This window comes from Schistocerca serialis, chromosome 3 (assembly GCF_023864345.2).
Source record: "Schistocerca serialis cubense isolate TAMUIC-IGC-003099 chromosome 3, iqSchSeri2.2, whole genome shotgun sequence".
NCBI lineage: Eukaryota > Metazoa > Arthropoda > Insecta > Orthoptera > Acrididae > Schistocerca > Schistocerca serialis.
In genome coordinates this window covers 662,917,415-662,989,503 of record NC_064640.1, presented here as the reverse complement: position 1 = coordinate 662,989,503, position 72,089 = coordinate 662,917,415, and the positions used below count along the sequence as shown (strand labels likewise).

Sequence of the window (72,089 nt, the reverse complement as noted above, 5' to 3'; positions counted from 1 at the left end):
CAATTTGGGCTGACACTTGTAGTTTTTAATGCTGTGTGTTTGGACAGTGCACCGAGTAATAGTGATATTACGTAGATGTCGTGGCTTAACAAAAATAAAATATGTTAGGAATGTAAGTAGGTGCTATGTTTGACCAAGATATATTTATACGATGGTTAAGACAAGTGCAATACACTAAACTTTGAGAAAATTGCAACACTAAGAAGGATATGTGAGAACGAAATGAACTTTGTACTTGATATTAGGAACAAGCGAGTAGTAGTACAGAATTGTAGTGATGTGTGACTTTGAGAATTCAGTTTGGTGTGATGCTCGTACGCGCTGCAAGAAGAGTCTCTAGTCAGAGCGAAGCGAAATCAAAGAGGGCTTGTGTTTGTTCGAGGGAAATCTCCTTCGATTGTGTTTATATGTGAGCCCACTAAACATGGACGATGGTTACTGGAAGATTGTGAGAAACGAATTGCTGACCAACGTATCCAGGACTGTGCTCCTGGAGGAGGGCAAGGCATGATTCATAAGCTGTAGTCTGACATTGTCCTGCTGAAATCTTTCATATGCATAAGCCTGTAAGAAATGCAGTGCCTTATGTTCTCAGACCTTCCTTGTACATCGGCTGTTATACAGGCCACCTCAATCCGCAGGAGTCGAGTTTGTATCCTGTGTCCAGCGACATTCCAAACCATCACACTTTACTTTTCTCTTTTATGCCTCTCAACTGTTGAGGCTTCCATACGGTGTTCACCGTGATAGATTCTGACGTGTATGTGGCCAGTACTGTCACTGCGTTTACATTGGCTCCCAAATACGGTTTCCGTAAACCAATGTTTAGTACTGCTTCTGGTTAGTTATCCATTATCGAAATGCGGGTTATCTGCCAATTTTCAGCTTCCACAATCGGCATTCGTCCCATGTAAACCAGGTCTGAGTCGTGACTGGCTTCTCACGTTGCTATTTGCTGTTTAAAATATTGGTTACTGCGGACGAAGTGATTTTGTGTGGAGTGAAGAAACAGTAGGAGGACTCGACTGAGCAGGAGGATATTCATTTCCTTTATTTAATTGAAAATCAGCATATTTTATCTTTGATAGATGGAAAGAAATACATAAATTATTATAAATTAACTGAATCAGAAAAATCGAAATGATTGGCAGCAACACTATATTCTGTATAGCTGGCTAATTTGTACACTACAGCACACATTCTCTCTTTTATTGGCAAAGGTACATGTACATTATCAATGGCGGCTACCAAAATATTCGTAAATTCTGCGTGCAGGAGTAAGAATGCCTCTTCACTCAGTCACAAGTTATCTGGCCATTTCAAGTCTCTAAGAAGACAGCGTACCAGCGATCGGTACGTGCAGCGTGCGTTATTTAAGTTGGTAAAATAATTCCGTACCCCCATATAGCGTGGATAAAATTTTTAAACATGTCTTATTGCACAGTTCCATCGTCCTCCTCCTCCTACTTCTCCTCTCCCAGTTTCTTACGAGTTCACTGCCGTCTTCAAGGAAATATTAAAAATATTACTAAAATATTTACAACCTCACTTCGCAGTGGTGCTCGCCGGTTCGAATCCCACTACTACGAGAATGGTTCAAATGGCTCTGAGCGCTATGGGACTCAACATCTGAGGTCATCAGTCCCCTAGAACTTAGAACTACTTAAACCTAACTAACCTAAGGACATCACACACATCCATGCCCGAGGTAGGATTCGAACCTGCGACCGTAGCAGTCACGCGGTTCCGGACTGAAGTGCCTAGAACCGCACGGCCACCGAGGCCGGCTTGCTACGAGAAATATTCATCGTTAGTACTTGGCCCTCAAGGGGAGAGAACTGATAGTGGACAGTTACTTATAATCAACTTTGCGCCAATGTCATGGTTTAAATTCCAGATCTCTGCACAGTGTTTCATAGAGTGAGGGCACTTCACTGTCGATGGTGATACGTCCGTGTTATTCGACAGGATTAAGCTGTGTACTGGGTCTGTGATTCACCCTCTTTTTTATCCATAGAAACGCAAACAGAATACAGACAGTCTACAGCAGGAACGCGATACGCTCTTCTTATTTCCACTCAAGTAGTAAAACAAACAGAAGGTATTTCACACAGAATTACATTTATTAAGTTTAACGCGGTACAGCATAGTTAGGCATTGCTTCCAATCAGTGTGACGCTCACGAACTACCTGCGGTAAGACGTCCATCTACTTACAGTAGCGTCTCCATCCAAACCACCCGATAGTCCTTAAAAAAAAAAAAAAAAAAAAAAAAAAAAAGGGTTCAAATGGCTCTAAGCACCTAGCTAACCTAAGGACATGACACATCCATGCCCGAGGCAGGATTCGAACCTGCGACCGTAACAGCAGCGCGGTTCCGGACTGAAGAGACTAGAACCTCTCGCTCACAGCAGCCGGCTGCTCTCAACAAATCAACAGTCTACACCAGATGGGTGCACACAAATACAGTTACAAAGTTCCAGACAGGTAGCCCGTTTAACGGGACTACTTGACCTAACCAGTCAGAAGAAGTAACACTACATGCTACTACAAGGGTGGCAAAAGTTACTGAGAGAACTCAACAATATCTTTAATGATTGACATGCATTGCACACATCTATTTGCCAATGCCTTTGTAATTGTGCCCTATACATATATAGTTCAAAAACAGTTTCATATAGCCAGTTGTTAAGTGTAAATTATGTTCTGTCAGACATCGTTGACGTTTGAGCAGTTAATGTAGCCAATGAAAAATATCTTGGGTGATGTTTTCTCTCAAGAGATACTTAAAGGAACTTCTACAGACTGACTTGATGCACATGTTTGGAAATAATATACATGTGTACACGATACTAATGTTTTTGTATCGGAATATGCTCGGAAAGGCAGAAACTGGTTCTAAGGAAAATCAATTGACCTTTCAGCTGTCTGTGCCTTTCAGCACAAGTTTCATGAACAACTAGGAAAACTGATTTAGAGGAATAACAGCTTATTTTGAATTCACTGACTTTTGCCGTGTTCAGCAGCAATGTAGCTCAGCTGGTAGAGTAAGTCCTCACCATTGTAGACGTCGCTGGCCACTCTTTTTGTGATTAATTTCGGAAGTATTATGTTTCTTAATGATACCTCCGCTTCGGCGCTGAGACAATGTTGCTTGCAGCTAAGACAGAAGTTACGAGCCCCACCAAGTTCCAGTCGATTTGGGCTGTCGATTACCTCATCTTATCTGTCTGTTTTGGAAGTGGAAAAAGGGGACATGTATATCCGTTCTTTTTGCTGTAGAATAATTATTAAAGTGATCTGTTGCTCTGTTATCAACCTTGTGAGATTTCGTCCAGTTTCACTGGAACTGCGTAGCTGAGCTGTTCCGAGCTAGTTGATGCTATGACTAATACACTGGACTCATATTCGGGAGAGGCGACCTTGAAAGCTCCTCTCTGACCCTCTGGCTAAAGTTTTACCGTGATTTCCCTAAACGACTTCCAGCGAATACCTGGATGGGTCCTTAAAGAGGCCGCAGACACGTGCTCTTATCGTCTTTGTCCAGTGCTCCGTCTCTAATGACCTCGACAAGACATTAAACTACAACCTCAAACTCATTCTTTTTTTTTTTCTTTTTTCTTTTTTTTCTTTTTTTTTTTTTTTTGCTGTCTCCCATGGTGTATTTTACAGCCCCATATCGAAAGAAAATCTGTGATGGTACGGACTGCTATCTGTCAGGCTGTCTTCTACTTGCGCATTAAGCTGGATTTGGTGCTTGTATTGGTGTGACAAGTGTTGTTTGTCCACGTGATACACTTGTTGATAAATCTATATATTCTATTTTTTAAAATTTGGTAGGAGATACGTAAAATTAATGAGTTTTCTGTGAATTTGCAAATAATATCCTTACAACATTTTTAAACTTATAATATCGATAAGCGTATATCGGTTAAGATATACATCAATTTTCAAATTACAGTAATTCAAAAGAAAACTCTTTTTGCATATAAATGGCGATCTCTTTTGAACTACGTAATTTCTGTACAGCTGCTGCGAAAATGGCCAGCGTAATAAATCTGTGACATAACTTTCAATTTTTTATGTGAATATAAACTTATGAGCAAAAACATTATTGCCACTGCCCACTGCGAGGTTGAATGCCACTTGGCAGTGTTGCGGGCATGTGACGCAGTAAGGAAAGATTGTAGGCGGAGGAGGGGGGAATGGTCAGACATTATACCGAAGATACGGGCCGCAAACGTGGAAATCCACTGATACAAGCGGTTTTGGCAAAGGACACATTGTTGTGGCGCTGTGGCAGGAAACGAGAATCTATGATATAGTCAAGCTGGTGCCTGTTGGCGTACTGCTGTCGTGAGTTCCTATAGAAAATGGTTGAAGGATGGTGAAATAGCGAGTAGGCCGATGGTGTTGGACGACCACGTCTCATCACTAAACATAGAGGTCGGACGTTCCCCCACTGTGCAATCCAGGATATACAGCGATCTGTGGCAGATCTGATGACAGAGTAAAAGGCCATTGTTGAACATGGAGCTCCACATGTGTTCCTGTGTTGGCCCAACGACAGTTATAATTCCAGTGGGCATAGCATCATCGTGTTTTTACCGTGGGTCGATAGATATATATCGCCTGCCGAATTATTCGCACTTTTTGCTACGCCAGTTCGATGGTTGTGTCCTTACGTGCCATCAGTCAGGGGAATGGCTACACGAAACATGCACCACGCCACAGATGCGGTCTGGTGAGAGCAGAATCATGCCATGTAGTATATTGAGCTAGGCTTCCATGGGAATTGTGGTGGTAATGGAAGGCCTCATGACAGCAGTGAACTACGTGAACATTATTGCGAACCACCTGCATTTCTTCATGCTTGAAGTCTCCTCCTACAGCGATGACATCTTCCAGCAGGATAACTTTCGATGTTTCAAGGTCAGAATCGTACTACAGTGGTTTGAGGAGCGTTAAAGTGAACTCACACTGATGCATTGGCCAGCAAATGTGGCTGACCCGTACCCATTGAAATACATATTGGACACCAGCCACATGCCTGTAAACCACCCTCCCATAAATTGTGGGAACTGCTTGACCTGTATGCAGACAGCTGGTATCACATACTTCTGAAATCCTGCCAGGAGCTTGTAGAATCCATGAGGAGCAGAGTCTCTGTTGTTCTGCGTTTGAAAAATGAAACAATATGCTATTAAACAGGTGGTCATAATGTTTTGGCTCATTGGTGTACAGTACACTCTCTGAAACAGTGAAATTTCTAAAGTAATGGAGTTATTAAGGTAGTAGGCAGCTTTGAAAACCAGGTATTTTGTTTGCCTTGTTATCACGTTTTGCTTTCATTTATTATCTGACTTCTTACATCACAATGTGGGAAATAACTAAAACATCTACACCACCAGCATTTAACCGTTAGCAACGAGATTAATGGGTAGCGTTCATACATATTTCGTTAGACATGTGTAAGATTCTACGACTACTAATATCATAATGAGTTTCTGGGAGCTGAAAAATAAATATACATCCGTAATACTACGCCAAAAGAACAACTGAACTTTAAAAGAGCAAAAAAAATATTTCGCCGCCAGTTTCAGCAATGGCGCTGACATAATTGAAATTCTGTGTTTATTATGTTTGAATATCTTGCTTAAGACTGTAATAGTAAATTTTTAAAAGAACACTACACACTTGCAAATAACTCGTAACTAACATACGAAACAGGAGTGTATCTATACAATTTCCACCACACAATTCATTTTTCCGCTGCTAATCAGCATTGCTGTTGCGGCACTGGAGTTGCTGCTGGTGGCGATGTGAAATTAGAAAATTAACACCCCTTATCTATGACGTAACAAGCCATGTCCTCCGTATCTATGTAGTCAAATGGTTCAAATGGCTCTGAGCACTATGGGACTTAACTACTGAGGTCAGGCCGGCCGAGGTGGCCGAGCGTTTCTAGGCGCTACAGTCTGGAACCGCGCAACCGCTACGGTCGCGGGTTCGAATCCTGCCTCGGGCATGGATGTGTGTGATGTCCTTAGGTTAGTTAGGTTTAAGTAGTTCTAAGTTCTAGGGGACTGATGACTTCAGATGTTAAGTCCCATAGTGCTCAGAGCCATTTGAACCTTTTTTTTTTTTTACTGAGGTCATCAGTCCCCTAGAACTTAGAACTACTTAAACCTAACCAACCTAAGGACATCACACACATCCATGCCCGAGGCAGGATTCGAACCTGCGACCGTAGCGGCCACGCGGCTCAGACTGTAGCGCTTAGAACCGCACGGCCACTCCGGCCGGCTATGTAGTCATCACCATCATCACATGACATGCCACATTCCTCCCCTCCCCCTCCCTCCTCCACCCTCATCCTCTTCTTTCCAGCGAATAACAGCACAGTATTAAAATGAAGGAGCCACTCACAGCATAGTACTTTACCGGGCATCAAACTGAAACTGCAATGTAGCTTCAGAGCACCCATATTGGCTGTGCTCAAAACTATCTGAGTGATTAAATTTGTTTGCTTTACATTCAAAAATATTTATCAAAATAGTACATAAACTAAAATGTCTGCAAAAATACAAGAAATACAGTGTTTATGTCAAGTGTCACACTATTATTTCCATCTGGTTAAATATTTTCCACGTCTAAATTGTTCTATAATGCTTGTGAGAAGTCATAAGCTCTATCAAACGAAATTTTCCTGACACACACCCACCCACACACACACACACACACACACACACACACACACACACACACACACACACACATCAAACTGTTGGCTAAAACACGATTGTGAACTCTCAAATTAAGTGCCCCAGTGCTATTTTCATGCAGAAACACATACGGATAAAAATAACATCATAAACAGGTAATTTTTAGGCCTACGATTAGTGCAAGAAACAATGCACCCTCAAATTATGTATTTCCACATCTAAATTGTTCTATTGTGTTTGTCATGTGTTATAGTGGAATTTCCACGTCTAAAATAAGTAAAATGTGTTGGCACTTGAATCTGAGAATTTGTCGTTGGTGCTTCACACAACGAACTGACATCACCTATCATTTTTACATGTGTTTCAATTATATTTCATGTTAGCAAGCACCATTTTAGGGTGGACGGAGATAATGCATAACGTTCTACATTAGAAATTGTAAATGATGTTATTGACAGCATAATATTGTTATTTTTTCTAAATTTTCATTTAAACAATATGTACTAGAGATTATATATGAAAGAAACTTTTGAAGAATGCTGCAGTATTTACCAGCTGGAATTATGGTGCCAAGGCACTCTAACATACTATATTTGCTATAATACACAACATAGTCAAAAGACAAATGACGAAATACGATTTTAGGAAGGAGGGCAAGATTTTTTTAATTGTGATGTCTCAGTTATACTGCAAATTTTCGTAGAGAACTTCTGCAATGTTTTCATTCATCACAACATGATCTAAGCCACTGGGGGTGGAACAGGACATATAGGAAACATGGACAAAGACGATGATGCATCATGACGTTAATAGAAGGTCGAAAATACAATGTCTGACAGAAAAATAAAATTATTTATCAATATAGGTAATGATTTCCAGTGCACAAACACACACACACACACACACATACACACAGGGAGAGAGAGAGAGACAGGTTACTTATTGTAATACACAAGCATAATTACAGATCCATGATTACAAACGAAAATTACAAATTTGTAGCAAAATAAAATTGTTCTTGAAAATATAGACAACTTTGGACACATAACATATGTGGCCCTTCCACTTGTTCCTCCAGCAGAAAGATTCAGAACTAGTCGGAAGTATTAGGGACTATTTGGCTGACTCAATAGGGTGTTGGGATGGGAATTCCGCAGAATTTCTAATCTGGTGTGAAACACCTATTCAATTCGTAAGCACCAGTATCCAGGCATGTCCAACAGGCAAAAACCCTATCCGTCCAGTTTTGCTAACACATGCATGCTCATATCTTCCACATTTCCAAGAAATCGAAGGGTGTGTCCTTTCAAGACACACGTAATCAATGGTACAGTTTTGGGAGAAAGTTTTTTGAGTCTCAGGCGGCAAGTTAATACAGTTGTGAGCACAATTGATACAGTTTCAAGGCAACTAGATACAGGTTATAGAGGCATATTCATTCAGTTTCATGGGCAAGTCGATACAGTTTTGGGGGCAATTTGATACAGCTGTAGGGACAAGTTGATACAGTTTTATGGGACAAGTTGATACTGCTTTGGGGGACAAGTTGATATAGTTTTGGGGCAAGCTAATAGAATTCCAGGGCAATTAGTTATAGTTCCAGGGGCAAATTAATACATTTTTGTGGGTAAGTTGATGCAGTTTTGGGGGCTAATTGTTTCAGTTTTGGGGCAAGTTGATACAGTTTTGGGGTAAGAGGACACAGTTTCAGGGAAGCTGATACAGTTTACATGTGCACACAACATCAAACAATTACGTACAATATTTCCTCATCTGTCTCATCATCATTATCACCAGTAAATTTCATCTCTCTGATATATACATTACAGGAAATTTCCTGGAAAAATTCGGTGTTACAGACATCCCCAGCAGCTGATATCCGTATACCCGCAGTAGCTGACCAGCAGTAGCTTACATCTCATTAGCTGACATCCACAGTAGCTGACACCTACCATATTGTGGAAACAAACCTCAACTAGCTAACCTAATCGCTTTTGCTTGCTGGAACTGATTGCAACTTTCTAGAACAAGTCTCAGTGTGCGTAGTCAACATTATAAATAGACTTGCTGATTTCTACAAATGCACATCGGTGTAATCTCCGAGCATACTGTACCAAGTCAAAATAATGGATGTGCAGGAGTAATGATAGTCACCATGGCAACTGAATATTATCATTGCTCCACCCAATAGCAATTTTGGGGGAGGGGGGAGGGGTAACGGCAGTCATCCACAGTTTCCCTGGAGTATTCAGAACGATTTGGAATTTGCTGAGTGATATAATGGAGGCTGTGCTAAGAGGTGTATATATGTTTATCTGGGGTAATGGTAGTAACCCTGCACGTTGAATATTATTGCCCCCTGCCCTGAAAACTCATCATCATTGTGCACACAGTAATGTCAGCCATGCATTAGGGGTAATGATAGTCACCAAGACTGGGGTAGTGACAGTCACCACCTACTCTTCAATATGCTGTTCCTTGAAGTGTTATGTTGTTCCTACTACGTGACACCACGACTAGTTTATGAGCAGAAGATGGCAGATGTTTTGTACTGTGAGATAAAGTTAACACTCTAGCTTGGATTTTCTACAGTATTTTGTTGACTTTGAAAATATAGTACTCCTCGTTTCTTACCTATATGAATGTGTATTACTACTTCTCAGTATGGTATTTCATCAAAATATCATTTAGTTTCTAACGTGTGACAGCGGAGGGCAACAACGTATTGAACTGCAAGATGAAGTTAATTCTCTAGGATAGCGTCGGTATAATGTATGGCTGACTATGACATCAAATGTAGAGACGAGCTTTTGATGAATTTAAATGTAGGAATAACATTGTTTACTTTGATAATTGTGATTGACAAATGCACTTTAAACTGTAAGCTAGATCATCAGTGGTGCCCTTGTGTATTTAACAATGTTACAGAAACAAGGTACAAAGGTCTAACTATGGTCATCAATTAACCTATAATTTATTTCAGCAGTGTCAGTAAGCGAGCTGCGTGAATTTTAATAAGTAATACAGTCAGTTTACAATTAGATGTGGAAATATTTAATTTGAAGGTCTATTGTGCTGGCCAAGTGATGGTACAACTGTCAAATTTTGCTTATCACCAAGTGTGCTGTGTAACCTATAAATTTTATCAGTAGTGCCAGTATGAAAGCTGTATGCATTTTTTTTTATTTGTTACAGAGCAGTTTAATTATAACAGATGTGCCAGATGTGTTTTGTGCTGGCTGTCTTCCATAGTTTGAGAAATAATTTAATTTTTCTACGAAGTTCCCCCCCCCCCTCCAGCCCCCCAAGAACCATGGACTTTCCCGTTGGTGGGGAGGCTTGCGTGCCTCAACGATACAGACAGCCGTACCGTAAGTGCAACCACAACGGAGGGGAGCGTAACAGAAGAAATATTGAATTTAACTGATGAAAGGAGAAAATACAAAAATGCAGTAAATGAAGCAGGCAAAAAGGAATGCAAACGTCTCAAAAATGAGATCGACAGGAAGTGCAAAATGGCTATGCAGGGATGGCTAGAGGACAAATATAAGGATGTAGAGGCTTATCTCACTAGGGGTAAGATAGATACTGCTTACAGGAAAATTAAAGAGACCTTTGGAGAAAGGAGAACCACTTGCATGAATATCAAGAGCTTTGATGGAAACCCAGTTCTAAGCAAAGAAGGGAAAGCAGAAAGGTGGAAGGAGTATATAGAGGGTCTATACAAGGGCGATGTACTTGAGGACAATATTATGGAAATGGAAGAGGATGTAGATGAAGATGAAATGGGAGATATGATACTGCGTGAAGAGTTTGACAGAGCACTGAAACACATGAGTCGAAACAAGGCCCCCGGAGTAGACAACATTCCATTAGAACTACTGACAGCCGTGGGAGAGCCAGTCGTGACAAAACTCTACCGTCTGGTGAGCAAGATGTATGAGACAGGCGAAATACCCTCAAACTTCAAGAAAAAGATAATAATACCAATCCCAAAGAAAGCAGGTGTTGACAGATGTGAAAATTACCGAACAGTCAGTTTAATAAGCCACAGCTGCAAAATACTAACGCAGATTCTTTACAGACGAATGGAAAAACTAGAAGAGGCCGACCTCGGGGAAGGTCAGTTTGGATTCCGTAGAAATATGGGAACAAGTGAGGCAATACTGACCCTACGAATTATCTTAGAAGCTAGATTAAGGAAAGGCAAACCTACGTTTCTAGCATTTGTAGACTTAGAGAAAGCTTTTGACAATGTTGACTGGAATAATCTCTTTCAAATTCTGAAGGTGGCAGGGGTAAAATACAGGGAGCGAAGGGTTATTTACAATTTGTACAGAAAGCAGATGGCAGTTATAAGAGTCGAGGAGTAAAGCAGTGGTTGGGAAGGGAGTGAGACAGGGTTGTAGCCTATCCCCGATGTTATTCAATCTGTATATTGAGCAAGCAGTAAAGGAAACAAAAGAAAAATTTGGAGTAGGAATGAAAATCCATGGAGAAGAAATAAAAACTTTGAGGCTCGCCGATAACATTGTAATTCTGTCAGAGACAGCAAAGGACTTGGAAGAGCAGTTGAACGGAATGGACAGTGTCTTGAAAGGAGGATATAAGATGAAAATCAACAAAAGCAAAACGAGGATAATGGAATGTAGTCGAGTTAACTCGGGTGATGCTGAGGGAATTAGATTAGGAAATGAGACACTTAAAGTAGTAAAGGAGTTTTGCTATTTGGGGAGCAAGATAACTGATGATGGTCGAAGGAGAGGATATAAAATGTAGACTGGCAATGGCAAGGAAAGCGTTTCTGAAGAAGAAAAATTTGTTAACATCGAGTATAGATTTAAATGTCAGGAAGTCGTTTCCGAAAGCATTTGTATGGAGTGTAGCCATGATGGAAGTGAAACGTGGACGATAAATAGTTTAGACAAGAAGAGAATAGAAGCTTTCGAAATGTGGTGCTACAGAAGAATGCTGAAGATTAGATGGGTAGATCACATAACTAATGAGGAGTTATTGAATAGAATTGGGGAGAAGAGGAGCTTGTGGCACAACTTGACGAGAAGAAGGGATCGGTTGGTAGGACATGTTCTGAGACATCGAGGGATCACCAATTTAGTATTGGAGGGCAGCGTGGAGGGTAAAAATCGTAGAGGGAGACCAAGAGATGAATACACTAAGCAGATTCAGAAGGATGTAGGTTGCAGTAGGTACTGGGAGATGAAGAAGCTTGTACAGGATAGAGTAGCATGGAGAGCTGCATCAAATCAGTCTCAGGACTGAAGACCACAACAACAACAACGAAGTTCGAATTTTATTTCAGTATCAGAGATCTGGAATTATACTTTTATATTATGATAAGCGACCTGTGTTTGTCTTGCTAGTGTAATTTAGATGTGGAAAGATGTGGATATACTGCAAGATACACCCTTTATGTAATTTTTTGGATAGTTTTATGTACTATGACGAACTATTATCCACGGCTATATAGAGAGGCCATCGAAATATATAAACATGGGGATAATTTTAACAGAAAAGAAAAAGATATCAAACTCAGTGATATATGGACTGTGGCGCTACAGAATCGATGAGAAGTTGTTTTATCTTTGACGTACTATAATCGATAGTTAAAAATTTTTATCTTTGACAATATTTATCTCTGCTATCACGTGAACTCCAGACCACGCCCACTTTCCGCGGTATTTAGGCCGCTCTTCGACGTCCAACTCGTCAGTCGGCAAGACTCAGCACAACCAGGAGCACCTCCGAAGATGTCCAACGTAGTCTTGGATGAAACGTCAGGGATTGAAGAGTTCCATGGACCACGGCCTTACAACCCGGAAAAAATCTCAGCAGCTGAAACATCCGGTCGTGAAAGCCTTCATTGTATAAATACCACATCCTTCCCTTGTCTTTGAGAATGAGCTGTTTCAAATGTTAATAAATCCAATTGAATTTGTCTCTAAATATAAAAAATGGCTCTGAGCACTATGGGACTTAACATCTGAGGTCATCAGTCTCCTAGAACTTAGAACTACTTAAACCTAACCAACCTAAGGACGTCACACACATCTATGCCCGTGGCAGGATTCGAACCTGCGACCGTAGCAGTCGCGCGGTTCCGGACTGAAGTGCCTAGAACCGCTCGGCCACACTGGTCTACTCTCTAAATATACTTTCAAAAAGTAATTTCTTTCAATTTTGCGATGTATATCGCCACACTTGAACACAGACTCTAAATAGATCGGGGCTCACTTGCGTATTCTTCCATTGTTATGGAATATTTGAGTGCATAAACAAATTAGGTAAAGTGTTAAGCGCCTCAATACATTTTCAATATTGCTTTAGACAATTTGTTTCAAATACACTCACACACACAAAACAATGCACTGTTTTCCCAGGTGCATGAGGAATGGAAATACATTATGGCAAATAAACTCAAAAATACATCGCATGAAGATATTGTTTGTAAATTGAAACCGGAATAAATGAGCGCAAACACACCGCGTCGAAACTCTCAAGACGATCCTACATCACGTAAAAAAATATTGTTAAATGCGCTATCACAGTAGTTTGCTAGACGATGTACAGTCGTTACGGGGGATCCACAAAGCGGCGGCGCGTCCGTCAGCTACTGCAGCTCGCCACAGAGTGAAACGGCGACCGAAAGCGGAGCTTTCCGGCCGGATCCACGGGTGCGTGAAATTCGTGGCCGGCAGATCAGCATCAACTTGCCCTGCGTGCTCAGAGCACCATTCATCAGTAGATGGAATGGAATGCTGCACTCCTATTGGCTCCCTGGGTAAAATGGCGGGTGGAGGGGGTAGAGGTTTAATAAACCATTGCCGTGGTGCAGTCGTTCTCATTGTGTCATCGTAAGTTCACCTATGTGGTTGATTGTGTGTTCTTGTGCCTTTTTTTTTTTTATTTTTTTTTTTAAATGAAGCGTACAGTTTCCAGAGTCAGCATCAGCAGCGGCAGAAGCAGCAGCAAACGTCTTCGCCAGGTGAGTCTACCATGTAAGTTAATTGTTCTAATCATTCAATGTACCTGTGTGCCCTACAATTTTAGTATCCCTCACAGCACTTGTTTAGATCGTAGTTGGCAGAGGCATACCTCCGTACTACCGAGCTATTGAACGGCTCTCTGTTGTAATTTTAGTGTGTGACGAATTTTTATGCCGTAGCTGGTATTACAGTCCTTTTTTTTCTTGTCGTTGTAGCCTTCATCCCTGAGATGCTGGCTGATCTAGATCTGCAGCAGCAGCCTCCAGCAATTATAACCGAGTCAGTGCTGTAAGAACGGAAGAGCATTTATTTTTTGTTTATTTTATTTTATGTTTTTTAACATGTGGCTGTTGGAGGAAATATCTTTTTGTTCACTTATATATCGTGGTTCAAATGATGAAGGCTGGGGAACGTATATACATTTATTTTTCGTAGCATGGTGCATTTAGTTGTCTGAGACATATTCTTTGCTTTTCTGTGAATGAGCAAGGAGACACAGGGGTATGTTCGAGGCCGAGAGCCAGTAGCAATCAATTCAGTCTTGTAAGTAGCAGAGTACGATTTTCAATTACAGTGTGTTTCATGTATAAATGATTTCAGTGAACTAGACAACACGATTTTCTGCTTATATTTCAGTGATTTAACGAAAACGAGTTTCAGTACGATTTTCTGTACGTATGTCTCTAACATTTTCAAGAAATAATTAAGTTCATTATCTTATTGTTATAGGTAGCGCCAGTGAGCAAGATAAATGGCCCCAAGGCGAGGGTGAAATACCAGAGTGGGTGCATGAGATGACAGCTGCTGCAAAGGAATCTGAAAGGCAGCGTCATCTCGCCCTTCCAGAAGAGTATAAGGAAATACTGGGTTATGTGGAAGAGCTACTAGAAAACCCAACTGAACTGCTCAATCCTTCGTCCCAGAGTGGAAAAGGTGATGATAATACAACAGTCGTCGTTACAGTATATAATAATTAGTATTCTTAAATTTTTTACTGCATATATATATATATATATATATATATATATATTTTTAAATCTTGAGTGTTGCACTTAATTTTTCGCATGTTACAGAGGCATCACAGTTGCCACCAGCGCCACATCAGTTGGCTGTAGCACGAGTGCCTAGAACAGTGGTTGCGGAGGCAGACACGACACAAGCGCCCGAACGGCACGCACCGCCGCGCAAAGCACCACTCGCAGCTGCACAAGAGGCGGCAGCATCGGCTTCGGCTGCATCAGCGCCGACCGCCGTACCGTCGCATACCCCCTGGCGTCCATGGGTGGTTCAGTCAGGAGAACAAGAAGAAAAACAGCAACGATCTTCCACCCCCCAGGTTGGCGGTGGTGAAGGCTGCAGCATGCAGCGGCAGCAGCAGCAGCATCGCCGGACTCCGTCGTCGCAAGCAGAGTTTTCTCACTAGCCAGCTCATCTAATCCGGCTCGGACTGTTCGCCCTTGCCGGCAGCGGAAGGTATGTGTGCCTCGGCACATATACCTGTGCATCTCGCCGACTCAAGCATCAACAGGATGGATCTCATCACTCCCTAGCAGTAATAATAGGGATGATACTGTGGCTGGCGGCAGTTCGTTCTCCCGTCCTTTTTGTGACGGACATCAGGTCAGTGACACCATACCCCAGTAAGAATACTGAGTGATTGCAGACGCCTTGGAGCGAATCTTGTTCACAAGAACCGAGAATCCGGCAGGAGGGTACCGCTACCCTATTGGGGTTCTAAGGATGTGCCTTCCTGTCGTGAAACGGAGCTTCCAGGGTAGTCGATGATCTGCGGTATCCTGCCACCATTAAATGCAGTGCGCACCCCCCTCCCCCCTCCCGCTCCCCAAAGTTGCCTCTGGCATTGAAGAATTGAAGAGATAAGTCTTTATTATCTTTGGGGGGGAAATGGCGTGACAACGCGGAGCACGTCAGTCGCCGAGTTGTTTCGTGAATCCACCTTGAGTACTATACTGGCCTGTTTTTCCGAGATGGAAGTGAGAGGATCAGCTAAAGCACTCAGCCGAATACTACACCTGGACATCCATATACGTGTCTATGATCCGGTAAATGGAAGGTCCAGCTATATCTAGCTCCATAAGGATGTAGCTAATAAGCAAGCATGCATTGATGTGAAAAAAATGATGAGGCTTGTTTTGCATGGTCACTCCTGGTTTCCGAGAGAAATCACGATCTTATGGAGCTTCCCGGTTCATACCCTGTAGGTGATAATACTCGTGGGTGTTATAACTTTGATGGTATCGAGTTCCCGGTCTAGATCCAGGACACACCTAAATTTGAGGCGCAGAATACCGAAATATCGGTTCATGTTTATGGCCTGGAGAAGAAAAGCAAGTCAGATGAGTAGGATAAGCAAAATTTGCCTGTGAGCGTGAGATGCATGTAAACGATCTGCTTTTCTTTGAAGGTGGTAATTGTCATTATGTCTGGATCAAAGACACGTCTTGACTCCTCTTCACTCAGTTGAGTAACCACAAGTGTAAAACTGATATTTGCTTAGGTTGCGTCAATGCCTTTTCCTCAGACAAGCTACTGTATTAGCAGAACATCTAGTAGATTGCGCTTCGAAGGACTCCGTATGTGTTATTATGCCTACTGAGGAAGGCAAATTCATAAAGTTTAAAAATGCTCATCACCAGGAGCGATGACCGTTTCTAGTGCACGACGACTGTGAATGTCTCCTCGCTCCTATGACCAGGTGTGAAGGTGACCCGACGTCCTCACATAGCACTTTTACAGAAAAACACGTACCATATGAGACAGCCTACCAAATTATATCGTCCTATGATTCAAATCTTAACCGTTATGCCGTAAGAGATTAGTTAATTCAGCACCAAACCTAACCTCAATTAACCGCAACGGATCAGATATAGGAACACAAGTGAAGAGCGAGACCACATAGAAAATTACTAAAATATTAGAGTAATTCAACTGCAATCCCTCCAAATGACGTAAAAAATCCTGATATGATGTTCACACCGACCAACTTATGGACTCAAAAGAGAAGCAAAGTGTTTGGCTACACATGTCGGAGCGCCTATATTAGTCACTATAGGACGCAAAATGAACACCTTCCTTGTGTACCTTCGGAAGGTCATATAACCTCGGGGGAACAGCACTATAGGCATTAAGACTCCTGGTAGTGTCCTGCGACAAACTACTTTTCTTCAGGAGGCTGTTGCTCTTTCTCTCAACACTTTTTGTGGGGTCAGCATCGATTCTGCTATATCCTGAGTCATATAGTAAACGTTGCAACTTTTGTACATAATCCTGTTTGTTTAAAACAACGGTGGCATTGCCCTTGTCCGCAGGTAAAATAACAAGATCAGGATGAACTCTGAGTGAGCGCAAAGCAGCCCTCTCTGCTGCTGTTACATTACTCTTGGGTGGGAGAGCCCTAGTCAACACATGACATGCCTCCCTCCTAACGTCCTCTGCAGCGTCAGGAGGTAGTTTGCAAACTGCCTGTTCAATTGAACTAATAAAATCAACTACTGGCAAACCCTTCGGTGTGGGTGCAAAATTTAAACCCTTCCCAAGCACGGATAAGGTTGCGTCGTTAAAAAATTTCTCTGTGAGATTTATCACAGAACGTCGAGATATAATATTAGACTCCGAGCGATGAAAACGTGCAAACTTTGCCAAATGCTGGGCAGTAACCGACTTGTATTCCCAGTCAGCTTGAGTCCATCTGGCACCGTCCAACCAATCCCAGGTGAAATCAGGCAATTTCTAAGCACCCATTAAATGGAAACGAAACAATTATTTGGAAACAGAATCCAAACGTCGACGAGTAATTCGTTTTACGATGGAGGTGATAGAGGATGGTTGCCTTCTCTTTCTTGACGTTCTGGTTAGGAGGAATGATGATGGATCATTGGGACATGCAGTTTACAGGAAACTTACTCACACCGACTTGTATTTACAGGCTAATAGCTGTCAGCTCAGCTTGAAGGGGTACTTGATACCTTGGGACACAGGGCACATGTCGTTTCCGACGCTGAGACTTTGCCTGCTGAGCTGTCCCATCTTGAAGTGGCGTTTCGTCAAAATGGTTATAGTGATATACAGATTGAACGTGCGTTGTGCTATCGACTAACTGTGCATCGGGTGACTGATAATAATTCTGAGTCGACACTTAAGGCGAACGGTCTACCCAACGGGAGGCCCTAGTCACACGACGACCTAAGTTTACTGCCTTTTTGCCTTACGTAGGAAGCACTTCCAACAAGATCGTTCGTATTTTACAGAAATACGATGTGAAATGTGTTTTCCGATCTCCATCTAAAATTAAAGTGCTTTAGGGTTCTGTTAAGGATGATCTTGGTTTGCATAATGCGGGTGTTTACCGCATTCGTTGTAGCTGTGGTGTGGCATATATTGGTCAAACTATCAGGACCGTCGAGGACCGATGTACTGAGCATAAACGGCACACACGATTACAGCAGTCAAGTAGATCTGCTATTGCCGAACATTGCTTGGATACTGGTCACCCCACGCCATATAACAACACCGAGATATTAGCATGTACGTCCAGCTATTGGGACAGTGTGATTAAGGAGGCAGTTGAGATTAAATTAGCGAGCGACCTTGTAAACAGGGGTGGAGGTTTTTGTTTAAACTTTGTTTGGAATCCTGCTCTCTCCCTTGTCATGGCCATCTTTGGTGGCACTGGTTCAGTGTGTGTTATCTTTCCTGCATCAGTCTAAGAACCGAGGTTTTAAATTTGTCTGCACATCGCCTGTCCGTTGCAGTTTGCCTTGAAAATGGCAGGGTGTACTCCTGCCGAAATATCGGCGGTCACTGTAAATATTACCTGACTGAATACCCGTAAGCTGTTTGAAAATTGTATACGCCAGGAGAAACTCAGATCTCACAAGTGACATTAGTTTTTCCGAAGAGGAGAGCTATTAAGGAGTTGAAGTTTAACACAGAGAATAACAACATATATAGAATGGTTGCATGGAATTGTGTCTATTGTGCAGCTCGTGTTGGGTTATGGGAGCAGGAGGTATGTGACGGCGTCCGCTTACGAAGACATATAGCAAACATGTCTGAAATTATATCTTCTGTGCTTGAAGAAAACTACGGACAGTATCTGGACGAAACTGTGTTTTATCAATGTGGGAACAGGATGAAGAAAAATCATACACATTTTATGAGATGGAAATTCATTTATTTCTCATCCAATTTCAAAGTAATTTTACATTTTCGTAAGCAGACACAGCAACACTACTTTCACTCATCTTCTTCTTGAGTCGATGGACAGCAGGACACCCGTAAAATTCCGGATCCTGAATAGCAGTAAACTTGAAGTTTCGCTGCGTCAATGGTATCTTCTCCTTCTCCTTCGCGTAGATGATGGTATTGGTGTGGTCGAATAATTGAAGCGACGTCGCCCTATCTTTATAGGGTATATCAGAATCATCTCCCTGAATTGTATGACAGAAATGTGTTAACCACTTTGCACTCTTCCATGTATAAGCGCACTTCACGTCCTTGAACGACCTCGGTGATGCATGGTTGCTGAGAATGTTTCTGTTATTCCTGCATCTTCTGTGTACGCTACTAATGCAGCATCTTTAAATATGAACTGTCTACACTCATTACCATAGAAACCCTGAGCGTCTGCAATGATGTTCATACCCTGAGATACCATTGTGGAATGCTCTGGGTATTCTGCAGCACCTGTTTATTTATATAGCACGTTGTACAAAACCGGTGAGCCGACAGTACTTAATTACCCGGTCATGTAGAACTAGAGCATACACTGCGGTGTGTGCGAAATTTGCTGAAGATTCAAGTTAAGTTCGTACATCTGTATGTCCAGACTTCGTTAGGTGGCTCTGTTTTGAGCAGTCCATTACGATGATCGGTGATAGCTCCTTGAATTGCCGTGGACTGAGTAGACACCTTCCTCTTTCTTCAGCACTTTCATAGTAAGATGCACGAAACCTTTCATACGTGTCATTTGCAAGACTGTATACATTTTCATCTCACTGCAGGTTAAAACTGTCATATGGGTGGAATTCTGAATTCAGGTAGACTCTGGCATTAGTTAACTTGCAGCTGTCGAATACAGTGGAATCATTTGTTATTTTCTCCTCTTCTATCAGTCTCAAACGCAAGTGTGATGAATCTAGGCGTCTGTAGCTGGGAAGAGGTTTTAATAGCCTATGTTTGTCAGTTTGCAACCGGTAGCACTGGATACTCGAAAACCTCCCAAGAGTGGAATGGTAGAGATGGATGATGTGAGGCATTTTCCATATTATCTTGCGGATTGTGATCATATTCTCCTCTTGAGCTCCTTGAATGTAAGAGTTATTATCCGTCGCACTCCGTACCAGAATGAGTTCCTGTTTAGCATTCATAATAATCTGCTTCAGGTCCTCAAAGTAGGGCTACTTCTTAGAGCTATGTATGCAGTAAATAGTTTGTACTCTGCAACTGTTCTGTCCACTGGATCGTCTATGAACCATCCCGCATTTTCTAAACCGTTCAAATCCGTGGGTGATGCAAATGACGTTTGTTTTAAGGGTTGATCTTATTCCGACATTGCGTGTACGATCGACCTCAGACCCTCTGAGTTCATAGCGTATCTCTTAAAACAGGAATGCTAAAGCGTTGTGTGTAAGCTTGGCTCCCACTATAGCGCCGCCGTCGGTTTTCTTGAATGATGCCTCCAAGTATATGAAACTCTTGCATGGAAGCGTCAGCGCGTCTTGGCGCTGGATGACAATCCTAATTTCATCATTCTTGTTAAGTGTGGTTAAATCATAAAGTTTATGGGAGAAATATTCCTGACCTATAATTCGCTCATCACACTCTACTGGACTGGTTATACTGAGTGAGCACGTCATTGCAAGGTTTCAAGCCAACTGATTTAAGAAACTCGTAGTTCGTACGAGTTATCACTTTGCAGTTCGGCAGCGAACTGACGTGCTCTGTATTGCGTGCACAGGTTTTATACCGTACGCCCATCTTGCCTTAGATGTAATCATACAATGATTTCCTCCCCACGAATGTCAACAAGTTGATTATTCTGGTCTACAATACTAACTCCAAATAGTCCAATGTGAGAACTGTCATTGGAAGGTATATTGAATTGATGGGAGCCTCAACAATATTATACCCAGCTGCAACTGAGAGGAAGAATCCGTAAATTGCAGGAATCAGACTCTCGTTGAGATAGGAATTCGTTGCAACGTTACACTCAACTCGGGCTGTACTGACGGGTAGTATTTCCCCAGTCTGACCTGACTTGTAAAATTTACTGGGATCCTTCCTCAAAACCTGTCCTTTTTTAAAACCCAGTAGGCGCCCTATTGAACCTTTCTGGTTAGAGTCAATCGTTCCATTCACAGTCCTTATTTCAAATTTAAGTGTATTAAGTGTATCTCAATACCTTTTGCAGACTTTTTTAGGACTTAGTTTAAATCGTCGACATCGTATGCAACAGGTTCTATTCCCACAATGTTTTTTTCGCCATTAATATCCAGATGCAGTTTGTTGTTAGCCTCGGTGATATTTGGGATGTTGTACGTCTCCAGTCCAATCAATGCAATACTCCATTCACCAATGCTCAAATCAACTGGCGGGAAATAATTTACATGTAATACAGGTGATCCTTCTTTTAAAGTCAAAGTGTACGACATTGCATCTGAACCTCAACTGATGAAGGAATGTTTGCCTTAATTTCTTCTTCTTCTACTTTGAAACGTCAAGAGAAACATGATGCATCGCAGAGGTGTGTATGAAAGTCCTGATAGCGCCGATTGTAGAACACACGTCTTCTGCGAGTGAAGTAGCGGTGTAATTCTTCTGGCTGTTGCAAGTCACCAAATGAGTCGAAATAGTAGACGGTATTTGCATTTTTCATAACATGTGACACCTGGTGGGTACCGGGACCTCCAGCAACATCTAAATTCACAATACCACATTCACCAGTTTTCCACACATTCTCCGGTAATATATCCCACACAAACACACCACGTAACCTTGGAATGTCGAATTTTTTCTAACAAACTTAAGAAGATCAGTCTTTGTGAGTGGTGAATCTGGTACGGTTGCTAACGAGCTTTTTTTAATTTACGAATAAATAAATCACTTTCCTGTACGGTTTCAAGTATAGTCTTTTTCCGATGGTTGTAGCTTCCATCATCATCATCATCATGCAGTTATCTCTTCTTGCTTCTTCTAACTGCGCTTAAGAGTTTTGCGCGTACTTGACTGTTCGAGCAATAGTTGCAGCACCACCAGCGAGGAACCCTACCGCCGAGAGAGCAGAGAGTGCTGGGATGAGGAATGGAAGAAAACCACCAGACGTCTTGGGTATTGGTAGAACTCGAGGTGCTTTAACTTATCTTCTCCTTATTCCCGCTCTCTTTTGCTTCAGAGCGTTTTTAGCTGCATACAGCGCTGTCAGGGTACATTTCTTCAAACACCTTTGCTTCCCACCCTTCCTCTTCTTCTTCTTCTTCCTCTTCTTTAGTGTACAACGTACAGCATTCATAACTCGGTCGAAATTCATCACTCCTAAAACCAACTTAATTTTCACACGCATGGGTTTATCAACTGGAAATGCTGCAATGTGTTGACCTATACCAGTATCCTTTCTTGGGCGTATCGTCTTAGCCTTATCAGATAAAATCCTGTCTGCGATGTGACGGCTTGAGAGATTTTTATTTGCTCCGTGTACAATGACGTGCTCCATATACGCTTCCTCGAGCAGATTAATCCGCTTATCACTAAGTGCCAAGCGTTTCTGAAACTTTGTTCCAGGTCCACAATATTTACATTGGCGGGTTGTCAAGAATACCAACACCTCCTCTAATGATCTCCTAGCACGCATGTTATGCTACTGCGGTGGTTGTGGACTGCCCACCCCATTATATACCAAATCGTTAGCATCAATCCAACTGTTTTGTGCTGCAGGGGATCCAAGCCATTTGACAAACGCTCTATTTCCTCGACGTCTCTCCACGAGAAACACATCCGGTTCTGAGCATTTCTGCAACTCCTCGGTGTAGAATCAACCTGCAGTTTCTTCACCTCTACTATCCTTCTAGATATAAGTTCTAGGGTTCGTTCTTTCCACCTTTGAAACTGTAAATATCTTTATTGACTAGTTTGGTAGGTATGATTCTGAAATGCTGTCTTGTGTTTTGAGATACATACCAAATCACCTACATTAAATTTCTGTTTGGATGGATCCAGCATTTTAATGCGATAGTACCTCGTATCCACGAGTCCTTTATCACAAACATTGATTTGTCTCGTTTTTATTGTGCTATTTTGATTCGTTTATCCTGAGCAGTTATTTCTGGGAGGATATCTGTTCATTTGTTTGAGCTGCGGAGATTAAAACTCATACACATTTGACCTTTTTTTGTTCTGTTCCACGATACTCACCTTCAGGTGGGTGAATGTTGAGTAGTGATGTATTATATACCGCTGCATCACGGTCTTGAAATACCTATTGTAAAACTCTTCATCGTAATCGCTTTGGAGACTGTCCGGGCATCGATTCGTCCCTGTTTGCAACAAACGCTCAAATATATCCGCAACATTTGTCACCATTTTTGTATTAACACGTAATGCCCGGGTAAATCTGGAGTATGTATCAATAACCATTAAAATATATTTTAATCCATTATTCTCATGTGAATCTTCCCTCATATCTATAAGATCAGCCTGCCATAAGTCATCCAAATCTTTGATCATAACATGCCTACGAGGGTATGTTTTGCGTGCTGAATTGTGGAGTTCTCGAATTACTGTCTCGATAAATATTCTATGATACCTCTTTCCTTAAGCTCAGAGCATACTGAAACAGCGTTATTCGAATAAACTGTATTACCTGCAGCAGTTGATGCCATGAGCGGACATAATAGATCTATCAGCTCATTCTGATTGCCATAATATATGTACTGCGGGATTCGATTGTTCACTGCTTTATACCCAATGTCAATACCATCGCTGCTGCTGCTGCTGCTGTTGTTTTCACCGTCAAGTATTGGTTTTATGTTTCTTGTTGTTCTGGATTTTCGCGATTTTATGTACATCAGTCAAATGCAGTATTTCACGGTACATTTCGCTATCATTAACTGAACAATTTATGGTTTTTTTCGTGGGTCTTAGGAAAATAAGATTCATTATGCCAGGTGTTCTCTCAAAGTGCCTATCACCCATCTGCATTGCGTCATCAGTTACATTTATAGTCTGCATACCCAGCACCTACGGTCTTCCCCTGCTGACAGGCAGTCCCCTATCCGACCAGGGGCGTGACGGATAATGAATTAGTCAATTGCAACAGCTTCATTATCGTGTGGTTTTGTTTTTGCTGAGAGCTGCCTGAGAGATTCAGCAACTGGCTTCAGGGTCTCTCTTAGTGTTAGCTACCGATCCACATGCTCTAACTGTAGCAACCATAATTTCTCTAGAAAGGCTTTCCGCGCCAGAATGACTTTCTGCTGTGTTGACTTCTCGATGTATACTACTCAGCCGTCTCTGCAGTGTGAGGCTTCATATATCCACTCTTCTTCCTCTTATTACGTGCCAGCTCTCCCTTCTCAATAAAAAGGGCCTCTACATCTATTTCTTCCTCAGTAGCCTCGACCTTTTCAGTTAAGTTCGTTACTTTCTTGCCGATTTAATTAATTAACTCATTTAATACGTTGACCATTCTCAGAAGAGTCCGGTAATACGTCCCTAGCTTCCTGCGCGTACCGGTACCTCCAACTTTATGCACGATAGTCTGGATTTTCGCATCCATGTACAAGCGAATGTTATTTGTATGTACACCCATTCTCTCGGGTTGAGAGCCAGACATACACGCGAATTTGTCCATGGTGCAGCGTGTATTGATATACTCACCTCTTACTGCGCTACATATACAGAAACTCTTGGAAGTTTCATCTGTACCCACCAGCATTCATTTTTCTTGTTTTATCAATAACGAGAAACCCATACTGTTAATGAGTCCAGTAATTGGGGCACATCTTTACAAAATCATTGAACGATATGTCAGTTTCTACATGTGCTTGGTATATGTGTTTTAAATTCCGATTGTCCCGTTTGATGGCTATAATGAGATTTGCATTATCCCTAACCACCTGTTTCGGGATTCTGGAGTATGTTTGGCTTAGATAAAATACATCAGTACCCATGCGACGGCCGAAACAGAAATATTTTCGAATTTGATCGTGGTTTTGCACAGAAACATCGTTGGCTTTACTTTTTCAGGTGGGGGAGATATCACCTCTTTCACTGAATGTAGTGTATATAACGCCTTTTACAACTCGCAGTATTTCCTGTAATAACTGATACTTGGGATGAGTCTGGAACCGCGCGACGACTCAGTCGCAGGTTCGAATCCTGCCTTGGGCTTGGATGTGTGTGATGTCCTTAGGTTAGTTAGGTTTAAGTACTTCTGAGTTCTAGGGGACTGATGACCTGGGATGTTAAATCCGATAGTGCTCAGAGCCATTTGAACCATTTGAAATTCCGCGCATATCTCCCTCAAACCGATGGGTTCCTTACAGTATTCCAGTTTCCCACATGCACATTTAACCAGTTTCTCTTTTGGCTCTGAGTGCATTCGCAAACAAAGGTACTGCTCTAAATCTTCAATGTGTATAAACACATAGAAAGTTTATGACATCATTGTGGGCAGAGTCTATGCTTGGCAACCAACGACTTGGTCTCTGCTATGCAAGGTGTCGTGCAGTGTTCACATCGTATAAGTTCATAACTGAGGGGTGCCATAGATAGACACACTTGTCACTCAGTTTCACATTTTGCGCAGAGTCATCATACACTGTTGTAATAGATAGTGTTACACAAGTAAGGTGAATATCCAGGTGGGCAGAAGTTGGATAATACTCTGTGGTCATCTGCTGATCGATGTAACACTGCGCATGACATATTTCATTCCAGTCTAACTCAAAAATAGGCACTTTAACATCCTTCGATGCATTTTTCAGTTTCTATCCTGACATGCAAGCCCCAGCCAGGATGGGATGTGCTTCTATACCCAAATTTTCCCATTTCATTCCACTAAGTGTTAAATTTTATGTAGAACTGAAAAGCATGGGCACACTTGATATCTTGTTAACCACAGCATCTGCGCTCTGTCCCTGCGCTAGCACAGGGATGTCCTGCTGGGATGGGTCATTTGTTGGTGATCAGTTCTGTCCACCATCTTCCTGTTGTTTAGGACCACGAGCAGCATTCAAAGCACTGGGAGCAGATAGTGCATCCTCATCACACAAACCAATGAGTGGGACAGACAATAACAGCTCCTCCATGTCCTGCTCCAGCAAGTGAGCTATGTGCGCTACACGATTCCACATGGCTGCTACAGGTTCAGACGTGCTGGAAGTTGTTACTGCTGCAGGTCCAGAGGTCAATGCAGGTCTCGACAAGATGGCAGCTGAGGTTGCTGTGGGTCCAGATGCAGCAGAGGTTGACATGTTGGTGCAGACCCCTGCAGGCCTCGACATGTCAAAGGCTACTGCTGAACAAGGAGGAGGGGGAAGAGTTACATACAGACCAAGACTCGAAAACAATAATAATGCTAACTACAGAGTGAGATGTGATATGGGATACTTACTTTCCCATTTCTTCCTGTTCTGCAGGGCTGTGCTGGATCTCGATTGCTGCTGCTGACACTTCATGGTTCTTCTTCTTCTGCTGTTGCTGGCTGAGTGGAACTAAGGCTGCGGAGCTGCTGAGCTCGCCCTATATCTCCTCCAATGATGTCACCAGGACCAGACATCCTATTTCCAGATGGGGAGGGGAGGGAAGGAGGGGAGAGGAGGTGGAGGGTGAGGAGAGGGGAAGGAGGTTGGAGTTATATTAGTGCAGGTAGCCCAGTTGACCTATTAACCCGCCAAAATTTGAACTTCTCACAACGATGCCAGTGTGATGCCACATCCATGGTTGCCATCTTGAATAAATTTGTCAACAACACAGAATAGGGCCTCACCTCCTTTGTCCCACTACTCTTGTGGTCTTGTGTTATCTTGTTGAAACATAAAGTCACAAATGCCTCTAAGATACAGAACAGCCATCGACCTTAACAGATCAGACATATAGAGAGCCTGCTGTCAAAATTCGGCTCTGTGAACCAGATGTGATCATGTTATGAACCCAATGGACCTCTGTATTATCACTCTAGGTGCTGCGCCTGTATGACGACGACGAATTCAATCCTATAGTGACCGATTTCCTTGGAGTCTCCATCGGATACTTCCATCATGATGCAGGACTTACGTGAAAAGACATTGTTGTGGCCTCCTGTGCCTTGCTGGTCACACTACTTTTGATGCGCCCCTGTCTGCGCCCCATCAAGGGAACTCACAACAATGTTGCTGTTGTGCTCCAGAGAGCGTCGCACTGTCCGTAAGGGCACTTGTCCTGCCGCAAACAAGACCATTTCTTAACTCAAGGTACGTGACGTGGTTGTATCATCCCGCAAGGCCGAACGAACTGCGTGTCTATCATGGGACCTCACCAATGCTAGCAGCAATGTCAGAGATCCATAAACCACAATGCCCATAAGAAACGTCATTATTCAAAGGTTTTCAGTTCCTTTACCCACATTTGGGTATTGAAATCAATTAATGGCAACTGGTGAAGATTTGTGCCGGACAGAGACTCGAACTTGGAACTCCTGCTTAACGCGAGCGGTCACCTGAACCGCCTCAGCCATCCCAGCAAGCTTCCCATCCGACCCAAATTCCCAGCCTGTTGCACACTACCAGCATATCGTAACCTACCCATGAGCCCCTCACTCGCGATTTCGGATTCCCGCAAGAGATCAGGCTTGGTGTGCATCCGCATTGAAGGAATGGATCGTTGGTCGTCCCACGTCCTTGACGTCCTAAGAGTTGTCAGGTGCATTTTCTCAGGTGTTTCAGCAGATCTTTACAATTTTGTTTTTGCATTGTATAGCTGGAGTGAGCCCAAACAATTTTTGCTAGTCAAGTCTTTCATGAGACGCTCACCGCCAACAGAAAGCGTCGGTTTGTTTCTCATTACAAATTTTACGTGCCCATTCGATAGAGCGCTCCCAAATTAGTCTAGTCTGATATTCATTTTATCGATATGTTTTAATAAAGACAGTAGCACTCGAAAAATAATCAGCAATCCATCAGCGACTCAGCAGCGCTGCATGTTTGGCGATATAGTAACAGTCAGCGCGGGGCAAGGCAGTGCTGCCGCTGCTAGAGTACTGGTTATTCTTCATCTTTTATTGTCCCTGTTAATACATACTGATGAAACGAATATCGGACTAGACTGATATGGGAGTGCTCTATCGAATCAGCACGTAAAATTCCGTTTCATAAATCATATTATTTGTAGTGGGAAACAAACTGACGCTTTCCGTCGGCACTGGGCGTCGCAGAAAAGATGTGATGAGTAGTATTTATTTGGGCTGACTCCAGCTACACAAAGCTAAAATGAATTTCCAAATATCTGCTGGAACACAAGAGAAAATGAGATTGAAAACTCTTAGGAGAGGCAGACTGTAAGCCATGTTATGCCTCTGTCGAACTCCGGTACGTTCTGGTAGACGTTTCTCCTTCTTACAAGAGGAATAACAAAGTTCACGAATGAGGAGCTCACTGCGTAGTCTTTCCTTACATACTGTACATGCGCTACTTCAAATCACTTGTGAAAAGCTGATCGGTTGCCTATCTAAGCATGTAGTACACGTTTGACATTTGTTGCAGGCCTTCTTCATGGTGCTGAAAAGTGAATGACTTTCAGTGTAACTAGGCTAGCACAGGTGGTGAGAGGGTTACGAAACAGAAAGCATGAAACATTGCGCACATGCTGCAAGTAAAACCTTTCCATTAATTTAAGCACGTGCTACAAACGACTGTTACACTTCATTGATGACATGATGTCAGTCATTTAACATAATTACCATTATTGTAACTGTTCATTTTGCTAGACATTAAAGTTTTATATTCTTGTTTTCCTTTTATTTAACATCTGATGATTTTATCAGTCCTAAAGTCACTGGAATTCGACACAATCAATGAAATATTTAGACGATAATTACTTATTACACAAAACCCTGGACTGTAAAATAAGATTTCCAACAACCAACAGGGCGCGTGTTTGTCAGTGACCGTAATCAGTGTAAAAAGTGTGCCTGAAGCACTCAATGTAACATCAGGAAAGAGTAAATAAGTGGGGAGGGAGATATTTCTGCACATTACTCTCCTAGAACAATTATTTCAATAAGTACAAACCTGTTGTTGGAAGCTGAATCACGTATTTTGTTCCGCTGTAGAACTCTTTTTTTTCTACTTTTCCCTGAGTGTACGATTAAAGAGACCATAATTAGCAATGGTTATGGTACTGATGTATGCACCTTTCGGTGGGGAAAGTGTTATGCTTCCGCAGTAGCAGAAGCAGAAGTAGATCTATACTTCATAGTGCGATGAAATCATCTGGTTTCTAGTATGCATGAATTTTTGTTTTGTATCGAATACTAGAAAAATTAAGGATGTGGCAAAGTTTCCCGCATTCAAAGCCTCCCACCTCCCCTTTTCACGTCCAGAAAGCTAAATGCACTTGCATATGCTCATGCACTTATTCTACGAATAATCAAAAACTGAACAGCTCATTCACACCGAAAAACACACACAAATGTCGCTAGCAAGATGATCTGTCACGCTACACTGCATTACTGTCAAAGTGGCAGCCGTACTGGTCATAAGATAATTATAAACTTATTGAAATTTGCGTGCAACTGTTCGAGCAACATCGTGCTGGACTGCTGTTGAAACCAACCATGAGCAGTTCCCTTGCAGGTAAGATGAAAGAAATGCTTTCAAAACGCTGTCAGTATAACGAACAACATTTAAAATATCATGAAATAACTCTCTCTCTCTCTCTCTCTTTCTCTTTGACTATATATATATATATATATATATATATATATATATATATATATATATATATATATATACTCCTGGAAATGGAAAAAAGAACACATTGACACCGGTGTGTCAGACCCACCATACTTGCTCCGGACACTGCGAGAGGGCTGTACAAGCAATGATCACACGCACGGCACAGCAGACACACCAGGAACCGCGGTGTTGGCCGTCGAATGGCGCTAGCTGCGCAGCATTTGTGCACCGCCGCCGTCAGTGTCAGCCAGTTTGCCGTGGCATACGGAGCTCCATCGCAGTCTTTAACACTGGTAGCATGCCGCGACAGCGTGGACGTGAACCGTATGTGCAGTTGACGGACTTTGAGCGAGGGCGTATAGTGGGCATGCGGGAGGCCGGGTGGACGTACCGCCGAATTGCTCAACACGTGGGGCGTGAGGTCTCCACAGTACATCGATGTTGTCGCCAGTGGTCGGCGGAAGGTGCACATGCCCGTCGACCTGTGACCGGACCGCAGCGACGCACGGATGCACGCCAAGACCGTAGGATCCTATGCAGTGCCGTAGGGGACCGCACCGCCACTTCCCAGCAAATTAGGGACACTGTTGCTCCTGGGGTATCGGCGAGGACCATTCGCAACCGTCTCCATGAAGCTGGGCTACGGTCCCGCACACCGTTAGGCCGTCTTCCGCTCACGCCCCAACATCGTGCAGCCCGCCTCCAGTGGTGTCGCGACAGGCGTGAATGGAGGGACGAATGGAGACGTGTCGTCTTCAGCGATGAGAGTCGCTTCTGCCTTGGTGCCAATGATGGTCGTATGCGTGTTTGGCGCCGTGCAGGTGAGCGCCACAATCAGGACTGCATACGACCGAGGCACACAGGGCCAACACCCGGCATCATGGTGTGGGGAGCGATCTCCTACACTGGCCGTACACCACTGGTGATCGTCGAGGGGACACTGAATAGTGCACGGTACATCCAAACCGTCATCGAACCCATCGTTCTACCATTCCTAGACCGGCAAGGGAACTTGCTGTTCCAACAGGACAATGCACGTCCGCATGTATCCCGTGCCACCCAACGTGCTCTAGAAAGTGTAAGTCAACTACCCTGGCCAGCAAGATCTCCGGATCTGTCCCCCATTGAGCATGTTTGGGACTGGATGAAGCGTCGTCTCACGCGGTCTGCACGTCCAGCACGAACGCTGGTCCAACTGAGGCGCCAGGTGGAAATGGCATGGCAAGCCGTTCCACAGGACTACATCCAGCATCTCTACGATCGTATCCATGGGAGAATAGCAGCCTGCATTGCTGCGAAAGGTGGATATACACTGTACTAGTGCCGACATTGTGCATGCTCTGTTGCCTGTGTCTATGTGCCTGTGGTTCTGTCAGTGTGATCATGTGATGTACAGGGTGTTTCAAAAATGACCGGTATATTTGAAACGGCAATAAAAACTAAACGAGCAGCGATAGAAATACACCGTTTGTTGCAATATGCTTGGGACAACAGTACATTTTCAGGCGGACAAACTTTCGAAATTACAGTAGTTACAATTTTCAACAACAGATGGCGCTGCAAGTGATGTGAAAAATATAGAAGACAACGCAGTCTGTGGGTGCGCCATTCTGTACGTCGTCTTTCTGCTGTAAGCATGTGCTGTTCACAACGTGCAAGTGTGCTGTAGGCAACATGGTTTATTCCTTAGAACAGAGGATTTTTCTGGTGTTGGAATTCCACCGCCTAGAACACAGTGTTGTTGCAACAAGACGAAGTTTTCAACGGAGGTTTAATGTAACCAAAGGACCGAAAAGCGATACAATAAAGGATCTGTTTGAAAAATTTCAACGGACTGGGAACGTGACGGATGAACGTGCTGGAAAGGTAGGGCGACCGCGTACGGCAACCGCAGAGGGCAACGCGCAGCTAGTGCAGCAGGTGATCCAACAGCGGCCTCGGGTTTCCGTTCGCCGTGTTGCAGCTGCGGTCCAAATGACGCCAACGTCCACATATCGTCTCATGTGCCAGAGTTTACACCTCTATCCATACAAAATTCAAACACGGCAACCCCTCAGCGCCGCTACCATTGCTGCACGAGAGACATTCGCTAACGATATAGTGCACAGGATTGATGACGGCGATATGTATGTGGGCAGCATTTGGTTTACTGACGAAGCTTATTTTTACCTGGACGGCTTCGTCAATAAACAGAACTGGCGCATATGGGGAACCGAAAAGCCCCATGTTGCAGTCCCATCGTCCCTGCATCCTCAAAAAGTACTGGTCTGGGCCGCCATTTCTTCCAAAGGAATCATTGGCCCATTTTTCAGATCCGAAACGATTACTGCATCACGCTATCTGGACATTCTTCGTGAATTTGTGGCGGTACAAACTACCTTAGACGACACTGCGAACACCTCGTGGTTTATGCAAGATGGTGCCCGGCCACATCGCACGGCCGACGTCTTTAATTTCCTGAATGAATAGTTCGATGATCGTGTGATTGCTTTGGGCTATCCGAAACATACAGGAGGCGGCGTGGATTGGCCTCCCTATTCGCCAGACATGAACCCCTGTGACTTCTTTCTGTGGGGACACTTGAAAGACCAGGTGTACCGCCAGAATCCAGAAACAATTGAACAGCTGAAGCAGTACATCTCATCTGCATGTGAAGCCATTCCGCCAGACACGTTGTCAAAGGTTTCGGGTAATTTCATTCAGAGACTACGCCATATTATTGCTACGCATGGTGGATATGTGGAAAATATCGTACTATAGAGTTTCCCAGACCGCAGCGCCATCTGTTGTTGAAAATTGTAACTACTGTAATTTCGAAAGTTTGTCTGCCTGAAAATGTACTGTTGTCCCAAGCATATTGCAACAAACGGTGTATTTCTATCGCTGCTCGTTTAGTTTTTATTGCCGTTTCAAATATACCGGTCATTTTTGAAACACCCTGTATCTGACCCCAGGAATGTGTCAATAAAGTTTCCCCTTCCTGGGACAATGAATCCACGGTGTTCTTATTTCAATTTCCAGGAGTGTATATATATTAAAATCCGTTACAGGTCACGGAGTGTGCACTTGCAATATAAAAACCTTTGCATATGTCGATACTTAAAATTACTTATCGATTGGGCGCAGAGACGATCCACAGTTGAAAAGCTATATAATAATGGATGAGTAAGTAAACAAAAACGAACGCTAGAGCATGCATGTGAAGCCTCCTTCCAAACTGGTTGCAATCCTGGCTTGTGTGTTAGGTCAGGCAGAAATGAGGGTGAGTCTACTGTGAGAGGTGGTCCGCCCACGTGGGCAGCTGAGCTGCTCGTTACATTGGGCGGGGCGCCAATGAGACCACGCGGCCAGTCGCCAACCTTCCGCCTTCCTTTTGGCCTTGAGTCTGCGGAGCGCTGTTCGCTGCCTCCCAAGTGTGTCACTGCTGTTTTGACGTGGTCGTCTCGTCGCTAAATGTTGTAAGGCGGCCGTGACAACAGTTACCACGTGAAGGTCTCGTTCTCCACGATGAAAGATTAGTGTTTAAGGTACTGTGATCGATGAAGCACATGCTAGTATTGCGGAAGATTAGTTAAGAGTTCCTCGCCCAGGTCTTCGTGGCCCAAAGGATGTCGGCCAGCCACCGTGTCATCCTCTGCTGTGGCGGTCTGCGGATGCGGTACGGAGGGGTATGTGGTCAGCACACCGCTCGCCCGGCCGTTATGCCGACTTTCCAAACCGTACAGCCGCTACTTCTCATTCCAGGGCTCTTCAGTCGCCATTACGATGCTGAGTGCACCCTGTACCAGTCCTCCCACCTTGGCAGTTCCGGGAGTCGAATTCAGGTCCTCCGAATGGCAGCCATCTACGCTGACTTCTGAGCTATGGAGGTGGACATTGAGGAAGATTGGGGTAAGGAAATCGGTCATGACCTTTTCAGAGGAACCGTACTAGCATTTTCATTAAGCTGTTTATCGAAACGAGAACCATAAAATGTTATTTAAATGGCCAGTTAGGGACTTTAATTTCCGTCGTACCATACCAAGCCTTGACCACCTTACAGATTCACAAATGAGATATGTTTACGTAAGTAACACCGGTGTTGGCCGGCCGCAGTGGCCGAGCGGTTCTAGGCGCTTCCGTCTGGAGCCGCGTGACCGCTACGGTCTCAGGTTCGAATCCTGCCTCGGGCATGGATGTGTGTGATGTCCTTAGGTTGGTTAGATTTAAGTAATTATAAGTTCTAGGGGACTGATGACCTCAGATGTTAAGTCCCATAGTGCTTAGAGCCAACACCGGTGTTGAAAATCAGTTGGGACTACTTATAATGAGGTAACATAAATCATGGGATAGCGATATGCACATATACATATGGCTGCAATACCTCGTATACGAGGTATAAAAGGGCAGTGCATTAGTGGAGCTGTCATTTGTACTTAGGTGATTCATGTTAAAAGGTTTCCTACGTGATTATGATCGCACGGCGGGAATTAAGAGACTCTGAACGTGGAATGGTAGTTGGAGCTAGACGCATGGGACATTCCATTTCGGAAATCGTTAGGGAATTCAATATTCTGAGATCCACACAGTAAATAATGTGCTGCGAACACCAAATTTCACACGTTACCTCTCACCACGGACGACGCTGTGGCCGACAGCTTTCACTTAACGGACAAGAGCAGCTGGGTTTGTGTAGACTTGTCAGTGCTAACAGACAAGCAACACTGAGTGAAATAACAGAAGAAATCAATGTGGAGCGTACGACAAAAGTATCCGTTAGTACAGCGTAGCGAAATTTAGCGTTTTTGGGCTATGGCAGCAGAAGACCTACACAATTGCCTTTACTAACAGCACGACATCGCCTGTAGTGCCTCTCCTGGGGTCGTGAGCATGTCGGTTGGACACTAGATGACTGGAAAACCGTGGCCTGGTCAGATGAGTACCGATTTCAGTTGGTAAGAGCTAATGGTAGGATTCGAGTGTGACGTTGACCCCCCGACACCTTGGACGTAAGTTGACAACAAGGCACTGTGAAAGCTGTGGTGGCTCCATAATGGTGTGGGCTGCATTTACGTGGAATGAACTGGATCCTCTGGCCAAACTGAACCCATCATTGACTGGAAAAGGCCGGCCGGGGTGGCCTAGCGGTTCTAGGCGCTACAGTCTGGAACCGCGCGACCGCTACGGTTGCAGGTTCGAATCCTGCCTCGGGCATAGGTGTGTGTGATGTCCTTAGGTTAGTTAGGTTTAAGTAGTTCTAAGTTCTAGGGGACTGATGACCTCAGAAGTTAAGTTCCATGGTGCTCAGAGCCATTTGAACCATTTGACTGGAAATGGTTATGTTCGGCTACCTGGAGTCAATTTGCGGCCATTCATGGACTATCTATTCCGAAACAACGATGGAATTTTTATGAATGACAGTGCGCCGTGTCACCGGGCCACAATATTAGTTTGAATATCATTGTGGACAAATCGAGGCAATGGTTTGGCCACACAAATCGCCCGACATGAATCTCATCGAGCATTTATGGGACATCATCGTGAGGTCAGTTCGTGCACAAAATCCTTCACCGGCAACACTTTCCCATTTACGGACGGCTTTAAAGGCAAGATGGTTCAGTATTTCTGCAGGGGGCTCCCAACGATCTTTTGAGTCCATGACACATCGGGTTGCTGCACTACGCCGGGGAAAAGGAGGTCCGACAAGATATTGGAAGATATACCACACCTTTTGTCACCTCAGTGTGGAGTAAACGAGGCACAAGGCATTTCACTCTACATACAGAATTTGTCCATTCCCTAGAAAGCACTTACCGAGAATCGCTTGTGCGGAGAACAACCTCGCGTGACTGGAAAATAGCGCAGATCTCTCCTAATTTCACAAATGTAAAATGTCACATTCACATAATTACATTCTAGTCTCACTGATGTCCGTCTGTCGAAGGTTTAAAGAACACATCTGAAGCTCAAATATTATGACGTTCCTGGAGGAACATAAGCTTGTCTCCAAGGATTATCACAGCTTCAAGAAAAACCAGTTTTGTGAAAAACAGCTTTCTTTATTACTACACGATATCTTGCAAAAAGTAATTACAGGTTGAGAAAGGTTCCATCTTTCTAGAGTTTCGAAAGGCATCCGACACAGTACCACATCCTCAACTACTAACCAAGATCTGATCGTACGGAATATCTTCACAGATATGTGATGAATCTATGCCGGGGCACGGTAACCCAATCCCAGTTGCAGGTTTCCTAGCTAACGGCATTCAATGTCAAGAAAGCTCGTAAATCAATATTTCGTAGAATTATTGACAGAATTTAAAAATTTAAGACGCTGTCACAGTCTACTCATTAAGAGGTATAATGTTATGTTGCAGGTTTAACACAGTAAGACAAGTATTGCGGTTAGAAACTGTGTAAATATCTTGAGGCATCGTAACTCATGGTGCGCAAATACGCGGACTATATCCATCCAGTATCTGAAAATGAGAGCACTTAGCGACTTTCAGCAAACTTTATACAGCATTTCAGCATTTCAAACCTTCACGAAATTTTTCTCGTTGACGTCCCCGAAAATGATCAAAAGGAGAACGGTTACCGCTTACTACATTTTCGCTTTTCATGCAGACTTCAACATCAAGCATGACGTTTTAATTTATTACTTCTTTACTGCTCTCTCTATTCACAATACACTTTGAAAAAATTGTCTACATATGGCACTGGCATATGGTTTGCCGGTAAAATTATATCACTGCACGACACACAGTTTAAGAGATATGGCATCATAAACATAGAGATACTGAAAAAACTAGCTTTTGCTTAAAATAAAGCGCAAATGACCCGTACTATAAGCACACAGTGATAGATACTCAAAAAATACAGAGACTTCCAATAAACCTTAAACATAATTTCAAACCTTTTCTAAACTCTTTCTCGTTTATATGCTTAACGTAAAATTTTTAACACATTCACTCATTTGTAAAGTTATCAGAAGTCTGAAGCTGTTCGATAGACGGGACTCTGATTCTTTAAAGAGCAGAGGATTAACCAGAACTCAAACGACAAACTTTCAGAAATCATTCAGGAATACCTTCTGAGTACTTCGTATTTTGGTGTAAGGGGCTCACGGGCGTCGGAGGCTAGTTACAGAGTTATTACATTTAGTTTGGTGTCCTGCCCCAATTAGCTTTGTATCTTTATTGCACTGAAAATATGGCACAACAATACATATGTCGACGGTATGTGATATGTGTCTTGCTTGGAAACAGCTCCATTCACTAACGTTACTTGCTGTCGAAAAAAAACAATGGCCGTCCTCAAGCTTCCATTCACTACGGCACTGATCTGTCTCGGGTTTGTATCTTCGGCAGTATTAGTTGTACGCTAACAGTGATACACAGCAGTATGGAAGGGTTGACTAATATGCACTTCATGTATGGTTTCACTAAATGTAGTTTAAGAGAGGCACAGCGGCGCCTATGCTAAGATGTTCCCGCAACAGTTACAACGATGTCACAGCCCTTTTGCTTCTGCGAGAGACCTAATGTGTAATACGTTTAGGTGATTGTATATTACAATCTGCTTCATTGTTGTGACGCTATTTGCACAAAAAATGCCTCTGAGCACTATGGGACTTAACATCTGAGGTCATCAATCCCCTAGAACTTAGAACTAATTAAACCTAACTAACCTAAGGACGCCACACACATCCATGCCCGAGGCAGGATTCGAACCTGCGACCGTAGCGGTCGCGCGGTTCCAGACTGAAGCGCCTAGAACCGCTCAGCCACACTGGCCGGTTGCTATTTGCACAGAGAAGAAGGTTACTGGAGTAACTTATTATCAATAATAATATTACTATTTGTCCGTAATGAGCCACCGGAGACTGAGGATCCCTAGTACCAAAATACTCAGAAAACATCCCTGAACAACTGTGGTGCTTAGATTCATCCCGTATGCAGTTCTGCACAGTCACCTAATTAGCAAAACATGAGCTTAAGGGCCCGCATCTCGTGGTCGTGCGGTAGCGTTCTCGTTTCCCACGCCCGGGTTTCCGGGTTCGATTCCCGGCGGGGTCAGGGATTTTCTCTGCCTCGTGATGGCTGGGTGTTGTGTGCTGTCCTTAGGTTAGTTAGGTTTAAGTAGTTCTAAGTTCTAGGGGACTGATGACCATAGCTGTTAAGTCCCATAGTGCTCAGAGCCAATTTTGAGCCATGAGCTTAAGGAACATTGGACCAGCTTTGTGACTAAACTGCGGACTTCCTCTCACATAGAATTAATCACGTCGCTCTCAAAGGACAGAAATCGCCAGTCGCAAAAGTCGAGGACACCCCAAGAGTGTTTCAGATCCGTTACTTTTTCCGATATACGCGGGCTGTAACAATAAGGAACGGTAGTTATACAAGCAGCTGCCCGTCGCCGCACTGAACGGATGCCCTGGGGTATTGTGTATGGTTTCACAGCCTAACACGATACGGAATTTATGCATCTTGGGCTGGGGTCGATATACGAGAGGGTTCAGATGCCCCAGAAATTAAAGTCTAATGGGTTTAGGTCTGCAAAATGTAGAGGCCGGGGAATTGGGCCACCTGTTCCTATCTAACTGTCATGGTCTCTGTTATTTGGATGACGGCGGAAAAATTGACACTGAAATGGGGAGGACATCATGTATGAAGTAAATGTTTCGTCGCACTGATTAAGGCACACCTTTAGAAAGTAGGTAAGGATTTATGTAAGAAAACAGTGTAAGTGCGTCCGTTGAGAACGGATGGAAGAACGTAAGGCCTTAACAGACACTCGTTCTTCTCTGTGAAGAAGATAACTGATTTGTTTCGCGACAACGTTATTCAGTTTTAACGAAGAAGTCCCGCCGAAAACATACAAAAAAATAGTCAAAATTTCAAGCTAGGGACTGCTACACGTCAACGACTGGTTTAGCTCCACAAATTAAGTATAGTGGTTCCGTAAGTTTTATATTATTATCCTCCGAGAAAAGTTCTTATGACCTATTGGTGTGTGGCTTTTAGGCAATGGTTATTGACTATTCTCGCCAGAAGATTTGTCTGAGCTACTTTTTCTGTCAGATTTTCTGAACATATTGCAACATTGACTGCAAAAGAAAGATGTTTTACCTTAATTCCACATGATTTCCTTTCGAGAATTATTGAATCAAATTTGTGTTTTTTTCAGCTCCAAATGCCAGATCCTTACCATTTTCTCTAAAATACTGTTAAAAAAAAGAAATATGGTGGGCCGTTCTCTTGCCTGACGTCACTATTTATTTCAAATGGCTTAGAAATTTCTCCCATACATTTCACTCTTGACAACGTATTTGTTAGAGTTTCACTAAGTACTTTTGCTAGCTTTGTTTTAACACGAAATTCTCTAACGATTTTATCCATTGTTTCTGTACGTACAGTCTCAAATTATTATGTACTGCTCATGTACGATGCATGTTGTATTGTTTCTCACTGGCTGGATGTAAGAGAATGCTTGAAGGCTCTAATCTTGCCTGAGCCTGTAGAGAGCACCTCTCCCTTTTCTCGCGCTGACGTACTGCTGGAGCGATGTAGGAACGCCGTGTCTGGGAATAGCAGTGTGACCGCAGCCGCAGCTAGCGGGACGCCGGCACACTGACCCGCGGCGTCGCCCACGCCCGCTGCCTTCCGCCCAAACAATATGTCGGCCGGACTCTCGCATCCCAGCCAATGAGGGCTTAAGTAGCGCCTCACGACCTAACGGGAAAACCACGTGTGTGCACGCGCCAGAGGTTGCGTATTTAAATGAAGCGCAGCTCTGCTCCTAACCTGCGCTCTCGTTCTCACCTTGGCTGGGCGCAACCAGGACTAGATGAAATGATTCACTCGCCAAGACCTGTGCAGCCAGTAAGAATGTGTTTCAGACTTTTACCACGCAAGTGACGGAGCGTTTGGCCCGAAACTTGTACGATGTGACTCTGACAGAGTCTTGGAATAGTGGACTGATTAAACTACCTACGCGAAATTTTTAAACCGAGAAAGGTGGTGGGGCTGAATCGGCAAGCCAACAAGGAATGAACTGAAAAACTACAAAACACTTTTTGTCCCAGTTTTAGTCTTTAACTTCTTTACTTCCAGTTACATGTTTCGGCGCACAGTCATCACCAGATGCTTTCTGACGACTGTGTTCAATATAGAGTCTCGAGTCGGAGCAAATTAAATAAGTTAAACTATGATCTAGACACACAATAGAATAAAGATATTTCAAACGTTATCTTCGATTCGTATGTGGAATTTATTTCCTCTGATAATAAGACTATGAAGAGCATACAAATCCAACTAAGATTTTTCTATCATGAAAGATAAAACTTCACCATCATAACGCAATAGCCAAAAAGAAACCCTTAACGCATTTCAGGCTATAATAATTGACGACAAATCTCCAATTTAAAAAATTCGAAAAACAGGAGAGGAAAATTTTAGGATAAATGGTTCAAATGGCTCTGAGCACTATGGGACTTAACTACTGTGGTCATCAGTCCCCTAGAACTTAGAACTACTTAAACCTAACTAACCTAAGGACATCAGACACATCCATGCCCGAGGCAGGATTCGAACCTGCGACCGTAGCAGTCGCGCGGTTCCGGACTGCGCGCCTAGAACCGCTAGACCACCGCGGCCGGGTTTAGGATAAAAATTCGAAAATGAGATTTAGATTAAAAAGGAATCCTGCAAGTGACGGAAAAAAGTGTAGATGATATCATAAACAAGAGATACAATTTTATAGTCATTTGCGTAGAACACACTCACAAAAAAAACTCTAAGACTTGACTTGCCGACGGAAAAATCGCAATTACTGACTAACAGAAATTTTAAGATTCAAAATAAGTTGACCTCCATAAAGACCTTGGTTAAAACAGCATACATTTCAGTACCCTTATTCACACACACACACACACACACACACACACACACACACTAATTAGCTGAGTAGCGTTTCAAACAAAACAGCATGGATGGAAGAACTCGAACAAATGGTTCTAATGGCTCTGAGCACTATGGAACTTAACTTCTGAGGTCATCAGTCCCCTAGAACTTTTTTTTTGGTCATCAGTCTACTGACTGGTTTGATGCGGCCCGCCACGAATTCCTTTCGTGTGCTAACCTCTTCATCTCAGAGTAGCACTTGCAACCTACGTCCTCAATTATTTGCTTGACGTATTCCAATCTCTGTCTTTCTCTACAGTTTTTGCCCTCTACAGCTCCCTCTAGTACCATGGAAGTCATTCCCTCATGTCTTAGCAGATGTCCTATCATCTTGTCCCTTCTCCTTATCAGTGTTTTCCGCATATTCCTTTCCTCTCCGATACTGCGTAGAACCTCCTCATTCCTTATCTTATCAGTCCACCTAATTTTCAACATTTGTCTATAGCACCACATCTCAAATGCGTCGATTCTCTTCTGTTCCGGTTTTCCCACAGTCCATGTTTCGCTATCTTACAATGCTGTACTCCAGACGTACATCCTCAGAAATTTCTTCCTCAAATTAAGGCCGGTATTTGATATTAGTAGACTTCTCTTGGCCAGAAATGCCTTTTTTGCCATAGCGAGTCTGCTTTTGATGTCCTCCTTGCTCCGTCCGTCATTGGTTATTTTACTGGCTAGGTAGCAGAATTCCTTAACTTCATTGACTTCTCGACCATCAATCCTGATGTTAAGTTTCTCGCTGTTCTCATTTCTACTACTTCTCATTACCTTCGTCTTTCTCCGATTTACTCTCAAACCATACTGTGTACTCGTTAGACTGTTCATTCTGTTCAGCAGATCATTTAATTCTTCTTCACTTTCACTCAGGATAGCAATGTCATCAGCGAATCGTATCATTGATATCCTTTCACCTTGTATTTTAATTCCACTCCTGAACCTTTCTTTTATTTCCATCATTGCTTCCTCGATGTACAGATTGAAGAGTAGGGGCGAAAGGCTACAGCCTTGTCTTACACCCTTCTTAATACTAGCACTTCGTTCTTGATCGTCCACTCTTATTATTCCCTCTTGGTTGCTGTACATATTGTATATGACCCGTCTCTCCCTATAGCTTACCCCTACTTTTTTCAGAATTTCGAACAGCTTGCACCATTTTATATTGTCGAATGCTTTTTCCAGGTCGACAAATCCTATGAAAGTGTCTTGATTTTTCTTTAGCCTTGCTTCCATTATTAGCCGTAACGTCAGAATTGCCTCTCTCGTCCCTTTACTTTTCCTGAAGTCAAACTGATCGTCACCTAGCGCATTCTCAATTTTCTTTTCCATTCTTCTGTATATTATTCTTGTAAGCAGTTTCGATGCATGAGCTGTTAAGCTGATCGTGCGATAATTCTCGCACTTCTCAGCTCTTGCCGTCTTCGGAATTGTGTGGATGATGCTTTTCCGAAAGTCAGATGGTATATCGCCAGACTCATATATTCTACATACCAACGTGAATAGTCGTTTTGTTGCCACTTCCCCCAGTGATTTTAGTAATTCTGATGGAATGTTATCTATCCCTTCTGCCTTATTTGACCGTAAGTCCTCCAAAGCTCTTTTAAATTCCGATTATAATACTGGATCTCCTTTCTCTTATAAATCGACTCCTGTTTCTTCTTCTATCACATCAGACAAATCTTCACCCTCATAGAGGCTTTCAATGTATACTTTCCACCTATCTGCTCTCTCCTCTGCATTTAACAGTGGAATTCCCGTTGCACTCTTAATGTTACCACCGTTGCTTTTAATGTCACCAAAGGTTGTTTTGACTTTCCTGTATGCTGAGTCTGTCCTTCCGACAATCATATCTTCTTAATGTTACCACCGTTGCTTTTAATGTCACCAAAGGTTGTTTTGACTTTCCTGTATGCTGAGTCTGTCCTTCCGACAATCATATCTTTTTCGATGTCTTCACATTTTTCCTGCAGCCATTTCGTCTTAGCTTCCCTGCACTTCCTATTTATTTCATTCCTCAGTGACTTGTATTTCTGTATTCCTGATTTTCCCGGAACGTGTTTGTACTTCCTCCTTTCATCAATCTACTGAAGTATTTCTTCTGTTACCCATGGTCTCTCCGCAGTTACCTTCTTTGTACCTATGTTTTCCTTCCCAACTTCTGTGATGGCCCTTTTTAGAGATGTCCATTCCTCTTCAACTGTACTGCCTACTGCGCTATTCCTTATTGCTGTATCTATAGCGTTAGAGAACTTCAAACGTATCTCGTCATTCCTTAGTACTTCCGTATCCCACTTCTTTGCGTATTCATTCTTCCTGACTAATGTCTTGAACTTCAGCCTACTCTTCATCACTACTATATTGTGAACTGAGTCTATATCTGCTCCTGGGTATGCCTTACAATCCAGTACCTGATTTTGGAATCTCTGTCTGACCGCAATGTAATCTAATTGAAATCTCCCCGTATCTCCCGGTCTTTTCCAAGTATACCTCCTCCTCTTGTGATTCTTGAACAGGGTATTCGCTATTACTAGCTGAAACTTGTTACAGAACTCAATTAGTCTTTCTCCTCTTTCATTCCTTGTCCCAAGCCCATATTCTCCTGTAACCTTTTCTTCTACTCCTTCCCCTACAACTGCATTCCAGTCGCCCATGACTATTAGATTTTCGTCCCCCTTTACATACTGCATTACCCTTTCAGTATCCTCATACACTTTCTCAATCTGTTCATCTTCAGCTTGCGACGTCGGCATGTATATCTGAACTATCGTTGTCGGTGTTGGTCTGCTGTCGATTCTGATTAGAACAACCCGGTCACTGAACTGTTCACAGTAACACACCCTCTGCCCTACCTTCCTATTCTAACGAATCCTACACCTGTTATACCATTTTCTGCTGCTGTTGATAGTACCCGATACTCATCTGACCAGAAATCCTTGTCTTCTTTCCACTTCACTTCACTGACCCCTACTAGATCTAGATTGAGCCTTTGCATTTCCCTTTTAAGATTTTCTAGTTTCCTTACCACGTTCAAGCTTCTGACATTCCACGCCCCGACTCGTAGAACGTTATCCTTTCGTTGATTGTTCAATCTTTTTCTCATGGTAACCTCCCCCTTGGCAGTCCCCTCCCGGCGATCCGAATGTGGGACTATTCGAGAATCTTTTGTCAGTGGAGAGATCGTCATTACAATTCCTCAATTACAGGCCACAGGTCCTATGGATACACGTTACGTGTCTTTAATGCAGTGGTTTCCATTGCCTTCTGCATCCTCATGCCGTTGATCATTGCTGATTCTTCCGCCTTTAGGGGCAATTTCCCACCCCTAGGACAAGAGAGTGCCCTGAAACTCTATACGCTCCTCCGCCCTCTTTGACAAGGCCGTTGGCAGAATGAGGCTGACTTCTTATGTCGGAAGTCTTCGGCCGCCAATGCTGTTTATTTATCAAAATTTAGGCAGTGGCGGGGATCGAACCCGAATGAATCAAAGACGCAACCCCTAGACCAAGGCACCAATGCTAGAACTTAGAATTACTTAAACGTAACTAACCTAAGGACATCACACACATCCATGCCCGAGGCAGTATTCGAACCTGCGACCGTAGCGGTTGCGCGGTCCAGACTATAGCGTCTAGAACTCGAACAGCAACACAGCGAATGGATGAGGGAAAATAGTGTTTGATAAGTTCCTTCTCAGTTGGGTGCAACAAATTAAAAAGTAATTAACGTTAATTACGAAAAAGTATAAGGCAGTTTCGAGATAAATTTTTTGAAGTGACAGTATAAGTAAATATGGTGCTCTCAGAGTGTTTAATGAGTTGTATACATCTCCTGTAAATTTTCAGTCATGTTATACAACACACGACTAAAAATCGTAGCAGGAAGAAATTGCCAAAAAAGGGTAAACCTTAAGTCACACTCCATTTACAGATGAATATTTAAAGTCGCTGGATAATTCAATTAAACTACTGGGAAAAGAAACAGTGTCTTACGACGCCATTACGAACCGTCATCTTTTCTTGGAAGCATCGTGCTGGAGAGGTTTTTTTTTTGGTGTGTTTTTGAGATACCACCTGCAGGCAGTCACAGTATTGATGAGTGTCCTAGTTACTGGAACAGAATTGTGGAGGACACTGGTGGGTAATATTATCCCGTATGATTTTAATTGGTGATTTGTCAGTTCGAGGAAGAAGCGATAGATGTTTTGCTACGAAAAAGGCTTCCACGTTAAGTGTTGAAGAAGTGGTAACCGTTTTCAATAATTAGCGTCAAATGGTTCAAATGGCTCTGAGCACTATGGGACTTCACATCTATGGTCATCAGTCCCCTAGAACTTAGAACTACTTAAACTTAACTAACCTAAGGACATCACACAGCACCCAGTCATCACGAGGCAGAGAAAAAATTAGCGTCATATTAACGTCATGGTTCTACAGGAACTGACTTTTATTAACGTTCTGCATACTTCATTAGCGTCAGATATGCTACACAATCAGCTTGTTAACCGAAGTTCGATGAACAGTACATAAGCGCGGGCAACACCTGTACCTGGAAGTAGCCCTTTCCAATCCTAGAGATGGCAAAAAGGTTCATCTCATCATTTAGACGGGCTGGCTCAGTCAATTGGAGTGACTGATTAAACTAGACAGAAAGTCTGGATAGAAAGATCGGTGCTGTCGACATAGAGGACATTACAAACGGATCTCTGCGTCGGACTGGATGAACCGAGGGAGATGGAGTCGTAGTAATACACTGGAGAACGATGGTTCGCATCCCCGTCCGGCCATGCAGATATTTTCCGTAGTATCCCTAAATACATTAAGGAAACCTTCCATACCCTTTCCCAGTACAGCCTATCTCTCTCTCTCTCTCATAACATCGTACTCGGCGGAACATTAAAACCTAAACCTTATCCCTTCCTTCCGGATTGTATAACGATGAGGGACAATGCACCTGCTATGGAGAAACCGTCCCTGAAATGTTTTAGGAAAATTTAAGACAGTCTAAATTAGGATGTGTTCGTGAGGTATTGAACAACAATTCTCTCATGTGTAACACCAATGTCGTAATAGGGGTAGGTCATGTGCTGTTTCATATTCATAATCACCCACAACAACTAAAAATAACAGTACGGTGCACAGCTGCCCACTCCATTCACTCGCAATGTGCGGTTACGTAAATAATCTCGTACACCTGACGGTGGAACGAAAAGAAATGTCAGACCTCTTGTATTCGGTGCGGTGTTATAGAAACAATCATGAGGTTTTCCTATAAACTAGATCTTTAAGTTCATAGTGTTAATGACTGTACGAAGAGCATGTTCAGTAGCGCAGCAATGGTGTTATCTTTGATGAATGTGGAACAGCGTTTGGCAAAAGCTCGTAGTAGTATTATTCTAATTCACGAAAATAAAATCACTCGACATGCACTATATGATCAAAAGTATCCCGACACCTCCAAAAACATACGTTTTACTTAGTAGGTGTATTGTGCTGCTACCTACTGCCAGGTACTCATAGCAGCGACCCCAGTAGTCATTAGACATCGTGAGAGAGCAGAATGGGGTGCTCCGAGGAACTCACGGACTTCGAACGTGGTCAGGTGATTGGATATCACTAATGTAATAGGTCTGTACACGAGATTTCTACACTCCTAAACATCCCTAGGTCCACTGTTTCCAATGTGATAGTGAAGTGGAAGCGTGAAGGGACACGTACAGCACAAAAGTGTACAGGCCGACCTCTGACTGACAGAGACCGTCGACAGTTGAAGAGGGTCATAATGTGTAATAGGCAGGTATCTCTTCAGACCATCAAACAGGAATTCCAAACTGCATCACGATACACAAAAAGTACTATGACAGTTAGGCGGGAGGTGAGAAAACTTGGATTTCATGGTTGAGCAGCTGTTCATAAACCACACAACACGCCGGTAAATGCCAAACGACACCTCGATTGGTGTAAGGAGCGTAAGCATTGGACGATTGAACAGTGGAAAAACGTTCTGTGGAGTGACGGATCACGGTACACAATGTGCCGATCCTATGGCAGGGTGTGGGTATGGCGAATACCCGGTGAAAGTCATCTGCCAGCGTGTTTAGTGCCAACAGTAAAATTCGGAGGCGGTGGTGTTATGGTGTGATCGTGTTTTTCATGCACTCCTTGTTGTTTTGCATGGCCCTATCACAGCATAGGCCTGCACCGATTTTTTAAGCACCTTCTTGCTTCCCACTGTTGAAGAACAATTCGGGGATGGTGAGTGCATTTTTCAACACTATCGAGCACCTGTTCATAACGCACGATCTGTGGCGGAGTGGTTACACGACAGTAACATCCCTATGATGGACTGGCCTGCACAGAGTCCTGACCTGAATCCTACAGAACACTCTTGGGATGTTTTTGAATGCCGACTTCACACCAGGCGTCACCGACCGACATCTATACCTTTCCTGGGTGTAACACTCCGTGAAATATGGTTGGCATTCTCCAAGATACCTTCCAGTACCTGATTGAACGTATGTATGTGAGAGTGGAAGCAGTCATCAAGGCTAAGGGTGGGCCAACATCAATTTATTTATTTTATTTATTTATTGTTCCGTGGGACCAAATTAAGGAGAAATCTCCATGGTCATGGAACGAGTCAATACATGAAATTATAACACGATATTAGAAACAGATAAAATGAAATATAAAAACACGTATTCAGGTGACTAGTTGTAAGTTTAAATAAAGAAAATCAACAATGTAACACTGGAATATGCTTAATTTTTAAGCTCTTCCAGAAGCTCCTCGACAGAATAGAAGGAGTGAGCCATGAGGAAACTCTTCAGTTTAGACTTAAAAGAGTTTGGGCTACTGCTAAGATTTTTGAGTTCTTGTGGTAGCTTATTGAAAATGGATGTAGCAGAATACTGCACCCCTTTCTGCGCAAGAGTCAAGGAAGTGCATTCCACATGCAGATTGGATTTCTGCCTAGTATTAACTGAGTGAAAGCTGCTAACTCTTGGGAATAGGCTAATATTGCTAACAACAAACAACATTAAAGAAAATATATACTGTGAGGGCATTGTCTGAATTCCCAGACTACTGAATAGGGGTCGACAAGAGGTTCTCGAACTTACACCACATATAGCTCGAACAGCCCGTTTTTGAGCCAAAAATACCCTTTTTGAATCAGAAGAATTACCCCAAAAAATAATACCATATGACATAAGCGTATGAAAATATGCGAAGCAGACTACTTTTCGTGTTGAAGTGTCACTTATTTCAGATACTGTTCTCATGGTAAATAAAGCAGCATTTAGTTTCTGAACAAGATCCTGGACATGGGCTTTCCACAACAGCTTACTGTCTAACTGAACGCCTAGGAACTTGAACTGTTCCGTCTCGCTTATAATATGCCCCTTCTGTCTGATCAAAATATCGGTTCATGTTGAATTGTGAGTTAGAAACTGTAAAAACTGAGTCTTACTGTGATTTAGCATCAAATTATTTTCCACAAGCCACGAACTTATTTCATGAACTACATTATTTGATACTGTTTCAATATTACACACAAGATCCTTCACTACCAAGCTAGTGTCATCAGCAAACAGAAATATTTTTGAATCACCTGTAATACTAGAAGGCATATCATTTATATAAATAAGAAACAGCAGTGGCCCCAGCACCGACCCTTGGGGAACGCCCCACTTAACAGTGCCCCATTGGGACTGAACATCACTACCACTCTTAATATTTCGGAGAATTACCTTCTGCTTTCTGTTCTTAAAGTAAGAGGTGAAGCAATTGTAAGCTACTCCCCTTACTCCATAATGGTCCAACTTCTGCAGTAATGTTTTGTGGTCAACACAGTCAAAAGCCTTCGTTAAATCAAAGAAAACATCTAGCGTTCGCAACCTTTTATTTAATCCGTACAAAAACTCACAGAGAAAAGAGAATATAGCATTTTCAGTTGTTAAACCATTTCTAAAACCAAACTGAACATTTGACAGCAAATCATGTAAATTTAAATGCTATAGTAACCTTGTATATACAACCTTCTCGATGACTTTAGCAAACACAGATGGCATAGAAATAGGTTCAAATGGCTCTGAGCACTATGGGACTCAACTGCTGAGGTCATTAGTCCCCTAGAACTTAGAACTAGTTAAACCTAACTAACCTAAGGACATCACAAACATCCATGCCCGAGGCAGGATTCGAACCTGCGACCGTAGCGGTCCTGCGGTTCCAGACTGCAGCGTCTTTAACCGCACGGGCACTTCGGCCGGCTAGAAATAGGTCTAAAATTGTCAACAATATCAATGTCTCCCTTTTTTATAAAGTGGCTTCACTACAGAGTACTTTAATCGGTCAGGAAACCGACCACTCCTAAAGGAAAAGTTACAGATATGGCTAAGTACTGGGCTAACATACATAGAACAATACTTCAGTATTCTGCTAGATACCCCGTCATATCCATTAGAGTTCTTGGCCTTTAGTGATTTAATTATTAACTCAATCTCCCTCTTGTCAGTATCATGGAGGAGCATTTCAGGTAACAGTCTCGAAACACTTTTTTCTAAGAGCGCTATATGATTCCCTGTTGGGACTAGGTTTCTATTTAGTTCACCTGCTGTATTCAGAAAGAGATTATTAAATACTGTACATATATGCGACTTATTAGTAACATGGACATTCCCACTAAGCACTGATTCTATATCCTCGACCTGTCTCTGCATACCAGCCACTTCCTTTACGACTGACCATATGGTTTTAATTTTATCCTGAGACTTAGCTATTCTATCTGCATACCACATACTTTTTGCCTTCCTAATAACATTTTTAAGCACCTTACAATACTGTTTGTAATGGGCTGCTGCATTTAGATTTTGACTGTTTTTAACGTTTTGATATAATTGCCACTTTGTTCTACAAGATATTCTTATCCCTCTAGTCAGCCATCCAGGCTGTCTGTTTGTGCCAGTATCCTGTTTTGAACGTTCTAACGGAAAGCAACTTTCAAAGAGAACGAGAAAAGTCTTGAGAAAAGCATTATATTTATCGTCTACTGTATCAGCGCTATAAACATCTTGCCACTCTTGTTCCTTGATAATGTTTACAAAGGTCTCTACAGCAACTGGATCAGCTTTCCTAAACAGCTGATGACTATATTTAACACGTGTTGCAGCACAAAAATCTTTTAGAGTTAAAATTTGTGCATCATGATCTGAAAGGCCATTCACCTTTTTGCTAACAGAATGCCCTTCTAGTAATGAGGAATGAACAAAAATGTTGTCTATGGTTGTTCTACTGTTCCCTTGCACTCTCGTTGGAAGGAATACGGTTTGCATAAGATTATATGAATTAAGGAGGTCTACCAGCATCATCTTCCTTGCACAATCACTTATACAATTAATATTGAAGTCACCACATATAACTAACATTTTGTATTTCCTATAAAGTGAACCAAGAACCTCCTCTAGCTTTCGCAAAAATGTTGTGAAATCGGAGTCTGGGGATCTATAAATAACAACAGTTAGAAGCTTAGCTCCATTAAATTTAACCACACCTGCACAACATTCAAACACCTTTTCAGTGCAGTACTTTGAAACATCAATTGACTCAAATGGGATGCCGTTTTTCACATACATGGCTACTCCCCCACACCGCAAAAAACTCGTCGAAAAGCTGCCAGCCAACCTGTATCCTGGTAAAGGAAGCCTCTGAATTGTCTTCTTGTTTAAGAAGTGTTCAGATACAACAATAATTTCAGAGTCAACATCTATAAGCAGTTCACTAACTTTGTCTCTAATACCTTGTATATTTTGATGAAATATACTAATTCCCTCATTACTCGGATACCTAAGCTTTGTCAAAAGTGGTTCCTTTTTTAGAGAGACTTCCCTTAAGCAGGAATACCTAACAGCTGACTTCAATCTAAAAAAGGTGCAGCTCTAACACCCACTACTGCAGGAATTTTCCCATGAGTGATCCCACCAACCCCACCTATGCTGTCACCTATAAGCTTTACCAACCTCCCCTTCCCATACCGCCGGCCGCGGTGGCCGTGCGGTTATGGCGCTGCAGTCCGGAACCGCGGGACTGCTACGATCGCAGGTTCGAATCCTGGCTCGGGCATGTGTGTGTGTGATGTCCTTAGGTTAGTTAGGTTTAAGTAGTTCTGAGTTCTAGGGGACTTATGACCTAAGATGTTGAGTCCCATAGTGCTCAGAGCCATTTGAGCCTTCCCATACCTGTAGAGGTGCAGGCCATGTCTAGTGAAACCCGCCCTGCTGATAGACTCCACCGACACTACTGAAATGTGTGACCCATGCTTTCTGTCATCAGCGCATCCCCAACTCTCATGTTATTACGCCTCACGGCTGTATTAAGATGAGGCCGATCGTGACGCTGAAACAGTTCCACGAAATGCACATTCGTGTTGCCAGTCTGAGTGGCTATCTTTTCCAGGTCACCATCTATGTCATACTCCCCATCCCTATCAATACTATTACCAGCCCCACCCACAATCACTACCTGATCCTCTTTAGTAAAATCCCTACATAACCCCCCTATGTTAACAGTCACCTGAGCCAATCCTGCATTAGGCTTCACAATGCTGGTGACCTGGTACTCACTCCCCAGCACTTCCTGCAACTTCTGGCCTACACCTCTGCCATGAGAACTACCTAACAGCAGAACCTTCTTCTTCCTCTTCGACTTTGCAACTGTTCTAGCCGCCGTAACTACTGAGGTCTGCTGCATACTTCCTACATCTACAGCTACTAGAGATTCCTCTCCACTAGACTCTGACAGTTGGCCATATCTATTGTAAACACCAATAGTAAAACTATCTGAAAATCTTCTTCTCCTAGCAGATCTCTTCCCCATTCCCCATTCCCCAACCCCCTTCTCCCTTCTCCCTCCTCATCCTATCTAGCTCCTCCTGTGCGTTTTTCAACTGCACCTGAAGGGCACAGATCTTACGCTTCTGCTCCTCTATCAACTTACTCTTGCTACATAACCTGCAGTTCCAGGAGAGGATCTCACCAGAATGCCCACTGGCTTCCCCACTGCATTCCCCCCAGAGAAAATACTTCGAACAAGTCTCAGATTCCAGCATTACCAATGGAGGGTGCCACGAACTTGTAAGTCATTTTCAGCCAGGTGTCCGGATACTTTTGATCACATAGTTTAGGTTATGGCTTAACTAGACCTTCGCATAGACTGATTGGCAACAGGATTTTTCTATGCTATTAATACGTAAGATGCTCCCTTATCAGTCCGATTACGCTGATAATAACTATACCGACCTCCGTTTTATCACTGCGGGTTCGTTGCAGCTGCACTGGTAGAGTGAGATACACCTTGCATCATCAGATCAGGGCCACAGACCGTCTGCCACTACTGACACCAAAACAACCAGTACTGTAGATACATAATCCAGTCAACTGACGAATTTCCTTACAACGTTCTAGATATAAAACTATTATGTAGAAGTATAATTTAATTTAAATGTGTTCACTTAAGTACACCTATGCCTTCTGCAGCATGTGAAACAGCAATTTTTTCTCGGCTCTACTGAGAATTAATCTCTGATACTCCCCCATTTCCTTCTTGTAAAGTCTGTGAAATTTTCTGCGTTATAATACTGAGATATAACTATTTTCATTATTTTGTTATAAATGGTCAGACTCCATCAGCAGGTTCTCAAATCCACAACTCCTATGGATATTCATAATTATCTTGATTTGCTTTGTCCTGGCTTCTACAGCTACATCTGCATCCACGCTCGGCAAACTGCTGTGAAGTGCATGGGAGAAGGTACATCCCATTGTACCAGTTGTTAGGACTTCTTACCGTTACATTCACAACTAGAGCGCGGGAAGAATGTTTAAATGCACCGTGTGTACTGCAATTAATCTACTCTTGTCCTTACAATCCCTACGGGAACGACGTATAGCGAATTGCAAGGAGACGTGCTGAAAAGTAATGCCTCCGAATTCGTTCATGTGAAAACTCTTAAACATTTCTTAGGAAAACAAATTTTACTAACATTCTACATTTTTATTTTCATGTCCACGTATCCACTTCTCAACATAGTCACCCTGGCGACAAGCACATTTCCGCCAACAAGACAGCAATTTGTTGATACCGTCACTGAAAAATGTTTGACTTTGCTGAGGGAGCCACAATGTCACCTCGGCTTGCACCGCTTCACCACAATCAGAGTTAAGTCCTCGATTGTGTTCTTTAAGTTTTGTAAACAGATGAAAATCGGTCGGGGCCAAGTCGGGACTGTGTGGAGAATAATCGATGGCAGTGAACCCAAGGCGTCGCATTATTGCTGATATTACTACGTTCGTGTGTGGTCTAGCCTCGGGGGACGAACTGTTTGAATTAGAAACTCGATTACAATGCGCTGTTTCTCATACACTGACATAGCTACTTTATCCGCCACGATGTTACTTGCGTCATTTCAAAGCCCTCTAGAGGCAGAAGGCTGCAAATCTGTAGACACGAAGAAGGAAAATGTAGAATTTTAATAACGTTTGTTTTATTTCAAAGCCTTAAGAGTTTCCACATAAGAAATTCGGAGGCATTTTTTTTCAGTACGTCCTCGCATACTGAAAATTCTTAACCTAGACAAAATGGAGTACTGATAGGGATTGAAATCCTGTAAACCAACGGAGAAATTGTCAAACCTGGCAGCAGACAATAGAAAACCGGGATTTACGTTTTGTGGGCATGTTCACAGATTTCCGACAACGAGGTTTACACACAGTGTAGGGAAGCAGCCTACTCACGCTGTATAAAATTCACATCAGTCTTTCCATTGTGTGCCAGCCTAGTCCGCTGTAACTAGCTCTGACGTCATAAATGTTGCGCAATACTTTAAAAAACAAGTAAATAACCAGAAACGTTTCTAGCATGTCAGGAGTAATACTAAATCAACATGTGTTGAATGTCAGTTCAATAACTTTAACCATTTTCGATATTTGGACGTTTTTCTGTAAAAATCATTGGCGCAACAGAAAAGAGCTAGAGACTTAAAGATTTATATTTAGATTCCTCTTTCATAATAATTTAATAGAAACAGTACTTTGGATCTCACAAATTAAGATTTTAGTTGAAATTCATGATTTTCTGGTTTTTGTCTTAAAAATTAAGGAAGCAAGATAGATTAAGTAGGCTAATAAATAAGGCTAGGAAGTTTAAATTTAAGTAGAAGGGAGATCCGCTACAATCATAAAGATGTGAGAAGTTTCAATTGAATAACTATAAAACTATAGCGATAGCGTATCTCCAAAGGGCAAGTTCAGAGCTCGTCTACTGCGTGTAGTGTAATTAAATTAATTCTCTCGCCCAAAATATTTTACTTAGCCACATCAGACTTTTATTATGATTACTTACCTGTGTGCTGATTGCACATTTAAATTGAGAGCTTCATCGGCCATCAGCAAAGGAAGCGATGATTTATTCAATAACTTAAAGTGGTGCATTACTAGCCCAGCGGCTAGTTGGGAGAGTCGATTTCATCAGGCGTTCCCTTAGCCGTCCGCACCGCGGCTTTATATACAAGAGCGCTGCGCGAGTATAATAGGCCCCAGTTCTCTCCAGACGCTGAATAGCACACTATCTGCGTCGGGAGTCGCGTCGCGTCGCGTCGGTATCATTGCTATAAACAGCCTCGGATGCCGTATTAAGCTACTCGGGTTACGCGTAACCATGAAATCATTTTCAAGTGAAGTGTTAATTCTGGGATGACTTTAATGATCTATCTTCAGTTTGCGTATGTCGTATTTTCACGTGCCGTCGCGGGACAAACATTCTACCATTATTTAGCGTGGCGTTTAATGAACATTATCATCAAATTATGGCGAGCATTCACTTAAACATTTAATTTGGACAGTTATAGTTGCATCAGCGCATTAGACTCTGAACTGCTCTGTTAGATTGTGTGGATTCTTTTTTTTCATCTGTGACTTTCAGAATATAGCGACCGTTTTTTCACGATCGTTTTTGATTATGAATCCCAGACAATCTCCTAATTCCTCAGAGCTATAAGCTGTAGCTATAAGTGTATTTCTCAGATGAAGTGGGCACTAGGAATTCTAATTACAGGCTTCACGTTTTGCTAATCACTTTCTGGTTGCCAAAATTGTAGTTAGAGAGCCAGTGTTGAGAACGGCAAAACAACAGCATAAATAATAAGAACATTTATATAACAATTAATTCCACCCGCCGCCCCACAACTGGTGCATCGGCCGGAAAATGCAATGTTTCTACATTACAAACCAAACATTAAATAACAGCAACCTAAATTTCCACCAGCCGCCCCACAACAGGCTTATGGCATTCATAGAAAAATTAAAGAGTATACCATGGATCAAACTAGTTAGGACCTTGAGAAAGCCGAAACAGAAGCAATGGGAGTTTTAAACAGGAATCTTATAAAACATCTCTCATTCTCTCTTGTTGACTTATACAGCAACCATATAAAGATTGTTTTTAAATAAAATATTCTTGGCAGCGAAAGAATGCTTTAATGACGTGTTTTGCTGTTTCAGGGTATCATCGGATTATCGAGAAAAATATTAAATGGGAAATAATAGTTAAGGTATGGTTCTATCACACTGGGTTGTAATAAAACATCTAAGGCAATTTTTATGAACCATTGATTAAGAGATATTCTTAGAACTATTATGCTGTGGAATAAGCATATGTCGAGGTGATAGGTGGTTTTCATTGCACTACTTTCAGTGAAGGAAGATGTGTGCAGTTCTGTAAATGTTGTTCTATCGCTGCACCATTGCACCTACCATCATGACTCTATCAGATGCGTTTTTTTTTTATTTTGACACTTTATTTAATTCACCACTACGTAATTTATTCTTTATTTTTAAGATTTACTTATCAACTCGTGTTCATTGTCTAGGTGCATGCCACAGTTAGCTTGATCTGGATGTATGTCTATTCCACAGCATAAGAGCTGTACTTATGTCTCTCAGACCATAGTTCATAAAAGTTTCCTTAGCTAATTTATTACAGCTGCGCATAATAGGACCATACCTTAACTAATATTTCCCTTTATTCTTCTTGTAGATAATCTGACGATACCATACAAAGGCAAGACACACAATTAAAGCAACATTTTCTCAACTAAGACTGTTTTATTCAAAAAATAAAAATAAAAAACAGATGTTTTTGGTCAAAAGATAAACTGTTGGCTAGAATGAAGTTCCAAAGAGCCAGGAACCATGTGAACTGAAGAAAGTAAAATAGCCTATGGAGGGATAATGAGAGTCATATGATAGATCAGCAAAATTACCCTAAAAGCACAGCATGATCCAACTGAGTCTACATGCAAGTAATGACAATAATAATAACAATGAAGAACAGAGTTCGATTGTTCTTTATAATTTATCCATTACTAATTAGATAGAGGGAAAACAGCTTAATTAAGAGTTGATAAAATATTCCTTACAAGAATTATGTTTGTATTATAACTTTACGTGAATTTTTTAGTTTTAAGCGCAAAAGGCAATTAAGTCACTGAGGTCAAATTTAACAGGTTTCGTATCCCATGGGCAAGATGTTGGAGTTAACAGTCTACCTGCAGTCCCTGGAAGAGTTGTTTGTAGGTGGTAGCTGTGTGAACAAAGTGCACTGTTGCCACATCAACTATGCTAACGAAAGACGTCTGTCCAGTAGTAGTCGTTTCTTTATCATGCCACTTGGACTGTAGAAATAACACTGTGACAGCAGAGTGCATTTACAGTCGCCAGTCGAAGGAAAGGGTTCTTCTCATAGTCAGAAGATACCATCACGAGGGGTATGAGAACTCACGTACTTCTTCCGGTTAATTTTTAAGCCACATTTTTTTAACTGATCGTATTTTGCACCCTCTTTGTGCCTGATCCCTCAGCGGACCACCATCTCGCTATGCCCTCGGTACGGCCCTGGTCAGAGTGACTCCATCAAGTCAGACTGACTGGCATGAGATATGCCACGACTCTATTGTTGGCTTTACCCACTACACCTTGTTTTTCGTCATGCCTTTCACCTCACATCCCAATGTTGCATGACTTTAAGAGTCAACACCAAGGTGACAGCCTGGAGAGATTTGATACACAGAATGACACTGATTTCTCAGCCGGCTTTTTTGGCTGCTACATGTGCTAGCTCATTTCACGGAATTCCGATATGCTTTGGTACCCAGCACAATGATACGTGCTTCTCCTTCTGTTTAAGAAGGAGCAGTTTGGTCTGTATTAGTTGGATATTTTCTGTGTTGGATACATTTGCTGCAACACTTGCAGGGCACTACTGGATTTGGAGCACATGAGCAGACGTTAGCTGAAGACACGATCGGCGAAGACTAAAGGAAAGGACAAAACATTAGGGAATGGGAACAAACGCTTGCGCCATCTCTAAACATTTTGTAGCAAAGAGTAGACTGTGCCAGGGTCGGAGTGCCTATTTAGTCAGGTGGCGTTTGCCAGCTGGGCCCTAGCCTGTGCACGCCCCCTACCCTACTTCCTCCCCCCCCCCCCCATGCCTTACGACCTACAGGAAACTTCTCGCCCTCATATGATTCTTGGGACTATCAGCTGGCTGAAACCTGAAGTGGAAAGCTCTGAGATATTTAGCAAGTCGTGGAACGTATATTGGAAAGACAGATTAGAGGCCATAGGAGGCGCAGATTTCATTGTACTTGACAAAAATATTGTCTCTACTGAGGCCGAAGTTGAGAGTGACAGTGAAGTCGTCTGGTCCCGTATAGCAGGTATAGGTGAAACTAAGTTAATTGTTGGATGCTTTTACAGGCCGCCTGATTCCACTGTGGCAGCTCTAGAGTCATTCAAAGAAAGTCTACAGTCAACAGCACGTAGATAATAAGATCATGGAAAACTAGCTGGAGGCGACTTCAACTTTCCAGCTATAGACCAGGATATCTATGGATTCATTATGGGAGGTACAGACAGACAGTAATGCCAAATACTTATGAACACGTTTTCTGAAGATTGTCTTGAGCAGCTAGCTCAGCAGCCCACACGCAGTGGAAGTACCTTAAACCCCGTAGCTACAAATAGGCCGGACCTTATCGAGAATGTCAGTATAGAAATGGGGAATAGCGATCATGATGTCATTATAGCAACTATGATTACAAAAGTTTATAAATAAGTCAAGAAGGGTAGGAGAGTGTTTCAGCTAGATAGAGCAAATCAGCAGTTATTAACATCTTACTTAGCAGTGAACTGGCACCACTTAGACCAGTCAGATGGATGTAGAGGCATTATGGGCAACGTTTAAGCTGATTGTAAATAGTGGTCTGAAGAGTTATATGCATAGTAAGTGGATAAAGGATGGAAAAGACCCACCATGGTTTACTAACAAAACTCATAAGATGCTGAGGAAGCAGAGCCTATTGCACTCTAGGTTCGAAAGGGACGCACAAACGACGAAAAGTGAAGGTTAGAGACAGGTGTGTCTGTGAAAAGATCTATGCGCAAAGCATACAACTACCACCATCAACCTCAGCAAAAGATCTGGCAGAGAGCCCAAAAAAATTCTGGTCATATGTAAAAGCGCTAATTGGGTCTAAGGCTTCCATTCAGTCTCTTGTTTACCAGCCTGTTGTGTCAGTTGAAGATAGCAAAACAGAAGCTGAAGTTTTAAATTTCATGTTCAAGAAATTGTTCATACAGGAGAACCATACAAACAACTGTCATTTGATCAGAGGACAGACTCCCGTATGGATGACATAGAAAAAAGCGTACCTGATGTAGAGAAGCAACTCAAAGATTTGAGAACAAATAAATCACCAGGTCTGGATGGAATCCCAGTTCGATTTTACGAAGAGTACTCTTTGGCATTGGCCCCTTACTTAACTTGCATTTATTGTGAATCTCTCGCCCAGCATAAAGTCCCAAACGACTGGGAAAAAGTGCAGATGACTTCAATATATAAGAAAGGTAAAAGAATGGACCTGCAAAATTAGAGACCAATATCCTTTAGTATATTTATGGTGTTTCTGGACAAAAGAGAACATTTTAAAAAAATTATCACTATGAAACTAAAATTTTAAGTTTGTCATTTCCACCATTTAAAAATTTATCTATATCTACCAAATAAAATTTTCATTTATTTAAAAAATAAAAATGTATAAAGACTAAAATTTATTAAAATTCAATAATATGAACTCATTTATCTTTATTTTGTTTTTAACCTCGATAAATAAAATGTAATCCAATAATTTTCTCTAATTTACCCTCAAATTAGGAAAAGATTTTAGTATAACAATCTGGTAGAGTAATTTTATATTTATCACCTAAGAATAATAAAACTTTTCCTCCATATTTAGTTATTAAAATTTCGGCTTCTGAAATTTTGTAAGATTCATTTATTTTAAGTTCTGATAATTTAGCAATCAATTTTATGTAACCATTACTATAACTGTTAAGTTCACTTACTACATTTTCAACACCACTATTCATGGTAATTTTGTTTTGTTTATGTATATATACAGAAAAAGGTTTAGGTTTTCAAAAATTAAAATTTTTATCAAAAGTTTTAATTTTTGAAAATCTACATTTTTCAGTTTTTATCTTCACTCATTTTGAAAATGTTTCAAAAGGAAATGTAAAAATAAAGATAACACTTTTACAACTTTTTTAATATTTTTATTCATTTATGTAATTAAAATTCTATGTTGTGAATCATACAGTAAATTCTTTTTACCATACATAATTGTATATGAAATTGTATCATTTGGTATATTTTCATTAACATATGTGCATAGTTACATTGTTGTTCTTTGAGTAGTTAAGACATTTATTCTTCTAGGCATATGTATTACATAGATAAGGTAATTTTGAATAAAGTTGAATGGCTTTACAATTAAAACATTATTTAATTGTGTTATTCTTTCAAAATCTCTAAAAGTATTCTACGTTTTTAAGAAGTTATTTGGTGGATCAACAGTCGATAATTCTAGAGGAAAACTTAATGTCTTACAGTTTTACATAAAAATTTTGTAATTTAACACACTCGAATAAAGAAGAATTATGTAACTGATCATTTTTTCGATTAGTTTGGAAAACAACGAAAATTACGTAAGGTATAATAAGTTCAGTTGAACTGTAATAATAAGTAATTCCAAGATGAAAATTTCTTTTTCCATTTAATCCAGCAAACTCATTTGACTGTAGTTCACAGAAAGAAATTGGGATTTTTGGATTTTTAGTGTTGCTTGTTCTAGTTTAAGCGAATATTGTAGTACATATTTAACAACAATACATTTTACAAAAATACTTTCTCTTATAAGTGTGAAAATTGTCATTATTAGTAGTCCATCGAAGAATAGAATCTTCTTGATCTTTTCTTGAACTCAAAGTGAAAATTACCTTAAATCTCCTTCCCAAATTATTTCGTTGAAGTCCTTTTAAAACCCACCAAATAATTCTAATGGATGAAGTACTTCATTTTGTTTGTTTTTAATTTTATCATTGTTAAGAATATGTCCTTCCACAGTTAATTTATTTGATAGAGATGAAGTTAATTGAATAAGAATTGATGAAGAAATAAATGGATGTTATATTCTAGATAAAATATTATTTCTGTTTTAATTGTAATAACATCAGTTAATTTTAACACATAATCCTCAATTAGTTTATTATTTGATTTACCATTTAATGCTGAAAAATTTGTTCCATCTGTGTGAATAGCATCAGGTGTCATATACAGTTGTGAACAATTAGGATAAATCTATAGATTTTCAATATTAATGTCAATTTATTTGTTAGGAATATTTAAATTTATTTGTTTCCTCGTTAACAGGAAATGAGTAAAATTGATAACTCTCGATTTTACCCATGATTTACTGAGGAAAAATTTATTAATTCATTTTCAAAATTACTGTTACACAGCACAATTGAAGTCAATCAAATTATTATTTTCATCAGTGATAGTAATTATTAAATTTTGAATAGTATCAAAAATTGGAATATTTATAGGATAATTTTGTTCATAAATTATTGGTCTTCCAAATTCAGCATTACGTTTGAATGAAAAAATAATATTAGCTTCACTGTGAAAGTGATTATCATGTTCACCATCAACTACATTAAAATTAGCATATATTAATTCAAATGGAATAATTTTAGGAAAATTATTAGTAATTGTTTTTCATTAGCTTCAATAATTTCATTACTAAATCCTAAAATTTGTTGAATACAATCTCCTTCATCCATAAATAATTTAACATCACTTTCAATAACAACATCCATATTTGTCATAAAGTAACTGTTATCTTTGTGTTATAAGAAAATAGGTACTCGTCATTCAGCTAACATGAATCTTCAGTTATTGAATCCATATAATCAGAACAGAGGAAGGAGTGGTTGGTAGATTATGTTTTTAAATTCTCTTGAATTGTCTCATGTCATTCTTTTCTTTCTTTCAGAGCTGACTCTGTTCCACCAATGACCCAGCAACTACTGACACTTAGATATCTGGCCTCTGGTGAATTCCTTCAGTCCATTTAAGACTTCATTGACATTGGCAAGGAGGCAGCCAGCAGCATTATTAATAGGATGCATATGACACTGGACAACATGCATGAGAGACAGTTTCTTTAATTACTTCAGTTCTCTGATGTAATTAAATGAAAATAGAATAAACCAATGTATATGGATTGATGTATTTTTATTGTGGAATCATTTGTTTTAATGTTATTTTCTGATTGTAATTTTGAGCTACAAGTTTTTTTTAAAAAAAACCAATGCAGTTCTCCCTACATTCCTTGGTTCCTGTCAAGCTACTTTTGAAGCAGCACCATCTGCAACTCTGCTAATCGTTTCACATTTGTGAACAGATATTTTTTTTTTAAACAAAACCGACAGTTCTAAGCTGAAAGAAGAAGGAGGAAGAAATCCATTTATTGATAGTGATACTCCATAAAAAAACATATTTAAGAGCAACTCGTCAAACATGAAGAAAGCCAAAGTCATCAATTAGCCTTGGTCACCTTGCTAAGAGCAAAAAGAAAGAGGAAATGTTGAGCAACATCTAAGGCGAAAAACTGTGTAAAGATTTCCAATAAATTTAGTTGTTCTACTGTCGAAGTATGTCCAAGTTCTTAAAAGCAACATATGTGATGCAGTTATTGAAAGTAAAAAAAGAAAAGAATCAGGAAAAGGTAAGGGTAGACATAGTCTTATTACCTTTCTATCAGAACCATTATAAATAAATTAATAAATATGTGTGCACATCAGACTAAACAAGGGATCGTCAAAGAATTCCAGACGGCGAAATCTTTTAGCCTCAATGTGGATTGATGCCAGGACGTTGGGGTTGTTGATCAGGCTGTAATTTGCATACGCTATGTTAGGAATGGAATTCCACAATAACGGGCGATCTGCATGGTTCCTGTTCAGAAATCAACAGAAGACGCTTTCCAAGCTTTTGTAACTAATGAATTAGAACAATTAAACTTAAATTTTCGAGATACTATTAGCGTACCTTATGATGGCGGAGGAAATATGGCAGGCAGGTATAATGGTCTTCAAGCGACACTGAAAGAAGAAGTTCTAAAATTAATTTTCACACGTTGTTAAGCGCATGTTTTTGATTTAGTGCTGGGAGACGCGACGTCAAGCTGTACCCTGGGGGCAAGTGGCAGCGGAGCTCCATAGTACACTGTGTGCGTTAAAATGCGCGCATAAAAGGAATGGATAGTATCAACGTCAGTTCATTCTCACGCTAAGCAAACCATAGTAGCAGGACATGGACAGCTATCTCGCTGGAAGATGCCATCGTCTTTGAGGAAGGGATCAAACGTAAAACGATGCAGGTCGTCTGAAATAATGTTCATGTCGTCCACAGCTGTTATGGTGTCTTCGATTGCTATGACAGGTCCCATGGAAGCTCAGGCGAATGTCATCCATAGCATAATACTACTCCCACTGTCTTCACTGGCTTGCATCGGTGGTGCAGTGCTTGTTCCAAGCTACCGTTCGCCTGGATAGTGACATATACAAACACGACAGTCGTCTGGGTGTAGCACGAAGCGTGAGTCATCGAGCCAGGTGACACGTTTCCACCGATTTATGCTATAACCTCTATGATTCTGTGCCCATTGCAATAGTAACTGAGTATGTCGTTGGGTCAACATGGAAACACTTAGGAGTCGTCTGCTGCAGAGCCTAATTTTCAACAATGTGTGCTGAATAGTGTGCTCTGAAAGACTTGGGGCTGCACCAGCATTGTATTCTCACCTCCGTATCTGCTGTACAGAACGGGCAAGCGTCTGAACTCCACGTTTCGTGATATGGCATAGACGTCCCACACCTTGTCACCTACACGTGTTTCACTGTACTTCAGCCACTTTACATAGATGCTCACGACAGCATCATACGAACAGCTGACCAGCTATGCTGTTACCGATATGCCCGTTCCTAGACTCCACGTCATAACAACCTGCCCTCAGTCAGAGTCAGAGTCAGAGTCTCTTATATCAGCCATTTGTGGCTCGTATTGTTGCTAGCATTAGTACCGATTCGTCTCTGCTCCACTTTTCTGTAATTTTGCTTTAAATGTCTATAGGTTGGCTGTACGGCTTTCTGTGCTCACCAGCCGGTGGATTGTTCCGTTATCTTCGCCTGTGGTAGGTTGCAGCGTTATCACGTCAGTCCGTGTTGCGCTGTTGCGACGTAAAGACGGGCTCTCCACACACTGTTTGCACCACAAAAGAACAACATTCCGTTGGTGGTTTTTTTGTGGTGTACCAGGAGCGGCAATTCACAGAAGACTTAAAGCCTTTCAGCACAACGGAGGACAATGTTTTGTCGCAGCGAGGTGTTTACCGATGGATTAAACAGTTCAAAAGTGGTCGAACGACCATGAAAGGCGAGAAAAGCGTGGGGCGTCCAGCTACAGCCACAAAAGATGCCAATATTGAACACTTCCGTGCCTCGATTCAGAAAAACAGACTTATGTGGCAAACGATATGCAGAGTAGTCAAGGTTCTGCACGTGAAATCATGCATAAATAGGCTCCATTTTTATGAAGTTTGTACGATATGAGTTCCGAAACAACTCAGTCAAGAGCACAAACGTAACTGTGTGAAAATCTGTCCGTACCTATTGGACCGTCATGCTAACGAAGGTTAAACGTTTCTGAAACGAACCATCACTGGAGATGAAATATGGGTTCATCACTTCGAACTAGAGAGTTAGGCCCTATCGACAGGTGAAGGAAGCTATGCATACGTGGCTTGCTGCACAATCAAAAACTATTTTTAGAGGGTGTCGGAAAGTTGTGCAACGGTGGACCAAGTGTACTGAAAAGCAGCGTGACATTATTGAAAACTGATATCAATAAAAATCGTGCACTTGTGTTGCAATAAATTATAAAAATTGATTGCCGATGCTTACTTACTGACTTACCCTCGGTCTTTCCTTAGTGCATCATGTGCCCGCAGTGACACTGTGCAGCATTCATTGTCACAGTAGGTAGTAGTCATAATGTTTAGGTTCATGTTGCACGTACATTATGACAGCACTTGCTCGCATATTTGTAGTAATGAGGACAGGAGAAGAGTGGTATACTTCATCTAATAAGATGGCGATTCACCGTTAGCTCTCTACCCACTGAGGTCATCCTTGTTGTGAAGGCTATTCCTCTTAACTTGTGAGTGTAAGAAACCTTAAATTTTTTCAGAAAGATTGGTTTTACAAGAACTATTGATGTGTTGAGTGTTGATGCCAACCAGTGGTACCGTCTTCCCTCTGGCTGCTGATTTACAGCGTTTCCATTGTTGCATTCCGGTTCCACGAGTAGCTAGGGAACTTAAGGTCCACCGAGATAGACCTTGAGTAAACCTTAAACAACTAAGATGTGACTGGTTCCCCAGAGGTAGCCTGCTAACGTCAGTCACGTATTACACACCTTGAGGCTGACATTCTTCTGTAAAGAGGTTTGTGCCAGCCGTGCAGTCCAGGCAGTTAAACCAAGCCCCAGCTCCTTGTGACACACACAATTATTCACCACCGCGCCGTGTGGTGGTCGCTGAAGCATGCCCCAGACTTATAGTTACAGAGGATTGGCAGCGCTCACCAGACCACAAGTATGGAACCTCAGGTTCGCCAAGTCCATCCGTGGTAATGAAGGCTGAGCTTCCTGAGGTGCTCACCGTTCGCGACGTCTCAGGAGGCATGTGTGGCTTATCGTATACCACAAAGGCAGCGAGAATTATCACTCGCCGCATATAAATCAAGTGAATCTTGTACGTCTTTCCTAAAATGTATAAACTATTCTGATGATCATCCAGTGTAGAAAAGAAAGTGTTACATTTATACTGAAGAATGAAAAATATATAAACTGAAGATAACAAGAAGAATCCCCCATGATGATGCTAAAATGCCTTTAGGCAGTGCAGCCTCAAATACTTACCACCTATCTTACGACAGGCCTTAAGAAACCAGTCACTAAAAGTAATGCCTCAACACAAACTCAGTCATCAGTGGGTAAAACTGCTGCTGACTTCAGAAATACTCTGATGTCAACAACTAGAGCATCAAAATTTCATCTCAATAAAAATAACCAAGTTCAGATTCCTAAAAAGTTCAACAAAAAGCCGTCCAGAAACAAATAACATAGCAGTCTATTCATCAAATCGATGAACGCTCTCCTTGTATGATGATGATTAAAATGTTGAAGACATTAATGTTCCACAGAGGAACCTGAGAGTCCCACTTAGACTACTGTTCCTCCAGTGCGGCTGAGAGAGAAGGGACAGGATAATCTGCACCACGCTATGGCTCCACCAGAAACCTCTATATTACAGTGGAATTTAAAAGAGTTCATTACATATATGGAAGAACCGAAGCTCTTGGCACAGGAGAATCCAATCTGTATCTGATTACAAGTAAATCATTTTAAACTCACCGAGACATCTGTCCTAAGGGACTACAACGCTGACAGGAAGGATGACCTTACAGGTAAAAGGGCTAAAGTTAGGGTGGCTCTTTTTGTCAACGACAGATACCATTTTTCCCCATTTCCCTTCGCCACAGATATAAAGGCAGTTGCAGTGACAGTTCTTACAACTATCAAGATCACCTGCCACTACACGTCCCTGTTCTGTGGAAAGTAGCTGTAGTCAGTGCCCACTTTCCAGTGTGGATATATCTGATGAATAAAGTTGTGGTTGAAGGAAAACCACAAAAATAGGTGGTTAACAAGCTCATTACGACACTATACTGCCAAGATGCTATATTTATATTAGACTGATGGGTTCAAAGGACCAAATCGTTAGATCATCAGTCCCTCAATCCTGAGAGTATGTTGGTCTGTGGTGGAAAAGTACAAGGGAACAATAAACACAAAGAAAAAGGAAAAGTAAAGTATCATAATATGGGGAAATAGGCAACAAAAAACAGCAGAATGCCCTCCAGGGCATATCAAGTGGCAAGTGCACCTCTTCTGCTTTCAGCCAGCAGCTCCTCAATTATTGTAAGACACTGACCAGATAGTCTGGTCAGTAAAATGGTAGGAGTGAATAAGATAGTCCACAGTCAGGGACAGCCAGAGGACCTCTGGCGCTGAGGCTCTAGTGGGAGGTGAACAGCCACCTCAGCCGAGAGCCTGGTAAGTCCATATTGTCCGAATCGGAAATAATAGAAATACAAGCCGCACTGTCGGATGAAGCGTAAAACAAGATTGCCCGCTCGGATATGGGCTAAAATTGAAGGCGAGGTGTCAGCTAGTTTAAGTGTTTGCCTTATCATAGTCAAAGTAACGTACTTTATTGAAATATATGCCCCGAATAAAGAGGGTCACAATTTACGTACAATGGAGCGGTCTGTTTAGGAATATATTCGCGTGTCAGTTATGCGTGGCCAATACGGAGTTGGCAAATAACTTCATATTTTCAGTGGAACGTTCTGCATGAAGCCTCCATGCAGCTTGAGAATCTTTTGTGATGAGCAGCTTATTAGAGGCAGCTACAGGATGACATTTCTTATTTCATGACACTAGAAGTTGTTGGTATAGGGTCCTCCGTGAGTCTGGGCAGTCTCCTTCACAAAAGTATATGTGGATTCGTTTCCTGAGACTTCGATGTAACTAGGGGAAGACGGTCCTCCACTGCTATGCAGCTCAGAGAGGCACTGAGCGGACAGTACCTGAGGGTGTCGGCATTAGCAGTGAATTATGACTTGTAAACTATTAAAGAGTCACTACAAATAACAAAAGATGCGTGTGGGCAGATGGAGATCTATCTAAGGCCTCTTATAATGCTAAGAGATTCTGCAGTAAGGACAGTCGTGTGGTAGAGAGTGTTGTCACGGCTACTGTGAGTGTCCAGGGATAGTGTGTGCGAAGGGGTAACCCGTTTGACCAAGAAACATGCTTCACCAGTGTAAATGATTTCTGAGCTCTAGAATTCGTTCATTATCGAACAAAGCAATCGCCGTAAAATACGTGGATCTGTTATGTCTGTCGGACTGAATGATAGCCGGCCGAAGTGGCCGTGCGGTTCTAGGCGCTGCAGTCTGGAACCGCGAGACCGCTACGGTCGCAGGTTCGAATCCTGCCTCGGGCATGGATGTGTGTGATGTCCTTAGGTTAGTTAGGTTTAACTAGTTCTACGTTCTAGGGGACTAAATGTGGTGTCACCGCCAGACACCACACTTGCTAGGTGGTAGCTTAAATCGGCCGCGGTCCATTTAGTACATGTCGGACCCGCGTGTCGCCACTGTGTGATCGCAGACCTAGCGCCACCACAAGGCAGGTCTCGATATACGATAGAGCACTCGCCCCAGTTGTACGGACGACATTGCTAGCGACAATACGGACGAAGCCTTCCTCTCATTTGCCGAGAGACAGTTAGAATAGCCTTCTGCTAAGTCCATGGCTACGACCTAGCAAGGCGCCAATTGTAACAGTGCATGTATCTTACGAGTCTCATCTGTATAGCCAAGAGAGATGTATCACAAGGAGTAAATAAAGTTAAGTATATTCCCAAAGCTACGTATTTTCTTGATAGCAGTCATCACGTATCTTGTTCCAGAATTCACGCCCATCTGCGTTAGATAGCGTGCCTATCGGCCCCCTCAAAATAACACTGTGTCGGCACTTCTGTCGACACATCACTAATGACCTCAGCAGTTGAGTCCCATAGTGCTCAGTGCCATTTGAACTGAATGATAGATCTGACCGAAGTAGTAGACAAGAGACCTTCTAATGCGCTGTTCCTAAGAATGCTTGTGAGAGACGTTTAAGAAAGATCACATATAGTTCAGAGAGGATGGAGTATAGAAAGACTGATATTAGAGTACTAGAACTATGGTGGTCACGTCCCTTTATATAGGAAGACAATTGGCTGGTTTGGATGTACTTTGAGGCTATGTACATGGACAGCATTGTTAAGTAATAGCTAGAACCGTCAAATCCGTAAGAGGAACACATGAAGATATTTGCAAAAAGAATATCATCAGCATGTTATGGCATTAGAGTCTTATCATCAAGTTGTAATCGTCAATCTCTTTTTAGTTACATAATATTCGTACGTAAATCAGTTCTTACCTATAGATTATTTTAGAGGAAAAATGCACAAAATACGAACACCGTTTTCAAACTACAGAATAGAATCATAAGAAAAAGAATCAAAACATGATTATCGAGCTCATTGTAAAGATCTGTTCAAAACCATGAGGATTCTAAGTACATCATGTGAGTACATCTGGCAATGAGCTGCACACATAAAAGACAACTGTAATAGTTACTGCACAAACAGCTCTGTCCATGACCATAGAACAAGAACTAGGCTGAACTTACATTTGCCAAGAAAGAGGAAACATAAAACTCAAAACAACATTTTCTACCAAGGAATAAAACCGTACAATAAACTGCCCAAAAATATTAAATAATTTGCTAAAACAAACTTATTTAAAATGCAGTTAAAAAGTTCCTCTTAAGCAATACGTTCTATACATTAAATGATTACTTACATGGAACTCTTTGCGTGCGAGATGACAAAAGGCCAATGATGTTTACGGCATTCGATGACCCACATATTGCCTACCGTGCAACCACAATGTTGGCTGCAAATGGCATTGAGGACGGGACTGGGGTTACTAAATGGTGAACACAACATGTGGCTACGAAACGTAGTTGAAGTGCTACAATGGTTCAATGGCTCTGAGCACTATGGGACTTAACATCTGAGGTCATCAGTCCCCTAGAACTTAGAACTACTTAAACCTAACTAAACTGACATCACACACATCACACGCCCGAGGCAGGATTTGAAGCTGCGACCGTAGCAGTCGCGCGTTCCCGGACTGAAGCGCCTAAGACCGCTCGGTCACAGCGGTCGGCTGAAGTGCTTAGTCGATGACTAACTTATAACAGTGCCACAGTGCTAGTGGTGTTGATACAAAGCAGAACAATGGCAATGATAAACAAAGCAAACATTGCATTATATCTATAACAACATTTGGTGAAGTTGACATTTCGTCAGAAAGCAACTCAAGGAATTTCCGAGAGTGGCAGATGAAATATTAGCGTTTCTGCAAGATGAGCCAGTAGAATGTGTGGTGTCGAACATGCTCGACTATGTGAATAATGCACATGAGGAGTACAATGATGGCGATACGTGTTTAACAAGTGAAAGTGAGAGTGAAACCGGTGTCGAGCCATGTAGTTCATCATCCTTGTTGGACAGGGAACCACAAATGATGTCTCCAGTGAAACCTAGTAATGGATAATCGTTGTCCAAGGTGCGAGTACTAAACATAATTACGTAAATGGAAGATCATCAGCAATATAGTAAAAAAAAAAATTATGAACAGCTTTCGAGTAAGTCCGCAGCAGTATGACAGTGTAGTGCATCAGAAAAACTACGGATATCGAAGGGAGAACAAGGCACACTTGTTACAAAAACTGGTGTTTGCGTGTTTCAAGGATAGTCGATACAATTTCAGGATGTGCATGATAGTGACCTGCTACGTTATCCACATCAAATTGCGCGCGGCATAGGTTTAGAGTGATTTCAAGAGAAGCAATGCATAGTTGCATAACTTCAAACAGTGCTACAGAATTGGAAGGCGTAAGTTAACAAAATTTCGAAGAAAGCGTCAACTGGGCGATGCACAGCAAATTGCGGAATCGGCCCGAAAATTTGTAGATGAGATGAACAAACTTATACCATCGTTCGGTAAGGAATTTGTTTACAACTCCGACCAACTGGTATCTGAAGAGGAAATGCATATGAAAGGGACCTTGGAAATTCGAGGTACCGAGAGAGTTACATCAAGGTCAACAAACATGAATGCCTTAACATGTTCGTATACAATTATGCCGACTGTTAATCTGGAAGGTAACTTGGCTGGAAAGTTATTTATTGTGCTGCTAGAAGTTGTAGGTGCTCTGTCCCCTACTACTCTTTCTCGTGTGCGTAATCTTGCAAGGGCAATATGGAATATTTATATTTATGTCACAGTAAGCAAGAGTGGGAAAATGGGAGTAAGAGAATTACAACTATTGTATAAGCGCTGTCTTTGGCCAACAGTTGGTCAAAATAACTTGCATTTTCTTGATTCCTGGTCTGCGTATAAAAATCTTACTCCTTTAGAGCAAACTATCCCTCCTAAAAAGTGTGTGACATTGCAGATCATAACACCTGGAACCACTGGACAAATTCAGGCTGCGGATGTTTGTTTTTTCGGTGCCTATAAAATTTACTATCGAACTATTTGTAGCTACGTCTTAAAGGATAGCCAGTTTCACGATAAGCTCCACGACAGACTATTTGGCATTCGGTTGCACGCCATCACATTCCATCAGTTCTCATTTCCCCGCTACGCCAATATGATTCCATATCCATTCTTTAAGAGTGGATACCTACCTGAATGTCATGGACAGTTTGTAACTCCCAGGGAAGTCGCCTTCGATCTTGATGGTCCTAGCCTCTGTGATCACTGTGCCGTGAAATTTCTCATCCGGTGATCATGGTACAAGTTAGTGGTTTGTTTTGAACGTTTCTTGAATGCCGACAATGTCCATTTTGTGAAGTGTAATACATACATCCCATAGAAGATTGAGTTCTGTACCTCCCGGAGATTCATTTTCTGTCATCCTCCTGATGCACATGGTGAGTCATTAACAGCTGATATTTTTCCTGTCATAACAGTTAACACAGCACTTTCAAACAAGCCTTCTAAAGATTGAACTTGCTAACTCTCAATCAAGGGGTTCCTTGTCAGATAACACAGAGAAGGGGTTTGGTAAAATATGCAACACATATAAATAATGATACCGATAATGAGAAATATATCATTTCACATAACAGTTTCGCACTATGTTTTTTCTTTCTTTTTTTTCTTTTTCGATAAATCATGCAATGTTTAACACTTACACTTTATCCTCTTTTTAGCTCAACATCTCACTCGTTACGGAGGATGCTGACTCAGTTTTTCAGGCAGCAAATCGGAAGTTGCGGTGCAGAAAATAGAAACCAGACATCTTCGTTATGTTCTTGACATCTGAAAATAGACTTGTAGTGTTACATTATGGAACAATATCTGTATAGTATTTGTAGTGTGTGCAGTGACTCAGAGTGAGAATGATTGTGTAGCTCTAGTCTTCCACATTATTAAGTAACTTATTTTTAAGAACTTGCGTTTATAGCTTTGTGTGTTAACGTGGCGCTTCCGATGAGGGGAGATGGGGACGTGGGACGATCCCGGATCTAATCCGCCCAGCGGATTGACGGAAAGCGTCGGTGTGCCAGAAAGACTAGATCTAGATTTTGGGCGGTTTTTCACATTTTACTGGATGAATACCGTCATAGCACCGAAGTTCTGCCTCAATTAGACGATTTGCAAACATTTAGAAAACTTTCGTAAGCCTTCAGATGAGTAACACTAAACGCAGACCGTTGGGGTACATGCATTCCGCCCAGGGGGCGGCGACACCCCTTAAATTAACCATGCCATATCCGTTTATATCAGTGCCGACCCTGTGCAGATGCAGGGCAAAGACACAAGAAAATGAAGAAGAAGAAATAACTTCTTCGTAAAATGGTATTATATGCTAGAGATAAACCGTATGCAGTAGCACTGTTTTAAAAAGACTGGCCTTGTATACGGAAGGGTAGAGGCTCCAGTCTTAATCTGACCATCCTGATGTAGGTTCTCCGTGGTTTTCCTAAATTACTTCAGGAAAATCCCGGGATGGTTCCTGCTATTAGGCCATGGTTGACTACTTGTCCCATCCTTATCAAACTGCACTTGTCAGTGTGTAAATGTCTGTATATATGAATCACATTATTTTTGTTGTTCTTAAATTGCGATAGCAAGACATCTACAATATTCTTTCGAAAGTGATCTGTGGATAATAAAACTACTACTACTACTACAACTACCACAACAGCATTTATGAGATTCCTAATAGATTACGACAGCGTTGTATATGGATTAGC

The 72,089-nt window shown here is 41.9% G+C and overlaps 1 long non-coding RNA gene across 1 annotated transcript; it reads left to right on the top strand.

The window, feature by feature from the left end:
* The first annotated feature begins 33,155 nt into the window (after window positions 1-33,155).
* LOC126469648 (uncharacterized) lies at window positions 33,156-61,163 on the top strand. Its single transcript, XR_007586036.1, has 3 exons — window positions 33,156-33,347; window positions 33,424-33,570; window positions 61,068-61,163. It is a non-coding gene; the product is annotated as an uncharacterized LOC126469648 (long non-coding RNA).
* Window positions 61,164-72,089: the final 10,926 nt, after the last annotated feature.